At 45.9% G+C, this 70191-nt stretch overlaps 5 protein-coding genes and 1 non-coding gene across 6 annotated transcripts; 3 read left to right on the forward strand and 3 right to left on the reverse strand.

Moving 5' to 3' along the window:
- Positions 1 to 23832: 23832 nt before the first annotated feature.
- Positions 23833 to 27623, forward strand: LOC125545277 (aldo-keto reductase family 4 member C10-like). The gene is made up of 7 exons (XM_048709169.1): positions 23833 to 24138; positions 24253 to 24303; positions 24713 to 24789; positions 24882 to 24969; positions 25562 to 25837; positions 25954 to 26202; positions 27268 to 27623. Exons 1-7 carry the CDS (start codon positions 24028 to 24030, stop codon positions 27349 to 27351), a joined length of 936 nt encoding a protein of 311 aa, XP_048565126.1. The 5' UTR covers positions 23833 to 24027; the 3' UTR covers positions 27352 to 27623.
- A 1573-nt stretch (positions 27624 to 29196) lies between these two features.
- On the forward strand, positions 29197 to 31309 carry LOC125545279 (NADPH-dependent aldo-keto reductase, chloroplastic-like). Its single transcript, XM_048709172.1, has 7 exons — positions 29197 to 29466; positions 29554 to 29604; positions 29712 to 29788; positions 29957 to 30044; positions 30142 to 30414; positions 30499 to 30729; positions 31063 to 31309. Exons 1-7 carry the CDS (start codon positions 29353 to 29355, stop codon positions 31144 to 31146), a joined length of 918 nt encoding a protein of 305 aa, XP_048565129.1. The 5' UTR covers positions 29197 to 29352; the 3' UTR covers positions 31147 to 31309.
- A 102-nt stretch (positions 31310 to 31411) lies between these two features.
- Positions 31412 to 33860, reverse strand: LOC125545278 (PRA1 family protein A1-like). The gene is made up of 7 exons (XM_048709171.1): positions 33381 to 33860; positions 32738 to 32775; positions 32556 to 32634; positions 32083 to 32169; positions 31900 to 31994; positions 31735 to 31806; positions 31412 to 31656 (listed from the first exon to the last, which is right to left on the reverse strand). Exons 1-7 carry the CDS (start codon positions 33854 to 33856, stop codon positions 31571 to 31573), a joined length of 933 nt encoding a protein of 310 aa, XP_048565128.1. The 5' UTR covers positions 33857 to 33860; the 3' UTR covers positions 31412 to 31570.
- Positions 33861 to 37972: 4112 nt separating this feature from the next.
- Positions 37973 to 38046, reverse strand: TRNAV-CAC. Its single transcript has one exon. It is a non-coding gene; the product is annotated as a tRNA-Val (tRNA).
- A 5636-nt stretch (positions 38047 to 43682) lies between these two features.
- On the forward strand, positions 43683 to 50061 carry LOC125545280 (delta-1-pyrroline-5-carboxylate synthase 2). Its single transcript, XM_048709173.1, has 21 exons — positions 43683 to 43954; positions 44499 to 44570; positions 44695 to 44798; positions 44888 to 44990; positions 45074 to 45235; positions 45628 to 45905; positions 46591 to 46741; positions 46912 to 47076; positions 47160 to 47237; positions 47352 to 47441; positions 47522 to 47608; positions 47708 to 47794; positions 47880 to 47976; positions 48117 to 48220; positions 48419 to 48494; positions 48738 to 48888; positions 48972 to 49040; positions 49172 to 49238; positions 49387 to 49457; positions 49646 to 49726; positions 49812 to 50061. Exons 1-20 carry the CDS (start codon positions 43853 to 43855, stop codon positions 49722 to 49724), a joined length of 2193 nt encoding a protein of 730 aa, XP_048565130.1. The 5' UTR covers positions 43683 to 43852; the 3' UTR covers positions 49725 to 49726; positions 49812 to 50061.
- Positions 50062 to 50623: 562 nt separating this feature from the next.
- On the reverse strand, positions 50624 to 53051 carry LOC125545281 (pentatricopeptide repeat-containing protein At3g46790, chloroplastic). Its single transcript, XM_048709174.1, has one exon. The coding sequence runs from the start codon at positions 52870 to 52872 to the stop codon at positions 50911 to 50913; it is 1962 nt and encodes a 653-aa protein (XP_048565131.1). The 5' UTR covers positions 52873 to 53051; the 3' UTR covers positions 50624 to 50910.
- Between the last annotated feature and the right edge of the window lie 17140 nt (positions 53052 to 70191).

Here is a 70191-nt window from a genome sequence, read left to right on the forward strand (position 1 = left end):
GCTGAAGAAACGCCACAGTTGGCGTCCTCAGAGTCTTGAAGAGGAGGACAGCGCAGAAGTTCGCCAGCTCATGAGCAAGATAAAGACGCTCGCTCAGTCTGGACTTACAATAATCGAGGTAATGGCGATCTCCATAGTGCGTGGGGTTTAGCCGCTACAATACAGAGGGCTGCCCATGTGGCATTATAATGGAGAGGATGACACCTCCCGTTATGGCCGGAAGGGTCAGGATACCCCCGCCGCTCTGGCCAAAATATTGGCCGAGCTTTTTAAAGGGGAAGAAGAGGAGTTTCTTTGCATTAAGCACAGAGATGGGTATTCTATGTATAATCCTCCCAGTTGGGTAAGATTCGACCCTTCTATTCTACTCATTCCCCTTCCGGATTACTTTTGATAAATTTCAAGTATGTTTGTTAGGGCAGCACTGGCAGAAGGTCACCAAAGGACTTCATAGTCCTGCCCCACAGCCAGAGACCCACAACCGGGAACTAGATCCTGGGTTTGAAGAGGATCCGAATATATTCGTGGCACTCGCGGGGGGAGTGTTCTACCAGACAAGTTATGACGGCACAGAAGTGGCCATCACCGCAGACTATCCTGGCCTTCTTCCTGCTTCTCATGTAAATAATTAAGAAACACCTTCTCCGAAAGAGTGCTCTTGTTCCGTATCACCCATCGCACTGTATCGTGCTTCATAGGGGAGACGTTCGGCGATTTTGAAGAAATCGGCTCACGCGTCGGACAATCCTTCCAAGAGGAAAGCAAGTGAAGACACGGCCATGCCTTCATCGAAGAGGTATGAATTCGCCAACCTGCCCGTGAGCAGTCACGTCCAACCGTCAACTTCTCGTTTTCCATTTGCCAGGAGGTCCGAGAAGCTGCACTTCCCACAGTCAGGATTCAAATCCTGCTGTGAAGACGGAGGCTAATGCAGGGCGACGCCGGACTGTCCTCCAGCCGAGGACTCAGATGATGTATCCGTCACCAACTCGGAAGTGGAGAGTGCTATGAATCATCGGCACCGCCAGGCCATTTTGCAAGATCCTGGCTTTTCGAAAGAGTCGTTTAACGCCTTCAACACAGTCGATGCAAACATCCGGGCTGCTCGAGATGGGATTAGCAGGGCCGCAAAGCAACATTTGAAAGATGTGCCGGTAAATTCGCTTTGTCTGACTATGATAACCATATTCCAGTAGCCCCCGAGACTTAAAGGAGTTGAAACAACTGATTTAAGGATCAATGTACAACCAGGTGCTTACGGAGAAGAATACCCAGCTAGCTCAGGAACTAGAAAAGTGTCAGCGCCAGCTGCTAATGCCGAACTGGAGAATTACAAGGCTTCTCCAGGCAATATTTTCCTCCATTGAAAATTCATAAGGCTGCACCGATAGTGTGAATCTGGGTTTTAATCTTTGTGTTGGGTCGTTTAGACCAAGTACGAGAGCAGCTGGACGCCGCTCGACGCGAAGAACACGGAGCCAAAAAGCTACTAGCAGCGGGCGAGTGTGTATTGACAAAGGTCATTGAAGAGAAAAAGAAACTCCAGGATTCGAACATCAACCTAGGCGAAGAACTAAAAGATGTGCGAGCGCAGCTAGCCAACTCTGTGAAGGAGAACAAGAAGCTCCGAGGCGGCATATTCAGTATGTGGCCGCTTTTATCTTATAACAGCTTGGAGGTAGCGGTAGCTGATATAGTTGTAATTGCAGGTGTGTTGATGAACCGCCTCGAAGAGGAAGTGTCCGGATCATCAAATGATCTTCTGCAGGAGCTGTCGCAGTTGCACGAGAAAGCTCGGCAGGCTATGCGGAGTGTAGCCAAGGCTTTATGGCCATCCGACTCCCCTCCAGGAAGCATGGAGAAGCCGGTAGAGCTGTTCAAGGGAGCGCGGTGGCGTATCCGGCTGTGGAAGATATCTGCCTGCCGAGAGGGTGCGCGAGAGGCCTGGGCCATGGTGAAGACGCGCTATACCAAGCTGGATCCTAATCACATGGCTCGTGTCGGGCCGGTAGGACCGAATGGGGAAAAAATTCCCGTTAGTATAGTATATGACCAAGTAGAGGTGGCCACCAAATACTCCCAACAGGATTGTAAATTAGACTGCCTGTTGGAAGGTGTAGAGGAAGAGGTGTTCGAGTCCAAATGACTATGTACTTTCCTCATCTAGCTGAATTGTATATCATTTGTCATGGTAGACCTTTTCGCTTCAACCTCCGGACTCTAAGGTGCGGAGTGTTTCCAAATACCGTCGCGGCCGAATAGGCCGGGGTATGCTTGGAAAACTAGGCGTAAGGGTCATAGTTGCTTGAACAGACAAGTTGTATCCGGCTAGCTATGTTATGTTACATTGATATCGTAAGAAACATCTTCCAGAGAGAATAGTTCCGTAAATGGTTCCTTTCCCTAGGTGTGCATGCATTTAATGTACATGTCCGAACTGTGATGCGAGCACCACGGTTTGTATAACTTCTAGGGGTGCATGATGGAGTGAGTTTTAGAAAACATATTTAATTCACCGACTGAATATTCCCTTAAGAACACTAGCTTTCGGCTTCACCCAGTCTGAGGTACACATCCGGATGACCCGGCAGTAACAATCGCAGAGGTGCTCCCTTTATGCCCTAGCTGAACTAACGGGAACATAGGGCATAAGCACAGGAGCCAGGCAACCCAGCTTGGCCAAAACTTAAGTCATACCGATGCATATAGTGGCGAAGAAAAGGTATCTATGGAAAAACTCATATGTGAGGAGCTTAATGCTTAAGAAATGACAAGAACTTCTGTCCGAGAAGCCCCTAGGTACAAGTAACATACATGTTTAAAGATGTATGTGTCGATGTTGTGCGGTCTAGCCGTACCAAAGATTTAGAGCAAGAAAGAAGAAAATAATCAAAAAGAGAGAGAAAATAATGGAAGCTACAAGGGAGGAGGAGACGAACACAGGGTTTGGCGCTAGGAATAGAATCTTCGGAGTCTGGCTGCGTTCCAAGGGTTTAGCTCGACGCGATTGTCTGATGCATCACGAAGACGGTACGCCCCTCCGGTGAGGACTTCGTCAATTATGAAGGGACCCTCCCATTTGAGCTTGAGTTTGTCCTTTTTCTTCTCCGGCGGGCGTAGAACGAGTTTACCAACGTTGTAAGTCTTGGCCCGTACTTCTCTGCTTTGATATCTTCGAGCCTGTTGTTGGTAAAATGTTGAACGGGCTTTTGCGACATCGTGTTCCTCCTCCAGGGCATCTAGGCCATCCTGCCGATCAAGCTCGGCTTCTCTCTCTTCGTACATACGCACTCGATGTGAGTCGTGAATAATATCGCAGGGCAGTATGGCCTCTGCGCCATACACCATGAAGAAAGGTGTGTATCCAGTAGTGCGGTTGGGCATGGTCCGCAGCCCCCAGAGTATGGAGTCGAGCTCCTCAACCCAGTGCTTGTCTAATTTTTTCAAGGACCGCACTAGTCTGGGCTTGATGCCACTCATAATGAGACCATTGGCCCGTTCGACTTGACCGTCGGTTTGTGGGTGGTAGACGGAGGCGTAGTCGAGTTTAATACCCATATTAGTACACCAAGTTTTTACCTCATCGGCTGTGAAATTGGAGCCGTTGTCAGTGATGATGCTGTGTGGGACACCATAACGGTGCACAACACCGGATATGAAGTCTATCACCGGGCCGGATTCGGCCATTTTGACCGGCTTAGCTCTATCCACTTAGTGAATTTGTCCACCATAACCAGTAGATATTTTTTCTTATGGCTTCCCCCTTTAAGGGGTCCAACCATATCGAGTCCCCATACCGCACAAGGCCAAGTGATGGGGATTGTTTGTAAGGCAGTGGGGGCATATGGCTTTGATTGGCAAAGAGTTGGCATCCGATGCAACGTTGGACAAGGTCCTGTGCATCTACTCGGGCCGTCGGCCAATAAAATCCTGTACGGAAGGCCTTGCTAACAAGGGCCCGAGCTGCGGCGTGGTGACCGCCGAGTCCGGCATGGATTTCAGCCAAGAGATGTCGCCCCTCTTCCTCGGATATACATCGTTGTAGGACTCCGGTGCCGCTTTTCTTGTAGAGCTCGCCATCATGAACCTTGTAGGCTTTTGAACGCCGAACAATGCAGCGGGCCTCATTTTGGTCCTCAGGAAGCTCTTTCCCGTTGAGGTAGGAGCAGGAAGGGTTCGGTCCATGGGGCAATGACTGCCATGATGAGGTGCGCCGATGGTGTTATTTCGATGGCTGAGTCCCCGACAACATCGGTGTTTCCGGGATCTTGGATTATGTTTGATTCCGGACATGTATTGCAGCTTTCCCCCTACCACACCATGGATGGCTTAAAGAGCCTTTCCAGGAAAATATTAGGTGGGACGGGTTCGCGCTTAGCACCGATACGAGCAAGAACGGCCGCCGCTTGATTACTTTCTCGAGCCACATGATGGAACTCGAGTCCTTCAAACCGGTCCGACATTTTGATGACTGCGTTGCGATACGCTGCCATCTTCGGATCCTTAGCGTCGAAATCTCAGTTTATTTGAGATATTGCAAGGTTTGAGTCCCTGCGTACTTCTAGGCGTTGTATGCCATGGAGACGGCCATCCGGAGACCATGTAATAAGGCCTCGTATTCGGCTGCATTATTGGAGTCTGTGTATAGTATTTGGAGAATGTACTGGACGATGTCGCCCGTAGGGGACGTTAAAACGACCCCTGCTCCTAATCCTGCCAGCATTTTGGAGCCTTCAAAGTACATGACCCAATTGGAGTATGTGTCGTACTCTTTAGGGAGTTCGGCCTCTGTCCATTCGGTAACGAAGTCGACCAGTACTTGGGACTTGATAGCTCGACGTGGTTTATATGTAATGTCAAATGGGAGGAGTTCAATGGCCCATTTGGCAATCCGCCTGTAGCATCGTGGTTGTTTATGATATCATTGAGTGGTACTTCAGAGGCCACCGTGATCGAACACTCCTGGAAGTAGTGAAGGAGCTTTCGGGATGCCATGAAGACCGCATATGCTATTTTTGATAATGAGGGTACCGGGATTTGCATGGTGTAAGGACAGTAGATACGTAGTATACTGGCTTCTAAAGCGGGAATTTATGTCCGTCCTGTTCTCGTTCGACGACGAGTACGGCGCTCACCACCTGGTGTGTTGCCGATATGTATAATAACATCGGTTCGCCGGCGTTTGGTGCGGCCAGTATTGGATTGCTTGCGAGGAGGGTTTTTATTTCCTCCAATCTGGCTGTTGTCGCGTCCGTCCACTCAAAGTGGTCGGTTCGCCGTAGAAGGCGATAGAGTGGCAGTGCCTTTTCTCCCAATCTGGAGATAAAGCGGCTTAGAGCTGCTACGCAGCCCGCAAGCTTTTGAACTTGTTTAAGATCTGTTGGCTTAGCCAATTGTGACAGAGCTCGGATTTTGGCTGGGTTTGCTTCGATTCCTCTATTGGAGACGATGAAGCCCAGTAGTTTTCCAGCGGGGACGCCGAAGACACACTTTTCCGGGTTGAGCTTAATGTCATATGCCCGGAGGTTGTCGAATGTAAGACGTAAGTCGTCTATTAGTGTTTTGACATGCTTGGTTTTGACGACGACATCATCGACGTAAGCTTCTACTATTTTGCCGATCTATTTCTCCAGGCATGTTTGAATCATGCGTTGGTACATGGCGCCGGCGTTCTTGGGCCCAAAGGGCATGGTGTTGAAGTAGAATGGCCCATATGGGGTGATGAATGTTGTTGCGGCTTGATCGGACTCCTTCATTTTGATTTGATGGTATCCGGAATATGCATCGAGGAAACATAGTGAGTCGTGTCATGCGGTGGCGTCAATGATTTGATCAATGTGGGGGAGGGGGAAGGGATCCTTGGGGCAAGCCTTATTAAGGTCTTTGAAATCGACGCATAGGCGCCAGGATTTGTCATTCTTTGGTACCATCACCAGGTTTGCCAGCCAGTCCGGGTATTTGATTTCTCTAATGAATCCGGCCTCGATAAGTTTGGCCAGCTCTTCCCCCGTTGCTTGTCGCTTAGGTTCAGAAAAGCGCCGCAGTGATTGCTTGACTGGTTTGAACCCCTTTAATATATTGAGGCTATGTTCGGCCAGCTCACGTGGGATCCCTGGCATCTCTGAAGGGTGCTAGGCGAATATGTCCCAGTTTTCGCGCAAGAATTCTCGTAGTGCGGTGTCAACTGTTGGGTTCAGTTGAGCTTCAATAGATGTTGTCTTCTTGGGGTCCGTTGGGTAGACCTGGAATTTGACTATTTCTTCTGTTGGTTTAAAGGATGTGGATTTAGGGCGTTTGTCGAGGATTACGTCGTCCCTGTCCACCGTGGAGTGTAGTGCAGTTAATTCGTCGGCTGCCAGGGCTTCAGATAGCTCCTCCAGGGCCAAGGATGCGGTTTTGTTTTCGGCACGGAGTGCTATGTCCGGATATACCGTTTGGTCCGGGCATCTTGAGCTTCATATACCCGTAATGGGGGATGGCCTGAAAGCGTGTAAAAGCATCCCGCCCCAACAGGGCGTGATATCCGCTCCTGAAAGGGGCCACTTGGAAAGTTATTTCTTCAGACCGATAGTTCTCCGCATGCCGAATACTACATCAAGTGTGATTTTGCCCGCGCACTGTGCCTCCCGACTGGGAATAATTCCTCGGAATGTTGTGTTACTTTGCATGATGCGGCTCCTGTCTATTTCCATTTTATGGAGTGTGTCCTCATAAATGAGGTTTAGTCCGCTGCCGCCGTCCATGAGGACCTTGGTAAGTTGAAACCCGTCCACGATGGGACTAAGGAGTAACGCAGCTGGCGCTCATACTATTCTGTACTTTGGTTCATCTCCGGCGTTGAATGTTATAGCCCTGTCGTTCCAGGGGTTTATCGCAGCAATTTGGTAGACTTCGGTGAGCTCGCGGAGCGTCCTTTTGCACTTGTTATTTGAAGCGAATGTCTCAAAGACCGTCAATACTCTTGAGTTATCGTCCCATGGGGGATGCCGTTCTGATTCGTCCTTGATAAGGATATCCTCGCCGCTCTTGGCTACCTGTCGTAATATCCAACATGCTCTAAGGTTGTGGGTTGCCATGGTATCTGGTGTTGTATGTATTTTGCATGGGCCATCGAGCCACCCGGTCAGAACGGTGTCGTGCCGCATAGCGGTTTTGTGTTTCTTGACTGTTCGACTGGGTGTGCCACAAGGGTGTGCCCTTTTCACCAGTAGGGGAAGTTGAGTTGGGACCAACAGTTCCCAGCGAGCAGCCTGAGTTTTCCAGGTGCTCTCCATCGCGCCGTATTTTTGTATGATGGTTGCTAAGTCAACGAATTTCTATATGCGGCGGCGATTGATGGCATTGAGGATTCCTTCGTCCGCGCAATTGTTGCAGAACGCTGATATTGCGTCATCGTCACGGCAATCTTTTACCTTGTCCTTGACAAGGAGGAATCTGGCCCAGAAGTGGTGGACTGTTTCCTGAGACTACTGTTTTATGCTTACGAGAGTGTCTAAATCCGGGTGGGTGGGTGGAATTAAATCCGAGCCCCGACCCGACCGATTATCCGGAGTCTGATGATCTTCGAGGCTTAACAGTCCGGGTTCCGGAATATCTTCTGATTGTTTAGGACCGTCGTCCGATGCTATGTTCGAAGGGCTGGTCGCATCCTTTCGCGGGTGGGTATCCGGCTTTTCCTGATCGGCGATCCGGACATAGTCTGTCTTCAGTATAGAAGAAGATTCGCCGTCCTGCTCCACGACTACCGCAATCTGGTGGGTGACCATTAGGGTCTCGATTTCTCCTTGATCGGTTTTAAGCCCGATCCGATCGTAATCTGTGGCTATTCCCAAAGCGGTGATGCGATCTAGGAGTTCGTTCAAACACGAAAGCTCTGTCGGATCCATCTGCTTGGAGTGCTCGGAGTTGATGCGAAGGGGGTTTCCGATGGCCCGAGAGGTCATCGTCGGCTCGACGGCCGAACGGGCGATCATAGTAAAGCCGCCCAACCGAAGGGTTTGGCCCGGGGCCAGAGCTCCTCCAGAGATGATGTTGTCTTTAAGGACAAGCGAGCCATCGAGCCTTTTGTCAACGGCACAGTGGAACTCTCAATGAAAGCACCAATGTCGGTGTCAAAACCGGTGGATCTCCGGTAGGGGGTCCCGAACTGTGCGTCTAGGATCGATGGTCACAGGAGACAGGGGACACAATGTTTACCCAGGTTCGGGCCCTCTCTATGGAGGTAATACCCTACGTCCTGTTTCATCGATATTGATGAATATGGGTGTTACAAGAGTTGATCTACCACGAGATCGTAATGGCAAACCCTATGAGTCTAACATGTATGACTACGGTAATGAATGTGTCCTTTCTGGACTATCCCCTCCGGTTTATATAGACACCGAGGGGATTTAGGGTTTACATAGAGTCGGTTACATAAGAAGGAATCTTCATAGTCGGTCGCCAAGCTTTCCTTCCACGCCAAAGAGAGTCCAATCCAGACACAGGTATAGTCGTCGGTCTTCATGTCCTCATAGCCCATCAGTCCGGCCCATGGATAACAGGCCGGACGCCTGAGGACCCCTTAGTCTAGGACTCCCTCAGAAGTAGCTAGGCGGGGCACTAGGAGTGAGGTGAGGTGAGTGGTGAGCTCGGAGGGAGTCGGGGCTGGCTTAAATAGGCGGGGTAAGGCGGTTCGAGCCGAGTGCCGCCGTGCATGTCCGGCCAAGCTCTGGCGACAGCCAGCGAGCATGGGGTGGCACGGGAAGGCGACCAGGGGGAAGAGGACGAGTGGCAGAGCTCACGGAGATGAGCAGCGCTCGAGGACACGAGGAGGAAGACGCCGCGGCGCGAACGAAATCGGTCGGCTACAGCGCTCCCGTGGGCGCTCACTGTTCGACGACGGGGCCGGGTCACCGGAGAAGCAAACAAAGGGGGAAATGGCTCCAGGAGGACAGCGACGATGACAGGAAGCTAGGGGACATGCCCGTGCTCGCTGAGACGCCGAGTAGCGAGCGGGAGAAGAGGACAGAGGCGCCAGAGCATGCATTGGACTGGCATGACCCGTGGTCACCGCCTGAGCTGGCAAGGAGAAGATGCCAAGGGCTGGAAAGAGTTGTCTGGGATGGAGTCCATCCAGGGAAGGTTGCAACTGAGCCTAAAGCTCGGCTAAATAGGATGTGGTTTAGATGGGAATTGAGCTATGAATGTTGCTGCATCAAACTAAACCATGATGCAGTGATCACCATTGGTGGGATTAGAGCAAAATAGAATGTCTGGGGAGTTTAGGTTAGGAAGGACTACAATCATGTGAAGTTTGGAAGGAAATGGACCAATATATAACATAGTTGCTTTGCAACTGACCAAGATGGTCTATAATAGAGATTATGATGATGCACTCAAATGAAGAAGCCACTTGAGCTGAAATTTGGCAAGGCAGTGTTATCTGGCCATATGAAGATGCTGTAAAATTTCATACCAAATGGATAAACCAAAATGGTACTTGCTTCACAAACATCTCCTCTAGACAGAAACTTGCAATAATTTTGGATGGAAAATGGCTAGATGAAATGAGTCCAAATTTGGTGGAGATAAGTTAAATTGATAGAAGAAGGTCCTCGAAAATTCTCATCCATATTGGAGCAATAAAAAATATACTTGCTTCACTAACTGAAAACTTGGACAGAAACAAATAATTGATGCTCAGCTCACATGGATGCATTGCATGAGCTCAAATCTTTAGGAGGGATTTGATTTGATGCTATGAAGGACCATGCAAAATTTCAACTCAATTGGGTTAACCTAGCTAGTACTTCCTTCACAACCAATTCCCTTAGACAGGAACTTTGAAAAATTTCTCAGGAATATTTACTAGGCAAATTAAGTTGAATTTTGGCATGAGGCAATTATTGGGACATGAAAAGATGTCCAAAAAGTTTGGGGTCAATAGGGAAAAGGTAAATGGCACTTCCTTCACAAACTGCCATTCAGGACAGAATAGGAAAGGAATTAATTGAGCATGATGAGAAACATGGACAATGAAATATTTTGCCATATTTGATGAAGATATGACCCAAACAATTTATGAGAATTATTCGAGAATTTTGAGAGTGATGGAAATATAGGTTGCTTCACAACCTAGGGCTAAAAGGATTATTCCTTTAACAGAAAAAGGAATGTTCCCTATAAAAGGAATATTGGGATTGGTCCAAGATGGAAATGGCAAGGTCTTGGTATGGATAGGAGGATGACAAGCCACTTTGGAAAGAGAAAATAGGTGATCTTCTTCAGTTTCCAAACCACATAGCCATGAAAAAAGAAAACTCAAGCAAAATCCACAGAAAACCAAAAGAAAAAGAAAGGGCCAAAAATCAGGCTGTGACACACAACCCACCAAATAAGATATATATGCTACGCGTGGCTCCTATTTGACGTGTAGGTCATTGTATACCGACCTAGCGTGTACTCTCCCGTGCGCCAAGTCCTCTGTATAGGCTAGCCCACTCTGTTTTTTTTCCACTGGTTCTGGGAAAGCTAGAACATCCCTGAACCGTTTTTTCTTTCATTCATTTTTTTCGCCTGCTTTTTTTCTTTTCTTTGTTTTTCATATTTTTTAAATTCTTTACATTTTTTTCCTTTTTCATATTAATTTCATGAACATTATATGAAATCTGTGAACATTTTTTAAATTAGCGCCTTTTTGCAATTCCTGAACAATTTTCGAATTCACAAACATAAACCCGTGACCATTTTTTTGAAAAAGATTTCTAAAAGTCATGGAAATATTCTAAAACTTGTGAATTCACAAAACCTTTTTGAAATCCATCAACACTTTCCAAATTCGTGAGCAATTTTTGTATTTGTGAACATTTTATTGAATATGTCATCGTTTTTTCAAATTCAAGAGCAAATTTTTAGAGGTGTGATTTTTTTAAATGAACATTTTTCGATATTCATGAACATTTCTCTGAATCACAATTTGTTTTTTGTAATTTTAGTGCACATTATTGCAATTCATGAACATTTTTTAATACTAGGACCTTTTTTGAAAATTCCAAATTTGTTTTGAATTACGAATTTTTTAAAAACCCGACTTGTTTTAAAGGAGAAAAAACAAAAGAAAAAATAGGGGTGTCCCTCCCAACACATGGGTCGGTCCAAAAACATGTGGCGGAGCAGGGGTGTGTGTTCCTCCATGTTTAGCCCATATATCGTTGAATAGGCGCACCCATGCAACACACACTATATATATTGCACGAGATACAGGTAAACAAATTGTCGGGACCCTCTATTTTGCGCATAGGGTGGCTGGGCGATGATAACCCACAAGTATAGGGGATCACAACAGTTTTTGATAAGTAAAAGTGTCGAATCCAATGAGGAGCTAAAAGCAGAACAAATATTCCCTCAAGTTCTATCGACCACCGATACAACTCCACGTACGCTTCATGTTCGCTTTACCTAGAACAAGTATATGAAAAGTACTTTGTAGGTGTTGTTGGATAGGTTTGCAAGATAATAAAGAGTACCTAAATAAAAAGTAGGGGCTGTTTAGATAAAGAAATAATAAAGTAAATATAGCGAGTGTGGAAAAGTGGTGGTAGGAGTTGCGAAATTGCCCCTAAGTAATTGACTACTTTACTAGACCGATAGCAAGTATTATGTGGGAGAGGCCCCTGCTAGCATGTCATCCCTGACTTGGAATTCTATGCACTTATAATTGAATTATTAGCAAGCATCCGCAACTACTAATGTTCATTAAGGTAAATCCCAACCATAGCATTAAGATATATTGGTCCCCCTTCAATCTCGTATGCATCAATTTCTATGCTAGGTTGAAACTTCTGTCACTCTTGCCCTCCAATACATAGTCCTATCAACATACAACTAACCCTAGGGTGTGATCCACGCGCGCAATCATATGATGGGCACCAAAGGACAGAAAGTAACCACAAGCAAATTAAATCAATCATAGAAATTCATCAACCACCGATAGGACAACGAAAATCTACTCAGACATCATAGGATGGCAACACATCATTGGATAATGATATGAAGCATAAAGCACCATGTTCAAGTAGAGGGTACAACGGGTTGCAGGAGAGTGGACCGCTGTAGATAGAGGGGGGAAAGTGATGGAGATGTTGGTGAAGATGGCGGAGGTGTTGGTGTAGATCGCGGTGATGATGATGGCCCCCGGTGGCACTCCGGTGCCACCGGAAGCGAGGGGGGAGAGCCCCCCTTCTTCTTCTTCCTTGACCTCCTCCCTAGATGGGAGAAGGGTTTCCCCTCTGGTCCATGGCCTCCATGGCACGGGAGGGGCGAGAGCCCTTCCGAGATTGGATTTGTCTCTATGTCTCTCTCTATTTCTGCGTTCTCAGATTCTGCCCTTTCACCGTTTCTTATATTTCCGGAGATCCGTAATTCTGATTGGGCTGAAATATTGACAAGATTTCTATCCGGAAATTAGCTTTCTTGCGGCGAAAGAAGGGCATCAACCGCCTTACGGGTGGCCCACGAGGGTCAGGGACGCGCCCAGGGGGGCAGGCGTGCCCCCCTCCCTCGTGGCCACCTCGGGCACCGTCTCGCGTGAATTTTTCTTCCCCAAAATCATATATATTCCAAAAAAAATCTCCGTCAGATTTTATTCCGTTTGAACTCCATTTGATATGGATATTCTGCGAAACAAAAAACATGCAACGAACAGGAACTGACACTAGGCATTGGATCAATATGTTAGTCCCAAAAATAGTATAAAAAGTTTTCAAAAGTATATGAAAGTTGTAGAATATTGACATGGAACAATCAAAAATTATAGATACGACGAAGACGTATCAGGCGACTATTTCTCGCTTTAAGCGAGACTCCTTTCTGTTTCGCTGAAGAGCTTTCCTCTGCGATAAAGTTACCGGGTCGGGCCCGTTTTGGTTTTTTAGTTCGATCGCTCGCTGCGCTTTGTTTGCTCGTTCACTGGGCTGATTTTCAATCGGGTTCTTTCGTTAGCTGAGCTTCATTCGCTGGTTTTGCCAGATCTTCCGGTCTTTCTTGTTTTCTCACTAGTTTCTTCGCCTTTTCTTTTAAAATTATTTCTCTTCCTTTCTTCTCGGTTTTCACATGGTTTTTTCTTTCTTTTCTTTTTCTTTGTTTTTTGCCAGTTTTCGCTTCTTCTCTGTCTTCTTTTCTTTTCATTCTCGTTTCTTTTGTTTTTCTTAGGTTTTCTTGGTTTTCAATGTTTTTATTTTTTCCTTCTTTATCAGTTTTCATTGTTTTTCATACTTTCTACATTGGTTTTTTTCTGGTTTTATTTTTTAATTTTTTTTTGTTTTCATTGTCTTTTTGCATTTCTTTGTTTCTTTTTGTTTTCAAACTACACTTTTCATATACGTCAAGAACATTTTTCTTACACATGTAAAAAAATTCAAATATAAGATTATACTTTTTTAATAAATGTTCAGCATTTTTTCTATAGATATTTAACTTTTTTTATAAATTCTTAATTAAAAAATTCAAATACATGTTTAACAATTATTAATACATGGTCAACAATTTTTCTATACATATCTAACATTTCCAAATGTTTCATCAACATTTTTTAAATACTAGGTCAACATTTGTTTTAAATGCTTGATTTATATATTTATATACATGATTAAAAAATACATCATTTTCTTAATACATGGTCTACATTATTTCTATACACATTTGACATTTTTATATACATGGTAAACAAATTTCATCAATTTTTTAATACATGGTCAACATTATTTCTATAGACATTTAACATTTCAAAATGCTTGGTTGACATTTATCAAATACTTGTTCAACATTGTTTTTGAAATGCTTGATTAACCATTTTTATATAGATGATCAAAACAATTCATCATTTTTTAATACATGGTCACCACTTTTATATACACATTTAACATTTCTCAAATGGTAGATTAACATTTTTATATACATGATCAATATTTTTCTAATACTTGTTCAACATTTTCAAAATATTTGTTCAATCTTTTTCAAATGTTTTTTAAGAGTTCTTTTGAAATATAAATATATATATATATATATATATATAATATTTCAAGTATGAATAAGAGCACAAAAATAAAACAAAAAATGTAAAGAATAAACAGGAATAGAGGATGTGGCCTCCCATGCTCGTAAACCGCCCCTTCAGCGAGTCGGAAGGCAGACTCGCACCAGGCGAGATATAGGGGAGCCCGGCGCAAGGGCAGTAAACACGTTCCCCCGCTCGCTTTGTACCAGTCCATTGCGGGACAGGGCGGCACAGTTTTGTTTCTTCCGTTTTTTCCTACTTCGTTTTTGTTTTCTTCTTTAAAAACTTCGGGATTTCAACAAAAGTTTTGCATTTTAAAATCATAATTCTTTTAAAGAAGTTTGCAATTTTTATGAATGTTTTGAATTTCCAAAAAATCACAAATTTCGTACAAACACTAAATTTAAAAACTGTTTCGAATTTCAAAACATGTTCACCAATTTGGAAAACTGGTTGTGAATTTAAAAAGGTTCACAAACATAAAAAATTGAACCGATTCAAAAACATGTCCGCAGTTTTTGAAAATTGTTCCCAAATTTAAAAATATTTTTTTGACTCAATAAATATACACAATATGTGTGGCACTGTATTTAGTCACATTTGAGAAACCCGTATGGAGAAATTTCATAGTGATGGATTTTAGAGTCATTTGCTTACAAATCATCTGACATTTGCTACTTTCATCCAAATAGTGAAGTGAACTAAAATATCGTTCACATGCAATAAAGAACGAGCAATAAAATAATTAGAAATATGCATATTGATGTATGTAGTCCAGTAAGTGTTGTTGCAAGTAGTGGATTTATCTATCTTCACGGATGACTCAAGTAAATATTTGTATTTACTGATTGAAATATAAATTTTGATTTTTTGAATGTTTCAGAAGATTTTTAGAAGGAAATAGAAAATATTGTAACAAAAAAATTATATCTCTACAATTGGATTGCACAAAAGAATATTTGAGTTACAAATTTAGCAAATGTGTGATGAGCTATGAAAAATATTTTATAACTTGCACCTTGATGACGATCACCACTTGATATCATCTTTCATGGGTTATATGAGATCTTTCCCTTAATGCAAGCCCATAAAAACATTTCCAAGCCCACATAGAATTCTCACGTAGACCATGGGTTAGTACACAAAGCGTAATGGACAATGCTTACCGTACCATGGAATCACTTTGAAGAAAATATGCCTACAGACAATAATAAAGTTGTTATTTATATTTACTTATATCATGATAAATGTTTATTATTCATGCTAGAATTATATTAACCGGAAACTTAGTACATATGTGAATACATAGACAAATAGAGTGTCCCTAGTATGTCTCTACTTGACTAGCTCGTTAATCAAAGATGGTTATGTTTCCTAACCATAGACATATGTTGTCATTTGATTAAACGGGATCACATCATTAGAGAATGATGTGATGGACAAGACCCATCAGTTAGCTTAGCATAATGATCGTTAAGTTTATTGCTATTGCTTTCTTCATGACTTACACATATTCCTCTGACTATGAGATTATGCAACTCCCGAATACCGGAGGAACACCTTGTGTGCTATCAAACATCACAATGTAACTAGGTGATTATAAAGATGCTTTACATGTGTCTCCGAAGGTGTTTGTTGGGTTGGCATAGATCAAGATTAGGATTTGTCACTCCGAGTATCAGAAATGTATCTCTGGGCCCTCTCGGTAATGCACATCACTATAAGCCTTGCAAGCAATGTGACGAATGAGTTAGTCACGGGATGATGCAGTATGGAACGAGTAAAGAGACTTGCCGGTAACGAGATTGAACTAGGTATGATGATACCGACGATCGAATCTCGGGCAAGTTACATACCGATGACAAAGGGAATAACATATGTTGTTATTGTGGTTTGACCGATAAAGATCTTCATAGAATATTGAAAGAACATGCGGTGCCCCCATGTTTGGTTTTGGAAATTGATGACAATCTCTATGGACTAATGGTTGCCTTGAGTTATATTTGAAGGTTTTGTCCATAGGCTTTTCTTGGAGTACATGTGTTGGTTTCAAGAAAAGTTTGTGTCGACCAAGGTACTATTCAAGGAATTATCCAAAGATTGGTCATTTGAGAGTTGAGCTTATTGCAAGCATGTCTTAAAGAAGAAGATTGTGTGATCATTCATGTTTACCTTCAAGACATCATCCAAACGAAGAGAGTTGGAAAGATTCAAGGTTGATCAAGACTAAGTCAAGAGTGAATCAAGTTGATCAACTCACAAAGCATAGAAGATGTACCGAGAGGGATCAAGTGATCCCATGGTTTGGTAAGCATTGTCCATTGTGCTTTGTGTACTAACCCATGGTCTACGTGAGAGTTCTACGTGGGGTTAGGTACATGTTCATGGGCTTGTGTCAAGAGGAAGATATCTCTCAACCCATGGAGAGGATGACATCAAGTGGTGATCGTCATCAAGATTGCCGTGTGCAAGTTCAAGTGGATCATCGCGAAGAGATCAAGTTCTTGAAGCTTGCCGGCCATTGTGGTGACAATGGACTTGTGAAGATGTGCCGAAGAGTGGCTCACCCATAGTGGTCTATGGGGGAGCAATCATCTAGTCTTCATCGTGCCAACACAATCAAGAAAGGTGGTCCAACTTGAGGAAGTCAAGATCGTCATCATCTAGCTCAAGTGGACCATGTGCAAGGCAAAGGTTTGCCCTTGATAGGTTTTCTATTTTACCGGTCTCATGATGGTAGTTGGGAGACCGGGTTATAGGATCGATTGCCGTACTATCAAGGGGGGCTCTCGATGAGTAGCTTGATCGTATCGTTCGTAGAGAGCTCAAACCATTGCATCCTTGCATCATCTTTCTTGGTTCTTGTTTGGTTCTCTTTGTGAGTCTTAGAGCTTATGGTCATCTTGATAACAAGCTTGAGTTCATCGAAAACGGAGTTCGCATGCTTCTTCTATGATGTTTTCGATGTTGGAGGTTTTGCCGGTTCTTCTCGGTTTGAGGTTTCACTCCTCTATTTGTTGGCATTCCTCCCCTGCCTCTTCTTACTATAACCAGTCACTGTTTTGATGCTACTCGTCGTCTTGTTTTCAACAAGCTTGAGTTTGCTCAATTCGGAGCTCATATGCAGAAGTTATGGCAGTTCTGATTTTCTTGAGTGTGGTTTTTGTCAGGGTCCCAGCGGTAGTACCGTGGTACCCAGCGGTAGTACCGCTGAGGAGTCACAAGCGGCAGTACTGCTCCGCAGCGGTAGTACCGCGGGCCACAGCGGTAGTACCGCTTAAGCTCACTAAGCGGTAGTACCGCTTGATGGTCTCAGCAGTAGTACCGTTGCGGCTCCGTGCTCCTACCGCCTCGACTCGAGTGCGCTTTTTCTCGTGTCGGGTTTTGCGGCACTTGCTGCGGTAGTAGTGGCGGTAGTACCGCTTATTAGCGGTAGTACCGCCCTGCCTCCACGGTAGTATCGCTCTGGGTCCCAGCCCTAGCCCTTTTCTTCTGGCGCGGCAGTACCGCTGAAGGGGAGCGGTAGTACCGCTTATGAGCGGTAGTACCGCCCTGCCTCCGCGGTAGTACCGCTCTCTGCGGGGCTGAGTGGGGGATAACGGTTGGATTTTCCCCCTCCTATAAAAGGGGGTCTTCTTCCCCTTTGAACCTTATCTTTTGAGCTCGTGTTCTTCCCCATTGTTGACCTTCTTCAAGCTTGCTAACTCTCAATACCTCCATGGATTCTTGCTAGTTTTTGAGGGAAAAGAGAGAGGAGATCTAGATCCACATTTCCACCAATCACTTTCTCCTCTATGTGAGGGGAACCCCTTGGATCTAGATCTTGGAGTTCTTGGTGTTCTCTTTCTTGTTCTTCCTCTCATTTTCCTCCCTAGCATTAGTTGCTTCAGTGGGATTTGAGAGAGAAGGACTTGGGCACTCCGTGTGCCCTTGCCATTGCATTTGGTGCATCGGTTTGAGTTCTCCACGTGATACGTGGAAGTTACAAGTTGAGAAGCTTATTACTCTTGGGTGCTTGGTACCCTTGAGCTTGTTCCTCTTGGGTGCTTGGGCGCCCTAGACGGTTGTTGGTGTCCGGAGCTCAATCATTGTGGTGCAAAGCTCCGGGTAAGCATCGGGGTCTCCAATTAGGTTGTGGAGATCGCCCCGAGCAATTTGACGGGTACCGGTGACCGCCCCCAAGGGTTGCCAAAGTGTACGGGTTCGGTGACCGCCCCCAAGGGTTGCCATTTGTACGGGTTCGGTGACCGCCCTCAAGGGTCCCTTAGTGGAATCACGGCATCTTGCATTGTGCGAGAGCGTGAGGAGATTACGGTGGCCCTAGTGGCTTCTTGGGGAGCATTGTGCCTCCACACCGCTCCAAACGGAGATTAGCATCCGCAAGGGTGTGAACTTCGGGATACATCGTCGTCTCCGCGTGCCTCGGTTATCTCTTACCCGAGCCCCTTTACTTATGCACTTTACTTTGTGATAGCCAAATTGTTTCTTGTCATATATCTTGCTATCACATAGTTGCTTATCTTGCTTAGCATAAGTTGTTGGTGCACATAGGTGAGCCTAGTTGTTTTACGTTTTGTGCTTGACAAATTAACTGCTAGGTTTATTCCGCATTTGTTCAAGCCTAAACCGTAATTATTTTAAATGCCTATTCACCCCCCCCCCCTCTAGGCGACATCCACGATCTTTCAAATATGTAGGAACCAATATGAGTATCCAGGTTCCGCTATTGGTTATTGACCGGAGATGTGTCTCGGTCATGTCTACATAGTTCTCGAACCCGTAGGATCCGCACGCTTAACATTCAATGACGATTTGTATTATGAGTTATGTGTTTTGGTGACCGAAGTTTGTTCGGAGTCCCGGATAAGATCACGGGCATGATGAGGAGTCTCGAAATGGTCGAGAGGTAAAGATTAATATATTGGACGATGATATTCGGACACCGGAATGGTTTGGGTATATTTCGGAGTACCGAGGGGTTACCGGAACCCCCCGGGGAAGTATTGGGCCTACATGGGCCTTAGGGGAGAGAGAGAGGGGAGCCCGCAAGGGGTGGCGTGCGCCTCCCTCCAAGGGATTCCGAATAGGATAAGGAGGAGGGGGCGCGGCCCACTTTCCCTCTCCCTCTCCCTCTCCTTCCTTTTCCCCCTCCGATGAGAAAGGGAAAGGGGGGAGGGCGAATCCTACTAGGAGTGGAGTCCTAGTAGGGCTCCCCCCATGGCGATCCCCCTTTGTGGCCGGCCTCCTCCTCCCCTCCTTTATATACAGGGGCAAGGGGGCACCCCAAAGCACAACAGTTGATCTCTTAGCCGTGTGCGGTGCCCCCCTCCACAGTTTACTCCTCCGGTCATAGCATAGTAGTGCTTAGGCGAAGCCCTGCGCGGATCACATCACCATCACCGTAACCACGTCGTCGAGCCGACGAAACTCTCCCTTGACCCTATGCTAGATCAAGAGTTCGAGGGACGTCATCGAGCTGAACGTGTGCTGAACTCGGAGGTGTCGTATGTTCGGTACTAGATCAGTTGGATCGTGAAGATGTTCGACTACATCAACCGCGTTAACCTAACGCTTTCGCTTTCGGTCTACGAGGGTACGTGGACACACTCTTCCCCTCTCGTTTCTATGCATCTCCTAGATAGATCTTACGTTATTGTAGGAATTTTTTTGAAATTGCATGCTACGTTCCCCAACACACTTGATCCCTCTTGGTACATCTTGTATGCTTTGTGTGTTGATCAATCTGATTAACTCTTTAACTTAGTCGTGATCAACCTTGTGTCATGTATTCTCTATGACCAACCTTTGGATAATTCCTTGAATAACATCTTGATCATCACATAATCTCTTTGAAGCCAACAAATGGACTTCAAGAAATGCCTATGGGCAAACCTTTCAAATATAGCTCAAGACAACCATTAATCCTTAAAGATTGTCATCAATTACCAAAACCACGCATGGGGCACTATCCTCTTTCAACCGGAGTAGCAGTGAGGTAGGAAGAGATAGGGCAAACCGACCAACAAACGTCTCCAAGAAGAAAGCCAGCGCCCTCGGGCGTCATTGTCGTCATGGCTGATCATGGTCGTCCCTAGAGTTATCCCGATCTGGCCCCCACCACCCGATCCGCCCACAACCCTGTGACCGGTTAAGATCCGGCCGGGGTGGAACGCACCATGTCAGGACGATATGTAGCTGCTAAATTCGGCGGCAGCGACCACCGGGGTAACAAAGCTCCGACCCCAACCCGTAGGTTAGCCGCCGGGCGTCCGATCCGGCAACCTGCAACCCGCCAACCCCTCCTCGCCATAAAAGAGGGGTGGCTTCGCCAGAGGGCCGCCACCCCCATCCGAGCTCTCCGCCCCAAATTATGTGTAGCAGCGCAAGCCCTGCCGCCACAGTCCCTGGCTGCCATATGGAGGTGCTGGTATGTGGGAAATGAAATCACTCATCATAAGATGGCACAGCCTGTTGAGGTGTCCAAACCTTTCTTGCAAAGCTACATCCCGTCCTAGCTTGTTATCCAACAGCCCCCCCCCCCCCCAAAGTTGACCTTGTGAAGGGTAAGATGATGGTGAAGGATGAGGTGCAACCCAACCATTAACGCATGTGAAGGCCGCCAAGCCCCCACAATCAAAATGGCACCCCCACCTGAGAATTGGGCAAAGCTAAATGTGGATGGATCCATGTCCACGGATGGAATTGCAGGAACCGTGATAATTTTATGTGGCCATGATGGTGCTATCATGTTTTCGGCATGTTGTATGTGGTCTTGCCCTAACGCCTTGCATGCTGAACTGGCGGGCTGTACATGGAGGGGTTGGCGTTGGCGCACCAATGGACCGAGCTCCCGATCATCCTGTAGTGCGATAGCAAGGTGGCAGTGGAGAGGATCACCTCGCTGGTCCTTATACGCCATGATGACTCATGAGGTGAAAAGACTTTCGGGTGAAAGAGAGTGTGTGGTGCTCATATCCGTAGAGAGCAAAATAATGTAATTCATGTGTTAGCAAACTTTGGTCGAATGGAAGACCGTATGGTTGTATATATGGATCCGCTATGGGCCGGTTAACATTCCTAGTCTTTGTAGGGATGAACTATTATGCTCTTGAGTAATACCCTTCTGTTTAGCCATGCAAAAAAAAACATCAAACATTCCGTCATGTGTTTGTACTATACTTGGCCATCCCTCGGTCCAGGTCGGGCTTGGGACCGAGCCTAACCAAGCCTAACGCAAAAAACCTAGGCCCGGACCCGGCCCGGCCCAGGCGTCGGGCCTAGAAATTAGGCTCAAGCCCTACCCATCAGTGTAAAAGCCCACCGGGCCTCTTTGTTAAATCGCAAATATGGTGGCCTGGCCCGGCCTTCGGGCTCAAAATCTAGGCCTAGGCCCGGCTCATGAGCACCGTCGGATCGGGTCGTCCGGGCCTGGCTGCCCATGGCCAGGTATAATTCATACTAACTGTTATTTATGTGATCATAAACCTTTTACCACTATGGGCCACCCCCAACAAACTACGATAGAGGAATTATGTTGCCGCTATTGGATTTGAAGCCTTACTTCTCATGGCCCAAGCCCAAGAGGCATAAAATTACATTATCAAATTGTTGCACGATCCAGATTGATCGAAATGAGTGGCGTGTACAGTACGATCGTGTGAGACCTCGAGCGGTTGAGCCCTCAAAATATTCGAGATCCTATCCATCGCTGCTGCCGCCATCGCCGCTGGCTTGTTGCCATCAGACGACGCTGGAAAGCGGCCGCCGGTAGGGTTGTGTCTCCTTCTCTGCGTTCGAACGGGCAAATGGCGACGTCCCGACGGCCGCGGCTGATTGCCCATTGTTGGCTTGCAGCAAGCCCGTGCATCTTCCAGGGAACTCGCCACTAATGATTTCTCAAGATCTGCTGTGGTTTGGTAATGTCTAATGCATTAGTTAGTACTCAGTAGCTACATACTAATGTGTTTACTAGACTAGCAAGAGGCCCATGCATTGCATGGAACATCAAGATGCATTTATACGAGCTGTTTATCTCATGGGAGACGAAGATGAACGAGGAAAGTCCTTATCTGCAAATGTGGAGAGGGGTGCGGGTATTTTTTTGCAAAATTGTCATAGTTTGCTTTCTATCCGTCAGATATAGATCGGACGGTCCATATTGCAGGATGGCAGGAACACCATCATCACCAACTCGGTTTTTTATAAGAGTAGAGATGATTCTAATTTATTTATTTTTGGTTTCAGTTTTCCTACACTTCTCTAGATAAAAATCCAAGAGAAAGAATAAAGCATATTGTTTTTTCCAAGTCATTTGCTTTAACCTTGAACCTTTTTCACTGAAAAATCCGGATTCAACTTGTTAATTGTATGATCGTGTTGGTAACCGTAGAACTAAATTTAAGCAGATGGCTGTAAAACATGTGTTGTTTTCCCCTGTTTTCCCATACACAAATTATAACACGTGCGACTATTACCATAGATATGTAGCCATACAATTAATGTGAGACTTAATATGCATGGTTTGTGTAGTTGCCGCCTTCGCCCCCTTATGGTTACATCCTGGCTTTGCCCACCTATGGGTCCATGCAAGTAGCCGGTTTCCAACGCTGGACGGTGCTCTCGCTCCAAGCCATCGGGTTGAGATCCTCTGCAGTACGGTACAGTTTTGTAGTGTGGATGACATGCAGGTCCAGGTCCACACGACAGTTACTGTACTGCGCCGTACAGGACTGCAAAGAATCCTAACCCGAAGCCACCGGTTTCGTGTGTATAGTGACAAAGGGGGGTTTGCGCTCATCGCCCTGCTCCTCCCCGATCACTTTCAGTCAGCTCCGGCGAGGCGACCAAGCAAGTGGCAGTGGCACGCACGGAGATGGCCCCCGGCGGAGACATGGCGACGTACGTACGAACGTCAGCACGTGGGAATGGCATTTGCGAGCGCCCTTTAATTACCCCTTGAATCAACACGTCACTGCTTACGATTCAGAATTTCAGATGCCTACAAATGCACAACGCAAGCCTGCCTGGTAGTGGTAGGGGCAGCTAGCGAAGTGCAGTGATGATACACTGCAGCGTGCGTTGCATGTCAGGTCGACGTGGCCTTGTGCCAGCCTCGCGTCGGTCGGCGAGTCTGAACCCGTGGCGTATATGCCATGGATCGCGTCGCTGTTCATGTCATCTTCAGCCACTATTGGATTTGATCGGCCACTCCCACTAGTCAGCGCTCATCGTTGGTCGATTCTGCGCCATGCGTTCGGTAGCTTGCGCTCCATGACCAAAAGGAGCACGGAGGCGGGGATTCAGGGAAAGTGCACTTTGCTGGACGATGTGGACAGAATGGTTTCTCCACTTCCCTTCGTCGGCCGGCCTGGAGAAAGAAAGATACTACTACTGCCAACCGATCGAATCCGGCAAAACAAAGCGGCACATGTGACGACGGAGACACAGCAGGTAAACCATGCGTTTCATCGGGGCCGGCGTAATGCTAATGCATATACACAAAGCACGACTGCACCCAGGTCAATAAAAGAAGAAGCACGCGACTGCACCACGTAATTTTATACAGTACTACTATGATGAACAGACAAACAAACAGTGTGCGTGGGACGGCGGAGAACAAACAAAAGCATTGTGAACGTGCGACTGCGTGGAGGTCTGTGAAGCACATACGCCGTGCCGCTGCGGCTGTGAAAGAGCGATGGCAATGGCACCGACCGACGCAGCAGCTGGCTCGTCCCGCCACTTGGCGCACGCTGCACTAGCCTAGTCTCAGTAGTAACCGCCACCACCACGGAGCCCCGTGACGAACCACACAGCTGTGGCCGTGCCGAGACAGCCCGCACCCGCTCCGCTGCCTACAAAGTGAGTGAGTATAAACTCGCCGCGCACCACCCATTGCTCGCCGTCCCCGTCCCCGTCCCCTTCCTTCCAGCGTCCTCTGCGAGAGACTGCAGCGACTGCCTCCGTGTGCGTGCGAGTGAGTGGGAGCGGAGATGGCGACGCACTTCGTGCTCAACACCGGCGCCAAGATCCCCTCGGTGGGGCTCGGCACCTGGCAGTCCGACCCCGGCGTCGTCGGCGAGGCCGTCTACGCCGCCGTCAAGGTCCCATCTCCTTCTCTTTCTCTCCCTACAAATCCACAATGCCCCCTTTCCTGTTTCCTCTTATGCGCTTTCCCTCTGCCTGATTTGATTTTGTGACTGAAATCGTGCGTGCAGGCGGGGTACCGGCACATCGACTGCGCCAGGGCCTACAACAACGAGAAGGAGGTACTAATCCGGTTTCTCCATACCTTTTGGATCCATTCTCTCCTGCATTATCGTCTGATATCCGTGCTCGAACTTCCTACTTGTTTCCTGCAACGCACCATCACTGATAAAAGAAGAAAGAACATAATATTCCGAGTATTCAGTTGTCCAATCTCCATTCATACTCATGGCCATACGACAGCTTGCTTTCTGTCCGTCTATTTTACTTGCCGTCTTTCACTAGAATAGTAGTGAACTGCTTTAGAAAGAGTCCATGATCTACCTACTTTTCCAGACAAAACTAATTTGGATAACTTTAGAGTATGTGTACCAATTCGAGATGCCAGTAGATTCTTTATGTACCAAGTTTTCTCCATTGAAGTTGTGTTACAAATAACAAATGCATAGTATCCCTCTTTCGATTGTCCAGGTGGGTTTGGCTCTGAAGAAGCTATTTGAAGAGGGTGTAGTCAAGCGTGAAGATCTGTTTATCACCTCTAAGCTATGGTAAGACAAATTTCTGGTGATACCCCTGTGGTTATATCTCTTCAGTGCTTCATGTCCAACTAATTGCTGCTTTAATGGGTATGCTTTTTCAGGTGTGGTCATCATGCCCCAGAAGATGTGCCTGAGGCACTTGGGGATTCCCTCAATGACTTGCAGCTTGACTACTTGGATCTTTACCTTGTAAGTTGTATGGATCTTCCTTGTTAATGAGTCATAGTTCAGTACGTTATTTGCTCAGTTATGGTTTCTCTGTCTTCAGTGCCTCATGACCACCATTGGCATCAATTTATAACAAGTAGCTATTTCATATATTCCATTCATTTTTTTTAGTAAAAGATAATGTTCCTCAATCGACGGTCAACTTACATTATTGTGAAATCATGCATCAGCGTCCAAAGTTTGTCTATGTTACATCTGCTACAGTGCTAGTCTGCTGGATAATTATATTCCAATATTGTGATCTGAAGAGTGACTGGATCATTGAAAATGTGATTTCCTCCTATCACCACCCATTGGATATGCTGGCAGTTATTTCTGTCCTGTTCAACAACTCCGATCAGTAGTGTTCAGTTAACCTTATCAAATCCATCCATTCTGGTATTGACAGACATTGTATTGTGGACTTCTGCTTACTAAGTCTATGGATAATTTGGGGTTTATTTGTAATACTTCTGTCTAACTTTTGATATAGATGATTGTTTGTTGAAAGGGTTTCGTATGTTGTTGTAGAATAATGTCAAATGAAAAACTAATGGCATGTATATTTTTGTAGATCCATTGGCCATTTAGAGTCAAGAAGGGAACAAGCATTGGCAACCCTGAAAACTTCTTACCACCTGACATCCCAGCTACATGGGGAGCAATGGAGAAGTTACATGATGCCGGCAAAGCTCGTGCAATTGGTGTGAGTAACTTCGCATCGAAGAAATTGGGTGACTTGCTTGCTGTAGCTCGCATACCTCCGGCTGTTGACCAGGTGGAGTGCCATCCTGGTTGGCAGCAATCTAAACTCCATAGCTTTTGTCAGTCGGCCGGTGTTCACCTCTCTGTAAGTCTACCATCTAACTCTATATTTCCGTCAGTCAAGTGACTGCTAGTGGTGTTTGTAGCATTATCTTTCAGAAGTTGTGCTTGTGCTTATGATTCAGCATCTGCATGTTGCAGGCGTACTCACCGCTAGGTTCGCCTGGTTCAACATGGATGAATGGCAATGTCCTCAAAGAACCCGTCGTCCTCTCAATTGCAGAGAAGCTTGGCAAAACTCCTGCACAAGTGGCGTTGCGCTGGAACATTCAGATGGGCCACAGTGTACTGCCAAAGAGTGTGAGTGAAGAACGGATAAAGCAGAACCTTGCTGTTTATGACTGGTCTATTCCAGAAGACTTGCTTGCAAAGTTCTCTGAGATTAAGCAGGTGAGTTATGCAACTTCGTATAGACATTTTTCATCTACTTTTAGCTGTTTTGTGCCTCAGCCGTCGCCTATTATCATATACGAGCTGCTTGATATGATTTGGAGAAGATTACACTGCTATTTGATACCGAATTTGAAACATATACAGTATACACTGGCTTTCTAATGCCCCATTGGAAATTTCTTATAGAACTTATAATTAAGTAGCATTTCTGAATTTGTATTGGGTAGCTTCAGTGCCAAGATACTCATACAGAAATGTTATTTTATCCTTGGATCATGCCTGTTAAAAGAAAATTAGAAGCACACGCGCAATAACAAGCAGCAATAATATACTAGTTCAGAAGCATAGCGTGACGGATTCTAGTGAGATGATGCACAGGTTTAGGTCTACTCGCCACAAGATATAACCAATGGTTATGTTCCACTCTTTTTTATTTTTTGAAAATTCTATTGCTTGTTGTTTCTAATTATTAATGGTCCAATGTCACTTACATGACATAAGAAACTGCTTATTCGTTTTGGACTGAATGGGCTACTATTCCATTCGCTGTTAATGGAGCCCTATTTTCCTTTGTTTCTTTCCTTATGAAAGGAGTACTGATCTTTTAAGGGACCTACACTTAATACCTTTTACTCTAGGAAAACACAGATAGAACAAAACCACCACTGAATTAACTGTCTAGTGGCTACGGCATTGCTTAATCAGGCCAACGTTGTTTGTCACTTCAGCTGTCATTCACATATTATAGAACAAAACTACCACTGAATTCACCGTGTAGTGGCTATTAGGTGCTGCATGACTTGATCAGACCAACGTTGTTTGTCACTTCAGCTGTTGTTCGAAACAAACAGCGTCAGGTTCCTAATCCTATAGATCCATAAAGACGGGTACACGTCAATGATGGCCTTCTGAATCCTGATCCTGACTAGTGATGGCATTGTTAACCATCCGCGAACTACAATATGCATTTTCAGCCAAGGCGTTTCATTCATAGCACGCCAGCGTGAGTGCAGCAGTGCCCTAGTCATTTCTGACTTGCCATCCTTTTCTTGTGCTCTTCAGGCTAGGCTGCTTATGGGCAACTTCATCGTCAACAAAGACAGCGTTTACAAGACCCACGATGAGCTCTGGGATGGCGAAATCTAGGACAGCCCCCGTCGTGGTTGGGAGCTGGGCGTCTCATTACTGTCAGTCACTTGTTTTTCCTTTGTTGATAGCAGTGTCAGTCACTTGTTATGTATCACCATATGCGCTTAAGAAATGTACGGGTTCAGTCACCCTGGAAACTATTGAATAGACGCACGGTTTACTCCCGTAGGTGATAGGACCATAGGAAGTGAGATGACATGTATCTTAAGTTTCTGAAACTATCTCGTGTTGCCGGTGGAGGCATGAATTTATCATAGCTTTTCATGTCACTGGGATTGTTTGTTCTGTATGGATCGTTCCTCCAGCGAAGTTGATTCACATGGTAATAAAACTGGGGCCGTTTGTTTACAAGTTGATTGCTCGATTTTTCTCTTCTGCTAGCAAGTAGCGATAAGTTTCCACTCAAAGCTCGCTAGATTTTCCATGGATAGACAGCGTCGGGGAGAGGCCGAGAGGAGCCGTCGACTTGGCACCCACAGGTGACACACGGGTCCCATGGCCGCATCTCCTTGGGCTCGGCACCGGATGGGTGGGACGATCTAGACGTGTTAGCGATTTACTGAATGAGGAGGGTGATGCATGGGATAAAGCTAAATTGGTGACCATGTTTTCCCCGGATGATATCCAGGATATTTTGCAAATTTGTGTGGGTGGACAGGGCTATGTAGATTTCCCTGCTTGGAACTTTATAAAAAATAGTGAATTTACTGTAAAGTCTGCATATCATCTATGTATGGAGAAGAAAAGGGCAAGAGCTGGACAGCCAGGCTCTTCGTCATCCACCACGACCCACCAAGATTGGCTCTCTGTGGGGATCCAAAGCTCCTGGGAAAGCGCCGATCCACGTTTGGAGATTGATCAAGAATGGCCTGGCGGTGGGCTCGGAACTTCTACTGCGACATATCAAGGCGGGCGTTTTTTGCCCTGCATGTGGGAGAGAAGAAGCTATATCATCGGTTTTGGGCCTGTTATCATTCGGCAATGTTTTGGAAGGAGCTGGGCTCGGCATTGGGTGTAAGGGTGGCGATCCCACTTGTATCTATGAGCACCCAGAGTTCGCTCGCGAAGTGGATGTTACAGTGGCTGTCAGAGGCGTCGGACGAGGAAAAGTCCATGATGATCCAGGGCATCTACGCACTATGGTTAGCACGGAATGAAACACGCGAAGGAAAGAAGATTGAGGAGCCGGAGCAGATTGCAAAAGCGGTGGTCATGCGACTAGAGGAGTGGCAAAGAGTAATGGGTGGCCATGGTTCAGTTGCAAGTAGCCAGCTGAAGGATACTTGGAAACCCCCGGAGCATGGTTGGCTGAAGGCCAATGTAGATGGAGCTATGGTGCGGTCAGGGGTGGGAGGTGGAGGGGGTGTGATCTTTAGAGATGAACATGGAGTTTTCAGAGGTGCAGCGTCGGTGTTTTTCCCGGATACATGCAGCGCGGAGGTGGCTGAACTGCTTGCATGCAGACGAGCAGTTCAGGAAGCTGTTCAGAAGGGAGTGCAGAAGTTGCACCTTGAAACGGACTGCCAGACTGTTGCTGGGATGCTAAATGAAAAGAAGCGGAATTTATCAGCTATGGATCAAATTGTAGAGGAAGTGAAATCAATGTGCAGTTCGCTTGCTGAGTGCAAGATCACCTGGGTGAGGAGAACAACGAATAGAGCTGCCCATGGGCTGGCTAAACTAGGAATAAGTAATATGGTTTCGATGTTTTGGGACCTTGTTCTCCCTGATTGTATTCTAAGTATTATTTCAGACGAGATCCTTTCATTAGTTTAATAAAGTGAGAAGTGAATTTAAAAAAAAAAATCCCGGCTCGTTTGGGCGATATTGCTTCCATCACGTTCGCTTCCTCTTCAACCTCGCGTTCTTTTTGTTGCTTGGCGAAACGAAACGGCTTTGGAGGACTCCAGGTGTGCCCCTCAGCTCGTGATCGCATCCCCATCCCCATCCCCGCCTCGCTCGCGCGGGGCGGAGACCGCGGGGTGGCCGGAGAAGAGGATGGCCGCCGCTCATTTCACGCTCAACACCGGCGCCCGCGTCCCCTCCGTGGGCCTCGGCACCTACAAGGCCGCCCCGGGGGTCATCACCGACGTGCTCAGCGCCGCCGTCAAGGTACCAGCCCTCTCTCCCCATCCCCTTTTTAACCCCAGTTCAGACCTGTGCGTGCTGTTCTAAGTCTGCTTGCTGCGGCGATGGCAGGCAGGGTACCGGCACATCGACTGCGCGCCGCTGTACCATAATGAGAAGGAGGTTAGTCCGTCAGTTAACCCTGTAGATGAACAGTAAATCACATGCTTGCACACGGCTTTGATCTACAAGCAGATTACGAGGAGTGACTCGTCGTGTTCCTGTACTAGATTGGCGTTGCTCTGAAGAGGCTCTTCGACGATGGCGTGGTCAGGCGAGAGGACCTCTTCATCACTTCCAAGATATGGTACCTACCATTTTCTTCCACAAGGCTAGCATTTGTTTCGAACTAGTCATTTCACTTCCTATCGTAGCAACCAGAGAATCAAAACCCTGCACTTCTTCTGCATTTAAAGAAGCCAAGAACTCTGCACTTCTTCTGCATTTTGAAGAAAACTGTGTGCTACTTCTGTAGGTGCAGCGATCTCGCACCCGAAGACGTTCCGCTCGCAATCGACAGCACACTGAAAGATCTGCAGCTGGATTATGTGGATCTATACCTAGTAAGTTGGATCACCTTTACATGGATTCGGAAGTCCATAACTGAAAGATTGCCATCTTTCTGCTGTTAACGGCTGACTGTTCTGGACATCTATGTAGATACATTGGCCATTCCAGGTCAAGAAAGGCACCGAAATAAGCCCCGAGAACTTTGTCCACCCTGACATACCCAAGACCTGGCAAGCGATGGAGCAGCTGTACGATTCAGGCAAGGCTCGTGCCATCGGCGTGAGCAATTTTTCCTCCAAGAAGCTAGGTGATCTGCTTGCCATTGCCCGTGTCCCTCCGGCCGTTGATCAGGTCGAGTGCCACCTTGGCTGGCAACAGGCGAAGCTGAGGGCGTTTTGCCACTCCAATGGGGTTCATCTATCAGTAAGTCTGCATCTGCATGTGTGTTTCTGAGCACACTTGGCAAGTAACAATTGAGTGTTGTGCTCATATGCTTCTGGTCTGCAGGCGTATGCGCCCTTGGGCAGGATGAAAGATGTCGCGAGTAACCCGGTGGTGACATCAGTAGCCGAGAGCCTGGGGAAAACTCCGGCGCAGATCGCTCTGAGCTGGGGTCTTCAGCAGGGTCAGAGTGTGCTTCCCAAGAGTGCTAATGAGTCGAGGTTGAAGGAGAACATTGCTCTGTTTGACTGGTCTATTCCTGAAGAACTGTGCGCCAAGCTTTCTGAAATAAAACAGGCAAGTTTCGAACATCGCATTTATTTGTCTGGGCCTCCGAGGTGCAGAAAATGTTAAGATTGCTTGCTACAATGTTGGCATTGGCAAATGCGCATATACGAAATGTCATAACATGAAACTAGTTCTGGTTAACTCATACTCCCTCCGTTCCAAAATAGATGACCCAACTTTGTATTAACTTTAGTACAAAGTTGAGTCATCTATTTTGGAACGGAGGGAGTAGTAGTCTAAGCAAAGGTTGTTGTAGTATACGCCTGGTTGTGTTTTGTTATATACAATTGTAGAATTGTTACTGATACAAGTGTGTCTTGTTCAATGCTCATGTTGGAACAGGTTAAGCAAATCAGAGGGGATTCGTTTGTGCACCCTCAGAGCATTTACAAAACCTACGAAGAGCTCTTCGACGGAGAGATTTGAAAGGAGACATCAGAATTTGGATGCACCACTAGAGTGTTGGGAACTGATAATAGCAACCAGCCGAGGAACAAATTTGACAATTATGTTTTTGCTCTACTGTAAGATAATCACAAGTAAGAAATGATGAGGATACATCGAAGGCTAATAATAATAATTTCCTCCAGTGGCTTGGCACGGTACTAGAATGCAAATATGTGTTTATAGTTGCATCCCCCTTCACCTCCAAAAGAGATGGAAAAACATAACAGGGGGTGGTGCCCTGGTGCACCTTACTAGTACTTTCCAAGCATAACTCTGCAATGGTACTAACTGTACATCTATAACATGCCACAGATTCAACTTTCAACTATACAGGAGCCAAGAAACCCACAAGGTAGCTCCCATGGTACGAACCGGAAGAGACGTTTAAGGCTTCGCTGAAATTTCACCATGCTTCTCGAAATTCCTTCCTGAATCTGTTGAGACGGCCTTTCAGATTACGTTCTCTGAAGCTGGCATGAATCAAGGTTACTGCAGGGTAGAAACTCAACTTGTTAGGGCAATAGTGTTTTACGCAAACGTTCTGAAACTCTAATTAGATGGCCTTACCGAGTAGACCAACGTATAGTGCCCACGGAACTATCAGGAAATTGCAGGAGCTCGCCCAGAAAATGCAGCTAACTGCAAACATATTAACAGTTCATTTCTGGTTCTGTTGTAACTGAAATTTTGCAAAAACTAAGGTAAAAATGGCATCATATGTGTTCTACCAACCTTCAAAAAGGAACAGGGCAAAGACCCACATAGACAGAGGTCGGCCACAAATATGAGTTGATCCTTTCATACTTGGTCGGCCATGACGGACAGAGCTGAAATGCCATTGGCAACAATCTAAACAAAGCTCTCCAAGAAACCGAGTAAAGGAATAATAATAAAACCAGGCAATAAGGTAATCACTTTATGTATGGTCTCATCTGGGCCGCTAAATCCGGTGAAAATTTTCTGACAATGCTTATAACCTTGTTGGTGGAAGTAACAGCAAAACTGCAATATCGAACATCAAAAGTACCTAATCAGTAACAATCATCAAAAGTACCTAATCAGTAACAATCATCCTGGTAGAAGTCTGAGGTATCACTGTTTCCCCACTGTAAAGAGGAATAACTGAATAATGTTGAATAGAGCAATAGAAGTGACAACAATTGGGAGCCGCGGGGCTAGATAGAAGAGATAAAGCTTGCTATGGTGATACGCATCTATTGAGCGTATTACAAATAAATTGCTCAGGTACTCGTGTCAATCCTTCATCTGGAATATAAGAGATACTTGGAGATTGAAAAGATGGACAGAACCCCGTGCTCATTTTAGTTGGGAGGGACATGTTTTCTCATTGTAGGCATAACATTAGCAGTGAGAAAGTTTAAACACACCTGTCACTGAAAAATGCAATGCTGAGGCCAGTTGCAAAAGCTGTAAGTATAGCAACTGGTTTCTGAAGGAAGCTCATCCCTGCATATTGCATACACAAGAGAACAGAAATATGAAACCCAAAAACTTCGTGTAACTTATAGAAGCCAAAAACACCGGTACACGCAGAAGTCCCATTGCGTACCTATCAATAGGATCAAGATGAAGTAGTTGGTCCCATAGCTGCAAAACATCAAAACAGATGGAAAGGAGCATTAATAAGGGGGGTATATGGGACGGCACAATGGCACAAATATACATATTTGCAAACTGGCAGTACACAGTTAAAAGTAAATGGCAGTAAGGCATCCCATTCTAGCGTATCAAATATTCAAAATCAACGCTCAGATATTCTGTACTCGAGTCGTTAATAAGTCATGACTCGAGTATCTGTTCAGTAGCTACACTTTGGCTCAATTGTTTTTAAATACTTTTTTTGGTGAAACAAACATCGATTCTTTGACATAATCCCTAGCTAATATTTCCAGCAGTGACACCATAATGTGCACAATTGATGCAACATTATTCTCAGTTTCCAACAGCACACAAAAATCACGCCCGGATTCGGCCTGTTCGTCCAACTTAAAAGTCCACAGTGTTCATGGTTTTTACTTCTTATTTTTCCAGCCGATTTCGAAGAAAACTATGAACCACCTGCGAAGACGTATCAACCCTCTGTCTCCCCGCGAGCCCAAATCGAAACAGGTACCCAACCAATCTACCGCGCTGATCATTCGGTCGATGATATAGGCGAAGGAACGGGCAGAGAATCGAGCGATGGATCGTACTAGTAGAGGTTGCACTCGAGGCGGCTGATCCACTTGGAGCAAGACCGCGGGGCGCTGAAGCGGGAGAAGAACTCGGAGGCGGGGCGCGGCGGCGGAAACCAGACGAACTCCCGCATCGCCTCCACCACGTCATCCGCCGTCGCGGGTCTGCCGTCCATCGCCGCCGCTCGCCGCCGACTACGAAGCCCAGACGCTATCGATCGAGGAGAAGACGGGCGCTTGGTTCGAATTTGGCGAGCCTCGGTCCGGTTGGAACAAGACTCGTACGTACTATCTGACCGCACGCAGTTTTGGCCGTCCGATTCATGGACCAACGGCTCAGATCGGGCTCTCAGGCCAAGTGTGGCACTACCCCGCATGCCGCGTGCAGTTGTACACTGGAGAATTGGAAGGTCACACTTGTAGTTCATCCTGAACTCGTGACCCAGCTTTTTTTTTGAGCGGTGTGACCCAGCTAATCTATTGCGTGTTTGCATTGGTGATCTACGGTTCAAATAAGGTAATGGGCTCTCGATGATATTTGTTTCTATTTCTGGCACAGCCGTGACATCTCACACATCTAGATCAGGATGACACATCTACGTTTACATCGGTGAAGCTCCTAGTGACACGTTGGATAGGAAGATGTGGGTGAGAATTATTCAGGATATTGTCTGATGATATATCTGGTTTCAAAATTTCGATGATGCCGATAATCGATTTATATTTAAAATTGCATGGCGCCACATCTGATTGGATATCAATTCTATATCCGCCAAGTGTTTGAATTATTATGCTGGATCAACCAGGAACCATTCAATCCATTTTGCGCCATGCTTTGGTTGACACGTGACAAGTTTAAGTTGCCATGTTTTAGTTTTCTCTCGCAAAATTCTAGCATGCGTACACGCAATAAGAATATTCCCCCAGGCACGAAATGCACGTTATATCAGGGCTTTACATGTATTCTTATTGGTGATCTACAGTTCAAATAGGGTAACGGGCTCTCAATGATCTTTTTCTATTTCTGGCGGATCCACTGAGCCATGACACCTCACATATCTAGCGGTGGTCGTCTCCACACTTACATAGTGATGTTGAGTTGCACATTGGTGAAGCTCCCCGTGACACGCTGGATTGGAAGATGTGGGTGTGAATTAATCAGGATATTGTCGAAGGCGATGTAGGGTTTAAATCTTCAGTGGCGCTAATATTCGATTCAAATTTAAAATTGCCAGATGCCACATCTTCCGATATCAATTATGGATCCGATAAGTGTTGATCATTATGGTCGACCGACCAAGAACTATCCAATCCATTTGCACCACGCCACACTTTGTGGTCACATGTTTAAGTTACCATGTTTTAGTTTTCTTTGGCCAATTTCTAACATCCGTACACGTAATAAGAACATACTGCGCACTCAAATTCTACTACCCCCTAGGTAGAAATAGGGCTTAAAGGTGATTGTGATCTTTCATCTTTCTTGCATGCTGGTGATAGTGATAATGTTATTATGATATGTCTCAGTCCTCTACCAGACTTCCGGGATGCAATTCGCTCCGGCGCGGCTACTCGAAAGCCACGTCAATGTTGGGCACATCCTTTGCCACTTTTGTATGCACGTGTGAAGTTGATGAATAATCGCATTGGTCCACGGACCTCTTAGAAAACACAAACTAAAATAAAACACCATTATGGTGCGTGCACGAGTGAGCGTGGTGGTGGGGAGGTTGCATCGTAAAGATCCACCAAGTTGTGACGTCTCACATATCTAGATCGGGTTGACACCGCCACGGGTGATGTTGAGTTGCACGTTGCCGAAGCTCCCCGTGACACGTTGGACTGGAATATGTGGGTGGCAATGATTGTGGATATTGTCCAAGGCCATATATGGTTTAATTTTCAATGATGCCGATAATTGACATAAAATGTAAAATTGTTTGAGGCCACATTCAATTCATATCAATTCAGGATCCGCCAAGTGTTCAAACTACTATGGTCGATCAACCAAACGCTACCCAATCCATTTGCACCAGACCACGCTTTGATTGACACATGGTCACAAGTTTTAAGCTGCCATGTTTTAGCTTTCTCTAGAAAATGCCTAGCATGCGTACACGTAATAAGAATATAATGCGCACCCAAATTCTACTCCCACCCCGGGCACAAAATTCACGTTTAATCAGGGCTTTACCTTCGCCGGCGACAACGATCTTGCATCTTGTTGCATGCTGGTGATAGTGACGAATGTTCTTGTGATCTGTCTCGGTCGGTTAGTCCTTCACCACAACCCCGGGACGCGTTTCGCTTCGCCGCGGCTACTCGAAAGCCACGTCGAAGTTGGGCGCGTCCCCTGCCACTTTTGTATGCACATGCGTGAAGTTGATGGATCATCACACCCTTTCATGGACCTTGCGGCCGCACACTTCTTAGAAAAAGCACAGCCGAAATTAAGCACCATTCATGGATTCTGTGGTGGGTTGGGGTGAGCATCGAAAGGAAAAACTCTGCTGTTCTTCTGGAGAATCATTGCGCGGTTGTTGCATCGTCTTCTTCAGAGAAACAGGAGGAACAATTGGCCAGTTCTGGATGGACGTCACGTGCTGGCATGTCTCGTTTAGACACGTCGCGCCTCCGTGATCTCGATCGTTGCCTGCCTGATTGGGCCTCGGCTCCTCACGCATCTCGCCCCGACACGTCCGGCTTTGTTCGCACGGCCTGACCTGATCATCGCCCTGACACGTCCCACTGTCCTGCTCGTCTTGATCATTGGTCGCTGTTTTGGACTCGACCTCTTGACGTCATTGCGCTCTCATAATTCTCGGCTTCGACATGTGACGCTCTCTGTGGACCGGCGGGACGCGTGGCGGCGGCGACGGCGACGGGGAGGGTGGCGCGCCTGTGCACTCCGGGCTATGGAAGCCACGCTGCCAATGTGCTCTACGTGTTGCAGGATAGAAATGGAGTCCAGAGAATATGCTGCTGGTGGTGTACGTACGTGCACCTCCAGTGCTCGGCACCGCACGACTGGCTTGAGTACTGCGAAGAAACGAACTTCCACACGGCGACGAGTAAACAAACAAGTGCGATTACATGAAAAGGATAGTTCGATGAACTGCAATAGTGCCATTTAGCAGTCGTTTTCCTAGGTTTTCTAGAGAGGAGGCGACCAGGAGACGGCTAGCTTTTACCCTCGACCTGTTGGCGCCACCGCGGCTTCGCTGGCCTCGGCCGACCGCTACGGCAGTGGGACTGCGGAAGGGTGGGAATGGGTCACCCGGTTGTCTTTCCTCGTAGGGTCTTTGAATTCTTCGTTCGCTAGTGAAGTTGGAGCAGCCGACACGATGGCAACAATGGCGCTTCGGTTTTTCTTTTTCATGTTGATGTCCTTCCTCAGAGAGTGGTGTTGGCGAGTCGAAGGACGGTGTCGGTCATCGGGTGCATGATCTGCATGGCGGCAACGTCCCGTGGAGGTATGAAGCTTCAACGTGTTTTCGTTCTCTAGTTTCATTTTAGTGCGATGAAGCTCGGTCGGATATGACTTTGTTGGGGAACTTGTGAGACTTGTGCCTGCCTTCTCTGTCTCTTCGAAGTTAGGATTATCTTTTGGCCTTCCTCGGGGAATTTGTGAGATTTGTGCCTGCCTTCTCTGTCACTTTCCGGTCGCATGCGTGTTCTGTTGTATATCAACGACTTCCTGGTTGTTGATTCTATAAACTCTTGAATTTCAACAAGGGTGCTCCGGTAAGTTGAAGATCAAAAGCCGACAATGAGCTTTGCTCACATTGGGTCATCGGTGGACGCAGAAGGAAACACATTTGTGATTTCTTCAATGACATGTCCGTAATTTATTATTATTTTAAGAAAACTGTTGCAAGGGCTAATTTTCTCCTGTCTACGGCATTTGGCCTTCTACAAAAATTGTACCATTTAGAGCAACTCCAATAGTCACTGCATCCGTAAAAAAACACGGTTAGTTGAGGCAAAAACAACCCTCTAACAACTCTGTAGACCTGATTTTTTTACGGGTTCTCGTGTAATTCCCCAACTCACCTCATGTTAACTGAAAGATAGCCCTTCCCGTATAATTTGACTAGCAGGGAATCGCCTGAAAGTTCACGGGTGAAACCCCTCGTGCATCCCGTGTTCCCGCACCGCCGCCACGCCAGGGCTCACCACCACACCTTCCCACATGGCCACGCCGCCACGTCTCCTCGCTCCGCAGCTCGCCGTTGCACCGCCATGCGTTGTCGCCACCACCGGTCACCCAGCTCACGTGGTAATTGGTGACGGGCAACGCCGCCCGTTGCACTGACTTGCTGGCCCTAGGCTTGTTTAATGGAAAGTGAAAAAATTAGGGAAAGATGTTTAAGAAAACCGAGAAAAGACCTCATAGACAACTTTTATTTAAACTTACTTTTACGAAGAACTATATTTTTTTTGAGCTGTACGAAGAACTATTTGAATTGCCGACGCTGTGCACCCTGCGATTTTTTTGGTGCGATCCGACCATCTGCAATTTGCAAAAGGAAAAGAATCCGCTTCAAAAAAGAGGGGGAAAAGAACCGGATATTCACATCTAAAACAAGCAGAGAAAAAAAAAAGGTAACTGTCTGAGCCCAGGTTCGTACTGGGGACCACTGGTGTGTGAGACTAGCGTGATAACCAACTACACCACCCAGACATGTTATGATGTGACGAGCGAATATTTTACTTGACCATTTCTGTTTTATTAGGGAAATATTTTACATCGCCTTTGATGTGCGCAGGAGACATCGTCGTATTATGATCTTTGAGGAAAAATATCTAAAGATTCTAGATGGCGAGGCGGTTGGTGGTTAGCAGCAGCGTACTAAAAAACATCACGGGCGCGTCGAGCGCCGTGCGAGTTTGTTTGTCGCGCGCGCCCAGATTGAATCGGAGCCATGTGCAAGGGCCAAGGGCCAAGCATCTTCTCAATCAGGTCGGTAGAGCTAGAGTAGGGGCACTTCCGCGCCAAAAAAATAAGAGGCGGTCAGTAGGGGCGCTGCATGCTTTGAGATCTGTGATTCCGTGGCATTGCGCTAGCTTAAGAGCTTTTTTTTTTCAGATAAGCTTAGAGCATCTTTAACAGATCCGCAATTGCGGGACCCGTTATATTTTTTTCAGCGCCGAAATAGCGTTTTAGCGTGCTGGGCTTGTGTATTTGCTTTACCAGAAGCGCATAACACACTGCGTTCAATCCCACGGTTCCATCAGCAGCAGCCCAGATTTTGCAGCAGACGCACCAAATAATCAGTGTGCGATGCCGTTTTCCTTAGCACGCTGAACCTATTTTGTTGCGCGTAGGATTTTAGCGTGTCCGCTGGAGCCCAATTTCAATCACGCGCAATATTATCGTTTTTTTCAGCGTGCGGCTAATAGCGCCTCTGTTCGAGATATACCTGGCCATACCTCGGGCCGGGCCTAGCCAAGCCCGACACAAAAAACCTAGGCTCGAGCCCGGCCTGGCCCGGCCCGGCCGTCGGGCCTGTTTTCTAGACCCGAGCCCGGCCCGAACACGTAAAAGCCCGTCGGGCTTCAGGCCAGCCCGGCCCGTCCTTTAGAAAAATACGAAAACGATGGGCCCGACCTGGCCTTCGGGCTCAAAATCTAGGCCTGAGCCCGGCCCGGGAGCGGCGTCGGGCCAGGTCGGGTCGGGCTTTTTTGGGCCGGGCTACCCATGACCAGGACTAGTTGGAGATGCTCTTACGAAGAAGTATAGTATATACGGGTAGTAAAACATTGTGGGCCATGTGGCGCGTAGCACAGTTTGGCCGGACGCGCCGCGCGGTACAGTGCACGCAATGATCAACGGACCTACTCCTACTCCTAGGTAGGAGTAGTAGCAAAAGCAAAGCGAAGTTCGTGCGCGAAATGATGCTGCATGCATAGCGTAGCTTATACTGTGCGTTGGTGGTTGGTGCATGCCTCCTGGCCGCGTACCGCCACGGCGCACCGTGCGCATAGAACCAAACTCGGTGTCGACGGTGTGGGGGCTCCGAGGAAGTCACCTGGCTGAGTACAGAGTACAGCGCGGGGGTGGAAGGCTGTGTTTATTGTGCTGTAGTAAATACTAAGTAGGTGAGGGAATTCCAACTCGGCGTTTATTGTGGTGAATCAGTGGCTTCGGTGCCGTCCCGGGGAATAAGAGTATTGTGATGGAAATACGTGCTCACAGCAAAAGAGACGTGGAAATGCGTAGTATTCCCTCCGTTTCGAAAATATTTGTCATCAAAATAAATAAAATAAAATGTATCTAGATGTATTTTAATTTTAAACATAGTACTTATTTTTGTTTATTTTAATGACAAGTATTTTCGGATGAAGAAAGTATTTGAGGAAAACGCACTATGTCCACAATGAGAAAACGCAACATCCCTACAAACAATTCTTCCCCAAACTACTAGAGCGTAGAGAAACGCAACATTTCCGCACCAAAAACCATAATTTTACTACTACTAATGTGTTGAACTCTTATTATAGGGAGATCATGATAATTGGTGCACTGTATCAAAAACTACACTGATCTCCTCGTAAAGAAAACTACAGTACATTGATCGATTAGGTGGAAATGTACTCCTATCATTGGATTTGTCACAGTTTTAGGAATATTGAATTCCTTCTTATATAAATATATTTATGCAAAGTAAAGGTCAAAATTACCATGGTAGTGTTTAGAGCATAAGAAATGTGTTGAATTTCTTATTATAGAAAAATCGTGATAATTGGTGTAGTATCAAAAATTACATTGGTATCCCCGCAAAAAAACTACATTAACCGATTAGGTGGAAATGTACTCGTAACATTGGTGCCACTAGATACAAATCACGTCAACACTTCGTATAGATCTATACAATCCTGGAATTCTCACGACACACGAGGTCGATATGTTTGAATATTTGTGAATATTGGATGACTGAAATTCAAACCCTTCACTAGGTTAATGAAGGAGCTACATGATGAGAACTGGATCAGATCGGTCGCTCGCCTGGCGATGCCGGCCTAGCTGCTGGAGTTCATTACTGTTGCATTGGTAACATCTGAGGTAGCGTTGACCCCGCGTAGGGAAGAATCCATATCATGGCATTGGACCCCCAACGGCATCTGCTCCGCTGCTTCAGCTTACGCCAGTTTGTAGGGTCCTTTCCCAGGTTCTCGCCGACTAAGATCTGGGAGGCGCACGTGGAACCAAAATGCAAGTTATTATTCTGGCTCATGCGCCATGTGGAAAGATTCTTACGACGGACATGGTGGCCGTTTGGGGCTGGCCTCATGACCCTTGCTACCCGCTTTGTCTTGGGGCGCTAGAAACGACAACTCACCTGTGCAAGGACTGCTTGTTTTCTGTCGCAGTATGGTCGCACGTCCCAGTGTGGACGGGAGAGGCACATGCGGTCACGCATGCGCTTTCACCTCCAATGAAGATCTCTAACTGGTGGGATACGTTCGTCGCTTCGCCGTCCATCGAGGACAAACGCCATCGTAGCGGCCGCTTTCTCTACGCCATTTGGAATATCTAGAAGGAGCGTAATGGTCGCATCTTCAATGGATCTCGCATGACCCACTTGGAGATGGCGGCAATCGCATTTGAGGACATCAAATAGGGGCCTTGGCCTCCGGAAGGGCCCATGAGGCGACCAATATTGGTTGAGTTGTAATACCTTGTAGGTTTCTTTTGCGATTTTCTGCCAGGTTTTTCCGGAAAAACCTGACACCTTTGTACATAAACCCTCCTTTTTGTATGAATAAAAGGCAGTGCTCCTGCCGGTTCCTCGATTGAAGAAAAATAAATAAACCGAACCAAGGTAATATACAAACTATGTTGCTCGAGCTATTTTTTTAGCAAATGATCAGCCCCACCCACCCCCGCCCCCTAAATTGCATTTCCATGAAACTAGGAACACAATCATATGTCCTAGTTTGATCTCATCCCCACGTGCCATGCATGCACCTCAAGCCCTCCTGACACCATTCTATTCATTTCCATTACCGACATCCTAAACTACAAGAATGTAGTTTCATTATGTACATCATCTTCTGCCGACCATGCTCCAATAGTTTGATACATAACAAAAATGTATACATGAATAAGACAACTGTTAAATTTGACCGCTGGTAGTGTGCTTGATTGGGACCAAGTGGAATCTAACAAGGTGGTTGTAGAATCTTCGAATGAGATGAAAAGGAAATAACGAATTGGGGAACATAACCATTTCATTTTTCGTTTGGTCCAGAGGATGGAAATGGAAAGAGACTAATTAGGGAATCAATTATTTTGTTGTTTTGAAGTTAACGGCTGGTTCAACTTGTCCGAATGTTACCCTCAATGGAGCTAGTTTGTTTTATTCCACTATGCTGCATTCCGTGAGCCAAAGGACCACACCGTTCAATACAAATTACATTACATTATATTCAGTTCTCTTAACTAAACAATACCTAAAGGTGGTGGTGTCGAAGTGGACTTGCGCGCAGCCAAACCCGACCGGCATGCCAAAGGAGGCAGACACCGACAGGCACAACGCAGCCAGCAGCCTCCAAGGCCGGCCCCCGAGGAGGCAGGCCTGAAACTCGCCCGGGGGGGTCGGAGGGGGAGGAGCCGCAGCTAGCAGGGCCCCGCTGAGGCTGGCCGGCCGAAGCGCTGCCGCTAGCCTGAGAAGGCGTCCAGATCACCTCAGGGTGGACAGGGCATCACCGCGGGGAACTGCGGCCGGGGCAGTCCACCCACGCCGCCAACGAGCAGGGGAGGCCCGGGGAGGCCGCCGCCACCGTCACCGCCGGAGGAGGAGGCTGCCGCAGTCGACCCTGATCTGGCGTGAGGGGAGGGGCGAGGGCGAGAGGAGAAAGGACAGCTCGCCGCCGCCATCTCAGGGCCCGGCACGGCTTCGCCGGCCGGCCCTCCGGCGCCGGCGACGCGGGGCGAGCGAAGGGCGGGTGACAGGACGCCGACGGCTAGGGTTCCCTTCGAGTCGCCCGGCTCGGGCGAAGCGGGGGTTGGGGAGAAGGGTCGACAAATTTACTACTACACCGAGCAAATCGAAGTGGGGGACTACATAATTCTTATTAGTAGAGCTATTTTTTTTTCAGAGTAAGGAGTCTTCCCCTTTTTCGTTTTTTTTTCACCAAACTGATAACACATTGATATGAGCTAGTGTGATCTCATCCTCACATGCTTGTTTGCGCATCCACCCCTTTGTACCAACAATATTCATCTTCATCACCTACATCCTAGACTATATGATTCAACCACGGTCTTGCCGACCGCACTCTAGCAGTTTGATTATCTATCATACATGACAAAAACAAACATATACATGTAAGAACCAAGTGTTTGATCGGGGGAATCAACCGGAATCAAGTGGAATTTTTCTAGAACATTGGGATAAGATGAAAATGTGTTTTGGTTGGTGAACATATTTTGTTTATATTGAGATTTATATTCATCTTGATCAAGAAAACGGAAAATGAATATCAACCAAGCATGGAATCAGTTCTTTTGCCGGCTTCGAAGTTATCAGCTGGTTCCACTATTAGCCAAATGTTCCATTCAATCGGACGAGTTCCTTCCGTTCTACGTTACCACATTCCGTGACCCGAGCATTCGGTGAACCGAAGTTCCATAGCTTCTAAAACCGATCCATTCCACTCTACCACTCGGTTCCCTCGAGGCCTCGACGAAACACCACCTAAGTGTCCATGTTCCAAGGCATATACGCGAATCCATCGACATGCTACTCCACTAGCAGATACCACATTCTCATCTCCTTGGGACTCAAAGTATGCACATACATGTGCCTTCATGCAACCTCTTTTAAGGAAACATGTGAGTACAAATTGGCAGGTGCGTCAAAATGACCATAACAATCCACCCCATACCGATGCTAGAGCCAGCAGTACGAGTGAAGAGTGTACTACCATACCATACCATGCATGACCGAAGGAGGACAGCCCCCAAAAAGAGCCTACCCCGCAAACGTCCACCGCACCCTTCCACTGCTGTGTCCAGGTGCGGGGCAACAGCTGGCGGCCGATCGATCCCGCCCTATATTTCCTCGGCTCCAGGATATTTTGCGCAACGGCCTTCCCTCCCTCCCCCTCCCTCCGGGCGCGCGCACACGTGGGCGCCCCGCACGGGCGGCCGAGGCGGTGGCCACGGGCTCCCCTCGCCGCAGACGATCTAGGGCCTGTGGCCGCCATCGCGCCGCACACGTACCCCGCGTGGCCCCGGCCCCACCTTCCCCGGGCCGGGACGCGACGGTGCGCTGCGGCTCGCTCGCCTCCCCTCCTCCCCTTTAAATCGGGGGCGCCCGGTAGCTCCACTTGTTATCCCACGGTTCTGTTCCGCCACTTCCACCCACCCACCTTGACCTCGCCTCGCCTCGCCCACCCGTTTTTTTCCTTCGCCCTGCCCGTCTCGATCCGGAGCGAGCGAGCGAGCGCCCGCGGGTCGCCACGCCCCGGCGGAGCGGAGAATGGGCCGGGGAGGCATCGGAGGCGCCGTCGCGGCGGCCGACCTCGAGAACAGCGACTCCACCCGCGGCTTCGTCAGGGACGTCAAGCGCATCGTCGTCAAGGTGGGTGGTGACCGCGATACGACACGAATATGCTCCCATGCATGCATGGCGAGCTTTTTCCTCCTCCTCCTCCCCTCCCGATACGAATCTAATGCCGCCGCCGTCGCCGCCGTTTTATTGGGCCTGTTCGCTGCCGTTCCTTTTGTTTCCCCTCCTCTTCTTCTCCGGCGTGATCCTGGACCGAGTGCGGCGGGCACGGGTGATCGGAGAAAGCGCCGAGGCTGGCACGGGCGAAAAGGCTCCGATCTGGTGACGTCAGCGGGCTGATTCCGTAAAGTATCTGTTCAAGGGAGGCGGCGAAAATTTGTTTCGATTCGCTGCGCCTCCTGTTATTATGGCGTAATAATAAAAATCACGTGCTGGGTTCTAGATTGTCCCAGATTCGTGAAACTAAATTGCAAAGTATATTTTCTAATTTAGTTGGAAAGTATTTGGTGTTTTGTGATTAGAGAAAGTACTTTGTGGGAGTAATTTTTTTACTTTGTCGCTAAGTAAATCGGCGTTCGTTCGTCGGGTCCATCTAATGAGTTTCTCGTGCATCCAGGTCGGCACCGCTGTTGTCACCGGGCAGAATGGCCGGCTGGCCATGGGCAGGCTCGGAGCTCTCTGCGAGCAGGTAACTGAATTTTCCGACATGTCATGTGCTCTGGCCAAGGAGCTTGTGCTAATATACAGTAGTACTAGCCGGTAAATTGTTTTATTGACCGATACTAACCGGTAAATATGTGGAAATGTTTCAGGTGAAGGAGCTTAATTTCCAGGGGTATGAGGTGATTCTGGTCACCTCTGGCGCCGTTGGCGTCGGCAGGCAGAGGCTCAAGTACCGGAAGCTTATCAACAGCAGGTTGCAGAGAGTTTTTCTCACAGCAGTTTGCTGACGGTCATTGCCTCTGGTTATTGTCACTGCTTGCTGATAATTCTCCTTGCTTGCAGTTTCGCCGATCTGCAGAACCCACAGTTGGACCTGGATGGGAAGGCCTGCGCTGCCGTCGGCCAGAGTGGCCTAATGGCTATCTACGATACGCTGTTTAGCCAAGTGGGTTCTGCTAACTGCTGTTCTTTCTTTTGTTGTTGATGAGGTTAACATATGTTTCTGACATCAAACTTACCTTACTGCAGCTTGATGTGACATCGTCTCAGCTTCTTGTTACGGATCGTGATTTCCGGGATCCAAGTTTTGGGCACCAGCTTCGTGAGACTGTTGTCTCCCTGTTAGATCTTAAGGTGATACCGGTGTTCAACGAGAACGATGCTATCAGTACGAGGAGAGCGCCATATGAGGTGTGATTTCTCTCAAGAACAATTGCCATGCACACCCAAGCTTCAGAGTTTCGTGTTTCTCTAATGTGATCTCTGCAGTAGGAGCTTAATTGACAATTGTCCGTAGTTTAGTCCTTCATTTAGCTTTTCCTCTGCAGGCACCTCTGTTATTATTTTGTAGAACAAGCAACCTATGCTATTTTGCTCTCTGTCTGTCTTGCTGGTTTATCTTTCATTATGCTGTAACAGAATATGCAGTGCCCTTTTAAGTTTCAGTGATCGATGTTTATCACTCCAGGCTTTAAACAAAATGATGGCTATGCATCAACTTTATGGATTCCCACTAGCAATGACAACTGGGCCGTCTTTAGCGTTTCCTGTTCACTGGTTATAACATTTGACTTCATGTGCAGGATTCATCTGGTATATTCTGGGATAACGACAGTTTGGCGACGCTGTTGGCAAAAGAACTGGATGCTGATCTACTTATCATGCTTAGTGATGTGGAGGGACTCTATAGTGGTCCACCGAGTGATCCTCAATCAAAGATTATCCACACCTACATCAATGAAAAACACGGGAAGCTAATTAATTTTGGGGAGAAGTCTCGTGTGGGAAGAGGTGGAATGCAAGCTAAGGTGGCAGCTGCTGTTACTGCTGCATCAAAGGGCGTACCTGCTGTAATTGCAAGGTGAGGCAACTTTTCTCCCTTGTTATTATAGCATGATTTAACCATATGATAGCTACTAAATGTTCCCATTAGGTTAACATACTGCAAGCCACTATGGTTGGACAAACTGCCAGCTAGTATATTTGAGCAATCCATGGTTGCATATTAAACTATCGCTATTATAATTTGGCATTTCGTAAATCAGTGTGCAAGTATTTACAGATACTAGAGATCTAATGCATGCAATTTTTCCTTATATAATCCACTGGAGTCTGTTACCCGCTTGTGTTGATATTTAGTTTAATTTCCTTGAGTATCCCAGAGAACTGGGCGCCAACCAGTTGGCTAGCTAGAGCAGGCTCAAATGCTCACAGCCCGCCGACCCGCGTTCGAGGCTTGGTGCTCGCCTAGTCGCCTTTCTTCCTAAAACATGCCACCAAAGGCTACTTCTGGTTGGCCAAGTATTTTAAAGTAGTATATCAAATTTCACATCTTCAAAACGCTACCAGACACATTTAGTGTTTGATTACTTCACTGAGGATTTAGGGAGGCCTATGCTTTCACTTCGGCATGTAGTCAAGCTTGTGCTGCGTTTTAGCTGCAACTGCCAGCTGTAGCCTTGTACTATTGTACAAAACTGAGTTTATGTCATCCTGTAATATAATGATTTCCGCCTTCTAACCTTTTTGTTCCTATATCCATTCAGTGGATTTGTAACAGATAGCATTATTAAGATTATGCGAGGAGAGAAAATTGGTACACTTTTCCATAATGAAGCAAATGTCTGGGATTGTTCGAAGGAGGTGACAACCCGTGAGATGGCAGTTGCTGCAAAAGATTGCTCACGGCATCTCCAGGTACCTTTTTCTCTTTCTCTAGAAAGAAGCCTCCGTTGGAGGTATCCTAAGATATCCCTTCATTTCTTATGGAGCAATAGCTATTAATGGAAAGTTTGAGCTGTCTCTGTATTTTGGTTTTCGAGCTGCCATTGCTAATTTTTTTCTGTTGCATATTGCCTCCCAAACAGAATTTGTCATCGGAGGAGCGTAAGAAGATTTTGCTAGATATTGCCGGTGCTCTGGATGCAAACGTGGATTTAATTATATCCGAGAATGAAGCTGATCTAGCTGCGGCACAAGATTCAGGTTACGAGAAATCCTTGGTTGCTAGGATGACCCTGAAGGCAGGAAAGGTGGGTTTAAATTTCACAGCAGTATCCGTTCATCTATTTGATTATGTTTGGTCATAGCATATGTTCTCATTATATATTTGTAGATAACAAGCCTTGCTGAATCGATTCGTGCAATTGCGGACATGGAGGACCCTATCTCACATACACTGAAAAAAACAGAGGTGAAAACCACCGAACCACATTTCTAAATTTGGAGGATATTTTATGATTATGGCATACTAAGATTTAAATTATAATTTCCTCATGTATTTAACCCATCAAGGACTTATTTGTAGGTTGCTAAGGATTTAGTTTTCGAGAAGATGTACTGCCCATTAGGTGTTCTCCTAATTATTTTTGAGTCTCGTCCTGATGCCCTGGTCCAGGTAAAGATTTTGGGAAGTACAAATTATAAAACTTACCTGGAACATCAACTGTTATTTATTATCAGCATATTATTGTACAGATTGCAGCTCTAGCAATCCGAAGTGGAAACGGCCTTCTTCTGAAAGGAGGAAAAGAAGCTATGAGATCAAACACAATATTACATAAGGTATGATCCATTTAGTTAGCTGATTGTGTTTGGAGTAATGCATCATCTTTATTTAGCTTAATTACAGTCCTGACATATCAATTTATCGTTTTTTATTAGGTCATAACCAGCGTGATTCCAGATGTTGTTGGCAAAAAGCTTATTGGCCTTGTGAAAAGCAAAGATGAAATTGCTGATCTTCTAAAGGTGAGCATTGTCATTTGATTCTTCGATTGATGAGAAGTTGATTACATAAACATGTCTAAACTGATTGCATACTATGCCTATGCAGCTTGACGATGTGATTGATCTTGTTATTCCAAGAGGCAGTAACAGGCTTGTTTCTCAAATCAAAGCACAAACCAAGATTCCCGTTCTTGGTCATGCTGGTAAGCCATTTTTCCTCACTGAATTCTTGTAATTCAGCTTATTTTTTAAAATAGGATATTATGTCACAGAAATTAAGTAGGTTACATTTTCTGTGAAATTTGAATGTATGACGAACTAAATTGTTTTCATTCTTCTACAGATGGTATCTGCCATGTTTATATTGATAAATCAGCTGACATGGACATGGCAAAACGTATCGTATTGGATGCAAAGGTTGATTATCCTGCAGCGTGTAATGCTATGGTACGTCTCTGAGTTTGATATTTGTATATGGTTTTTAATATTTTCCACCATACCAGATTTCTTAGAGGTTGTGTATATCATTGTAACACAACACTGATTCTACTTTCAACTAAATATTTTTTTTGTAATATATGATGCACTATTTCCGGCATGAATAACTACATAAATAGACTAAGTATTATGTATATCATTGTGCAGGAAACACTACTTGTTCATAAAGATCTGAACAAGACAGAGGGTCTTGATGATTTATTGATGGAACTTGCGAAAGAAGGTACCAGCTCACACCCTTGAAGTCAAATATGTGAACAATAATAAGTAATTCTGTAGTTACGTTTAAACAATAAGTCTAGCAAACTTAGTCACAAGTACTAATCTGTATGAGGTTCTAGACACCGTGAATTGAAATATGAACTTGATGCTAATAACATTTGATGGGCATGATTAGTTTATCATAATATTATAATTGTTTTACAATGATCATTGTTTTAATTTATAAGGTGATGTAATATTGCAGGAGTTGTTATTTATGGTGGGCCTGTCGCACATGACACACTGAAAGTACCAAAGGTAGATTCATTTCATCATGAGTATAGCTCAATGGCATGCACCCTCGAATTTGTTGATGATGTGCAGTCAGCGATTGACCATATCAATCGTTATGGAAGGTATGCAGGTTTCCATTTAAACATACTCTCGATGTTTTTCTTCTGTTACACTAAATTTGATTGTCTTAAATATTTTGTTTCAGTGCACACACAGATTGTATTATCACAACTGATAAGAAGTCAGCAGATACTTTTCTACAACAAGTTGACAGGTATTTAGTTAACTTCATTTCTACGGTTATTGTGGTTGCTAATTATGGTATTGTTAGCTTTGTTTGATGATTTATTTGATATAAGATCATGCTGCAAGTATCGAAATAACATTTCGTCTAAACTGTGACAGTGCTGCTGTGTTCCATAATGCAAGCACAAGGTTCTGTGATGGGACTCGCTTCGGTCTAGGTGCAGAGGTATTGCCGTTTGACTCGCTTGGGCCTAATATGTGTTGTCAAATGTTATTCAAGATTCGATTGGCTCTGATGCAATCACCTTTCAATTCTATCTTTCTGAACATTTTTTTTAACTGTATTTCTGAACATTTTCAAATGTCTTGAATAGGTTGGCATAAGTACAGGGCGCATACATGCTCGTGGACCTGTTGGCGTCGACGGTCTTTTAACCACTCGGTGGTAGGTCTTTATGCCAGTTGTTTTTCTGCAATTCTTCAGCAAATAATAGAACTGTACTTTCATATGAGGAAGTGTTCTGCGTGCACCATCTTCCCCTATAGTTTCTTCAGTTTACGCAAGATACTTCCTGGTTCTAAAGCATTAGTACCTTCACTTAATATGTATGCATTGCTCTCCTCATTATATAGCATTCTGCGAGGGAGTGGACAAGTAGTGAACGGCGACAAGGGAGTTGTGTACACCCACAAGGATCTTCCTTTGCAATGAGGGTAAGACACGGTTTATGTTGCTTCGCTTCGATAGAATGCTTACTCACTGGAGTATTTTACTGACCTTCAGCTCCTATGTTTGCAGGTAGAGGATTCCTGCTGTAGAGCAATTTTTGTAGAATAATCCTCTTCAAAGCCCCCCTTCTCTCTGTGCGAGGAATGAAGAAAGACAAGAGAGCATTGTTGTTACTATGTCGCTATCTAGTTCCGTGATTGTTCGTGTACAATGATTTATCCATACAATGTCGTAGTTATGGCACTAGTTGTTGTAACTGTAGAATTGCATCGGTACATCTATGCTACATATATGAAGTAGCTGTACTGTTTCTGATGAAGTCTCAAATCCGTTGTCATGTTGTCTTTCTATGGCAAAGAGCACCTGAAATGAATGTAATCGGCATACAGTCTGTTCTCGCAAGCCTCGCAGCTTGCAAGCTGAGACATCTGTTCGAATCCTCTTGTTACAAACAAACGTGTGGATGCAGGGGTGAACAGAACTAGCACCAGCTATGTCTTTGGCACCAGGCGGGTGAACTGTCACGAACTGTGCCTGAGGCTATGTGAATTAGGCTGAACTGAAACAGGTCCTTGAAACGGACAGCTTTGCAGCCGTAGACGGCCAACACAAATAGTTTCACATAGCCTGGCCTCTGTGAGCATAGAACCATTTGCAAATCAACTCCTAGTAAGTAAAATGCAGTCTCAAGAATTCTCAGAATGCAACAAGTAAAATGCAGTCTCAAGAATTCTCAGAATGCAACAAGCCAACAACCATTTATCAGAAATCTCAGCAGATCTCAACAGATTGTCATGACTTCAGGAATGCAACGAAAACTCATTTATGCGTCAAATCAAAGAACCATAAACCACTGATCATAAACCATTTGCTTGCATATCTTAAACGAATCTCAGGTCTTGATTATGAAGATTAGGTGGGATTTTACAAGGAACTTGCTAATTCATACAATGTCATTAAAGGGGACCCATTACAAACGTGCCAAAATTGCCTTGCAGAAGTTCCATTGGTCTCCAAGTAAAGACCGGCAATCAATTTCCTGTTCCTCCTGAAAGACTGGGTCATCGTGGCTAATCTAATCATGTTAGGCTGTACAATAGTGCCTACTTCATCGTCAATTTGGTATGATCAGTAAAGATCAAAAAGCACCAGCGACTTGGCAGCATCTTCACCAATAATCGCCACACGAACAAATTCCATCCCTGAAGTGGTGAAACCGATTCACATCCTTCACAACGATTTCGCGCTCTGTGAATCTGGAGATGAACTTGGTGACTGAATGACAGTCCTCACATAGCCTCAGGTTCTTGGTGATCCTGATTACTTCACCGCTGCGAGTGTTGATAAGCCCAAATGCAACTGCCAGCTTCTCACTGTGACCAAGCAAGATCCTTTCCTTTTCTTCTTCTTCAATGTCATACATGACTATCTCTGTGTCAGGGACATAGCCCTCATTTTTCATCTGTGCCACAAACTCACCTATCAGAGCTTGAAGCTGCTCAACCGGGGGGTTCTTGTTGTCCACAGATGTGAAAGAGTATATCTTCTTGTTCACCTCCATCCAGCTGCACCCCGGCACCTTCTCTAGCCCATGCTCCTCAAGCAGCTCCTTTAGCACGGCAACTTGGTCTTGCAGTTTAGCTCGAGAATAAATATCAGCAAGTAGTACATAGTTGCCGGCATTTCTGGGTTCAAGATCGAAGAGACGAGAGCAAGCCATCTCTGCGTACTCCACATGGCCATGAATACGGCAAGCTCCAAGCAGTGCACCCCACACTTGAGGACTCGGCTCAATGTGCATGCTCTGTATGAGCTCCACTGCTTCATCCAACTGCCCAGCACGACCAAGGAGGTCTACCATGCAACCATAGTGCTCTGCACGGGGTTTGACACTATAATCCGTCATCGACTCAAACAACTTCTTCCCCTCATCCACAAGTCCGGCATGGCTACAAGCCCCAAGAACACTGATAAATGTTATGATACTCGGTGATAACCCAACTTGAACCATTTTCTCAAACACCTGAATCGCCTCACGGCCAAAGCCATGCATCCCATATCCAGATATAAGTGAATTCCACGACACAACATCCCTCCGGCGTCCTATCCAATTGAAAATATGCCGGCCAACTTCAAGGCATCCACATCTCATGTACATTGCCATCAGTGCATTCAGTACAGAAACAAGTGAGTCGAAACCCCTCCGAAGAATATAGGCATGCAATAGTTTGCCGTGACCGAGTGCGTTTACTCCTGCGCACGCATTCAAGACACTTACTATTGTGATTGAGTTAGGCACCAGGTCTGCATCAGAAGCCAGCATATCCTTGAACAGCTCAATGGCATCAGCAGGTCTCTCATTCTTGGCATAGCACGCAATCATGGCACTCCAGGAAACAACGTTCCTCTCTGGCATTGCAGCAAACACATTCTCAGCATAGCCGACGATCCCAAGCTTTGCATAGCAGTCAATAAGAGTAGTGGCGACATGCATGTGCAATGCGTAGCCACGGCGGATGGCATGTGCGTGTACCTCGCGTACACGGGCGGAGGCCGGTGCGTGCGACGCCGACGCGGCGATGCAGGCCTTGAGCCCGAGCGTGTAGCTGTAGCTGTCAACGGGAACGCCGAGTCGCCCCATGTCGGCCAAGCGCGCGAGCGCCTCGTCGCCATGGTCGGCGAGCGCGAGGGCCTTGAGCAGCGCGTTCCACACGAAGATGTTCTTGTCGGGCGCCTCGTCGAACACCTGGCGCGCGGCCGGGAGCGCGCCGAGCGCAGCGTAGGCGTCGATGAGGCGGGTGGAGAGGAACGGGTCGGAGCGGAAGACCGGGTCGGCCTCGAGCCGGCGGTGGACGGCCGCGGCGAGCGCGGCGTCCCCGGCCCTGGCGGCGGCCTGGAGGAGCGACTCGTAGGTGCGCTGCGTGGGGGCGGGGAGGCCCTGGAGGAGCGCGGCGGCGCGGGAGAGGCGGCCGCTGGCGCAGAGCGTCTGGATGAGGTGGTTGGCGTTGGCCGGCGGGGGCGCCGCGCCCGACGACGACAGGGAGGACCTGCAGCGCGCGAGCCTTGGGCGCCTGGCGCCGAACGCCGGGTGGGAGAGGTGGAGCGAACCCGCGGGGGCGGAGGCGAACATGAGGTGGAGGGGGCGGAGGCGGAGGCGGAGGCGGAGGGGGCGGCTCGGTAGGGGCTTCACCGTGGGGGAGGAGGGGCGCGCCGCTGCGCCGGCGTGATGGATATTTTTTGGGTGGGGTTTGTGGCCGGTTCGGTCGGAGTTCGGGGTTGGGTGGAGGCGGAGGAAAATGGCCGTGCCGCGCGGAGCCGGAGAAGCGTCGGGATTTTGCGCGATTTTTTGTGGTTTCGGTAGGCCGATGCCCGATGGGCTCCGGGTCCATCTTACACGTCTGCAGCATCCGGCGAAAGTATGGGCTGCATTTCGATCCTTCGTTTGGGCTGCAAATGGCTGAACGGGTCGGCGTGTGATCGGCCTAAAGATTCTGGAGCACTGTCGCGGGAATTCCCCTAACACAGGGAGATCAAGCGATCGTTCGTCTTGGGCCCGGCCCGTTTAATGTTTCAGCGATCCAGGTTTTCGGAACTCTCTAGAGGTTTCTGGACGGGTTTTTTGGTTTTGCGAACCTTCTAGAAGGTTCCTGAACCGGTTTTTCTTTTCTTCTTGTTACCTCTCTTTTTTGTTTTCTTTTTTATTTTTTCCTGTTTCTATTATATACCTTTTCCTTTTTTCTGTTTATTTTTTGTTAGCGTCTCAAGCACCGATGAAAAGAAAACTGCCATGGCAGCCCAACCCAACAACTTTGCCATGGCAGCAGAAAAGAGCAACAGGAGAACAAGTGGCCATTGAGCGCTACTGCCGGCTGACTCAGCATCGTCAACCAATCGAGAGCATTTATTTTGATCTTGTCTAAGACTTGTCTCAGGCGACTTATTTCTGGTTACTTATTTTTCTTCTCCCTTTCTGATGACCCATAGACTCGCTTTATATAACAGCTGAGTCCATGGGGTTACAAGAGACTCCGGGTTATACCCGCAATTGGAGTCCTACTCTAAGTACTTAAAATTCTTCGTGTCTTCCAAGCTGAAAGTCTTCATCTTGTATTTGGACTCCAGAACACAGAACAAGCTCCTAACATCGTGGTATCAGAGAGCACCCTCCACCCTCTCGTTGTCGCTCCGCCACCACCACCACGCCGCCCTGCAGACACACCGTCGACACCAAGCTCAGGCGGCACTCCTCGCGGGCATGGATCCTGAGCTGCATGTTGGGGAACGTTGCATGGAAAACAAAAAAAAATTCTACGCACACGCAAGATCTATCCATGGAGATGCATAGCAACGAGAGGGGGGAGTATGTCTACGTACCCTCGTAGACTGTAAAGCGGAAGCGTTTAACAACGCGGTTGATGTAGTCAAACACCTTCGCGATCCAATTGATCAAGTACCAAACGTACGGCACCTTCGCGTTCAGCACACGCTCAGCTCGATGACGTCCTTGCCTTCTTGATCCAACGAGACGGGCGAAGTAGTAGATGAGTTCTGGCAGCACGACGGGGTGATGAACTTGTTCCCGCAGGGCTTCGTCGTGCACTACGGAAAACTAGATGGAGGACTAAATTGTGGAAAGGGGCGCCGCACACGGCTAAGAGATTGTTGTGGGTTTGTGTAGCGCCCCTCCCTCTCATATATATAGGTGGGGGAGGGGAGGCAGCCTTGGGTGCTCCCCAAGGTGGCCGGCCGGCCCCCTTGGGTGCTTTCCCTTTGGCGCCCCCCTTCCTTGTTTGCCTGCGGGGGAAGGCAGGAGGAGGTGCCCCCCTTTCCTTCCTCTTAGCTGGAGGGAAGGATAGAGGGGCTAGCCCTCCCCCTTTCAATCCATAGGGCCGGCGGCCAAGGGAAGGGGCGCGCTGATACGTCTCAAACATATCTATAATTTTTCATTATTCCATGCTATTTGCTACCTTTTGAGCTCGCGTTGGTTTTTTCCTTGAAGAGCAAAGGGCGACGCCGCAAAGTAGCGTAAGTATTTCCCTCAGTTTTGAGAATCAAGGTATCAATCTAGTAGGAGACAACGCGCAAGCCACTGAATACCTGCACAAACAAACACCAACCTTGCACCCAATGCGATAAAGGGGTTGTCAATCCCTTCATGATTATTTGCAACGTGAGATCTGATAGAGATGAATAAATGGTAAAGTAATATTTTTGGTATTTTTGGTTTATGGAACGGAAAGTAAAAGATTGCAAAGAAAGTAAATAGGAAACTAGAATTGTATATTGGAAACTTATATGATGGAAAATAGACCCGGAGGCCATAGGTTTCACTAGAGGCTTCTCTCAAGGTAGAAGATATTACGGTGGGTGAACAAATTACTGCCGAGCAATTGATAGAAAAAAGCAAAGTTATGACGATATCTAAGGCAATGATCATGAATATAGGCATCACGCCCGTGTCAAGTAGACCGAAATGATTCTGCATCTACTACTATTACTCCACACATCGACCGCTATCCAACATGCATCTAGAGTATTAAGTTCATAAAGAATGGAGTAACACCTTAAGCAAGATGACATGATGTAGAGGAATTAACTCAAGCAATATGATGAAAACCCCACCTTTTTATCCTCGATGGAAACAATACAATACATGTCGGTTCCCCTTCTGTCACTAGGATCAAGCACCGCAAGATTGAACCCAAAGCTAAGCACTTGTCCCATTGCAAGAAAAACCAATCTAGTTGGCCAAACCAAATCGATAGTTCGAAGAGACTTGCAAAGATATCAAATCATGCACAAAAGAATTCAGAGGAGATTCAAATAATATTCATAGACAAGTTGATCATAAATCCACAATTCATCAGATCTCAGCAAACACACCGCAAAAGAGTATTACATCGAATAGATATCCAAGAATATCAAGGAGAACTTTGTATTGAGAATCAAAGAGAGAGAAGCAGCCATCTAGCTACTAGCTATGGACCGGTAGGTCCGAGGTAATCTACTCATGCTTCATCGGAGAGGCAATGGTGTTGATGTAGAAGCCCTTCGTGATCGAATCCCCCTCCGACAGGATGTTGGAAAAGGCCCCAAGATGGTATCCCATGGGTACAGAAGGTTGCGGCGGTGGAAAAGTGGTTTCGTGGCTCCCTTGTAAGTTTTTGGGGGTATATGTGTATATATAGGAGGAAGATCTAGGCCAGGGGGTCCCCGAGGGGCCCACAAGGTTGGGGGCGCCCTACCCCCCTGGGCGTGCCCTCCACCCTTGTGGTCGCCTCGTGGCTCTTTTGACTTGCACTCCAAGTCTCCTGGGTGTCTTCTAGCCCAAGAAAAATCATCGCGGAAGTTTTATTCCGTTTGGACTCCGTTTGGTATTCCTTTTCTGCGAAACTCTAAAACAAGGAAAAACAGAAACTGGCACTGGGCTCTAGGTTAATAGGTTAGTCCCAAAAATCATATAAAATAGCATCTTAATGCATATAAAACATCCAAAACAGATAATACAATAGCATGGAACAATAAAAAATTATAGATACGTTGGAGACGTATCAAGCATCCCCAAGCTTAATTCCTGCTCATCCTCGAGTAGGTAAATGATAAAAACAGAATTTTTGATGTGGAATGCTACCTAACATATTTATCCATGTAATTCTCTTTATTGTGGCATGAATGTTCAGATCCATAAGATTCAAAGCAAAAGTTTAATATTGACATAAAAACAATAATACTTCATGCATACTAACAAAATAATTATGTCTTCTCAAAATAACATGGCCAAAGAAAGCTTAACCCTACAAAATCATATAGTATGGCTATGCTCCATCTTCATCACACAAAATATTCAAATCAGGCACAACCCCGATGACAAGCCAAGCAATTGTTTCATACTTTTGACTTTCTCAAACCTTTTCAACTTTCACGCAATACATGAGCGTGAGCCATGGACATAGCACTATAGGTGGAATAGACGATGGTTGTGGAGAAGACAAAAAAGAAGGAGATAGTCTCACATCAACTAGGCGTATCAACGGGCTATGGAGATGCACATTAATAGATATCAATGTGAGTGAGCAGGGACTGCCATGCAACGGATGCACTAGAGCTATAAGTTTATGAAAGCTCAAAAAAGAAAACTAAGTGGGTGTGCATCCAACTTGATTGCTCATGAAGACCTAGGGCATTTTTAGGAAGCCCATCATTGGAATATACAAGCCAAGTTCTATAATAAAAAATTCCCACTAATATATGAAAGTGATATCATAGGAGGCTCTCTATCATGAAGATCATGGTGCTACTTTGAAGCACAAGTGTGGCAAAAAGGATAGTAACATTGTCCCTTCTATCTTTTTCTCCTTTTCTCTTTTCCCTTTTTTTCTTTACTTTTTTTGGGCCTTCTCTTTTTTGGCCTTTCTCTTTTTTCCTCACATGGGACAATGCTCTAATAATGAAAATCATCACACTTCTATTTACTTACAACTCAAGAATTACAACTCGATACTAGAACAAAAATATGACTCTATGTGAATGCCTCCGGCGGTGTACCGAGATGTGCAATGAATCAAGAGCGACGTGTATAAAAAATGATGAACGTGGCTTTGCCACAAATACGATGTCAACTACATGATCATGCAAAGCAATATGACAATGATGATGTATGTCATAATAAACGGTACGGTGGAAAGTTGCATGGCAATATATCTCGGAATGGCTATGAAAATGCCATAATAGGTAGGTATCGTGGCTGTTTTGAGGAAGGATATGTGGTGGGTTTATGATACCCGCGAAAGTTGCGCGATACTAGAGAGGCTAGCAATGGCGGAAAGGTGAGAGTGCGTATAATCCATGGACTCAACATTAGTCATAAAGAACTCACATACATATTGCAAAAATCTACTAGTCATAGAAACAAAGTACTACGCGCATGCTCCTAGGGGGATAGATTGGTAGGAAAATACCACTGCTCATCCCCGACCGCTACTCATAAGGAAGACAATAAAAATCATCTCATGCTCCAACTTCGTTACATAACGGTTCACCATACGTGCATGCTACGAGACTCACAAACCTCAACACAAGTATTTCTCAAATTCACAACTACTTACTAGCATGACTCTAATACCACCATCTTCATATATCAAAACAATCATAAGGAATCAAACTTCTCATAGTATTCAATGCACTTTATATGAAAGTTTTTATTATATCCCTCTTGGATGCCTATCATATTAGGACTAATTTTATAACCAAAGCAAATTACCATGCTGTTCTAAAGACTCTCAAAATAATATAAGTGAAGTACCAGAGTTCATCAATTTCTATAAAAATAAAACTTCCTTCGTGCTCTAAAAAGATATAAGTGAAGCACTAGAGCAAAATTGCCTAGCTCAAAAGATATAAGTGAAGCACATAGAGTATTCTAATAAATCACGATTCATGCGTGTCTCTCCCAAAAGGTGTGTACAGCAAGGATGATTGTGGCAAAATAAAAGCAAAGACTCAAATCATACAAGACGCTCCAAGCAAAACACATATCATGTGGTGAATAAAAATATAGCCTCAAGTAAAGTCACCGATAGACGAAGACGAAAGTGGGGATGACTTCCCGAGGCATCCCCAAGCTTAGGCTTTTTGACATCCTTGAATATTACCTTGGGGTTCCTTGGGCATCCCAAGCTTCGACTCTTGCCACTCCTTATTCCATAGTCCATCAAATCCTTACCCCAAACTTGAAAACTTCACAACACAAAACTCCAACAGAAAATCTCGTAAGCTTTGTTAGTATAAGAAAATAAATCACCACTTTTGGTACTGTTGTGAACTCATTATTTATCTATACTGGTGTAATATCTATTGTATTCCAACTTTTCCATGGTTCATAGCCCCCGATACTAGCCATAGATGCATCAAAATAAGCAAACAACACGCGAAAAACAGAATATGACAAAAATAGAACAGTCTGTAGCAATCTGGATATTTTGAATACTTCTGTAACTCCAAAAATCCTGAGAAATTAGGAAGTCCTAGGCAATTTTTTTTATTAATCATATGCAAGAATAATCAGTATTTTATCACGCTTCTGTAAAAAAATGAAAACTAATCTCCTGGGCGCAAAAGTTTCTGTTTTTCAGCAAGATCAAATCAACTATCACCGTAAGCTATCCCAAAGGTCTTACTTGGCACAAACACTAATTAAAACACAAAACCACATCTAACCAGAGGCTAGATAAAAAATTTATTGCAAAACAGGACCTAAAAAGCAAGAACAAAAATAAAATTGCGTTGCCTTCCAACAAGCGCTATTGTTTAACGCCCCTAGCTAGGCATAAAAACACGAATAGATCAAGTGTTATCATTTTTGGCATGCAATCCATAAGTGGCTCTAATAATAGATTCATACGACAATTTAATTTTTCTTTCTAGGGAAGTGTTCCATGCCTTTCCTTAACAGAAATTGAAATCTAATGTTTCCTTCTTTCATATCAATAATTGCACCAATCGTTCTAAGGAAAGGTCTATCAAGAATAATAGGACATGTAGGATTGCAATCTATATCAAGAACAATGAAATCTACGGGCACATAATTCCTATTTGCAACAATAAGAACATCATTAATATTTCCCATAGGTTTCTTAATAGTGGAATCCGCAAGATGAAAATTTAAGGAACAACCATCAAATTCACGGAAACCTAATACATCACATAAAGTTTTCAGAATCGTGGAAACACTAGCACCCAAATCACACAAAGCATAGCATTCATAATATTTAATCTTAATCTTAATAGTAGGTTCCCACTCATCATAAAGTTTTCTAGGGATAGAAACTTCCAATTCAAGCTTTTCTTCAAAAGATTGCATCATAGCATCAACGATATGTTTAGTAAAAGCTTTGTTTTGATTGTAAGCATGAGGAGAATTCAACATGGATTGCAACAAGGAAATACAATCAATTAAAGAGCATTTATCATAATTAAATTCCTTGAAATCCAAAAGAGTGGGTTCATTGCTACTTAAAATTTTGACCTCTCCAATCCCACTTTTATCAATTTTAGCATCAAGATCTAAAAACTCCGAATCATTGGGACGCCTTCTAACTAAAGTTGACTCATCTCCGGTCCCATTTTTATCAAGATTAACATTGGAAAACAAAGATTCAATAGGAGTCATGATGTCTACTACACAACCTTCTTCTTGTAGACGTTGTTGGGCCTCCAAGTGCAGAGGTTTGTAGGACAGTAGCAAATTTCCCTCAAGTGGATGACCTAAGGTTTATCAATCCGTGGGAGGCGTAGGATGAAGATGGTCTCTCTCAAACAACCCTGCAACCAAATAACAAAGAGTCTCTTGTGTCACCAACACACCCAATACAATGGTAAATTATATAGGTGCACTAGTTCAGCGAAGAGATGGTGATACAAGTGCAATATGGATGGTAGATATGGGTATTTGTAATACGTAAATATAAAAACAGCAAGGTAGCAAGCGATAAAAGTGAGCATAAACAGTATTGCAATGTGTTGAAACAAGGCCTAGGGTTCATACTACCACTAGTGCAAGTTCTCTCAACAATAATAACATAATTGGATCAAATAACTATCCCTCAACATGCAACAAAGAGTCACTCCAAAGTCACTAATAGCGGAGAACAAACGAAGAGATTATTGTAGGGTACGAAACCACCTCAAAGTTATCCTTTCGGATCGATCTATCATAGAGTTTGTACTAGAATAACACCTTAAGACACAAATCAACCAAAACCCTAATGTCACCTAGATACTCCAATGTCACCTCAACTATCCGTGGGTTTGATTATACGATATGCATCAAACAATATCAGATTCATCTATTCAACCAACACATAGAACTTCAAAGAGTGCCCCAAAGTTTCTACCGGAGAGTCAAGACAAAAACGTGTGCCAACCCCTATGCATAAGTTCACGAGGTCACAGAACCCGCAAGTTGATCACCAAAACATACATCAAGTGAATCACGTGATATCCCATTGTCACCACAGAGAAGCACATGCAAGACATACATCAAGTGTTCTAAAATCCTTAAAGACTCAATCCGATAAGATAACTTCAAAGGGAAAACTCAATTCATCACAAGAGAGTAGAGGGGGAGAAACATCATAAGATCCAACTATAATAGCAAAGCTCGCGATACATAAAGATCGTACCACCTCAAGAACACGAGAGAGAGAGAACAAACACATAGCTACTTGTACATACCCTCAGCCCCGAGGGTAAACTACTCCCTCCTTGTCATGGAGAGCGTCGGGATGATGAAGATGGCTGATACGTCTCCAACGTATCTATAATTTTTGATTGCTCCATGCTATATTATCTACTGTTTTGGACATTATTGGGCTTTATTATCCACTTTTATATTATTTTTGGGACTAACCTATTAACCGGAGGCCCAACCTAGAATTGCTGTTTTTTGCCTATTTCAGAGTTTCGCAGAAAAGGAATATCAAACGAGTCCAAACAGAATGAAACCTTCGGGAACGTGATTTTAGGAACGAACATGATACAGGAGAATTGGACCCTACGTCAAGAAATAAAGGAGGAAGCCACGAGGTAGGGGGGCGTGCCTACCCCCCAGGCGCGCCCTCCACCCTCGTGGGCCCCCTGTTGCTCCACCGACGTATTCCTTCCTCCTATATATACCTATGTACCCCCAAACAATCAGAAACGGAGCCAAAAACCTAATTCCATCGCCGCAACCTTCTGTATCCACGAGATCCCATCTTGGGGCTTGTTTCGGAGCTCCGCCGGAGGGGGCATCCATCACGGAGGGCTTCTACATCAACACCATAGCCTCTCCGATGAAGTGTGAGTAGTTTACCTCAGACCTCCTGGTCCATAGTTATTAGCTAGATGGCTTCTACTCTCTTTTGGATCTCAATACAATGTTCTCCCCCTCTCCTGTGGAGATCTATTCGATGTAATCTTCTTTTTTCGGTGTGTTTGTTGAGACAGATGAATTGTGGGTTTGTGATCAAGATTATCTATGAACAATATTTGAATCTTCTCTGAATTCTTTTATGTATGATTGGTTATCTTTGCAAGTCTCTTCGAATTATCAGTTTGGTTCGGCCTACTAGATTGATCTTTCTTGCAATGGGAGAAGTGCTTAGCTTTGGGTTCAATCTTGCGGTGTCCTTTCCTAGTGACAGTAGGGGCAGCAAGGCACGTATTGTATTGTTGCTATCGAGGATAACAAGATGTTTTTTTTATCATATTGCATGAATTTACCCCTCTACATCATGTCATCTTGCTTAAGGCGTTACTCTGTTTTCATGAACTTAATACTCTAGATGCATGCTGGATAGCGGTCGATGAGTGGAGTAATAGTAGTAGATGCAGGCAGGATTCGGTCTACTTGTCTCGGACGTGATGCCTATATACATGATCATACCTAGATATTCTCATAACTATGCTCAATTTTGTCAATTGCTCAACAGTAATTTGTTCACCCACCGTAAAATACTTATGCTCTTGAGAGAAGCCACTAGTGAAACCTATGGCCCCCGGGTCTATCTTCATCATATTAATCTTCCAATACTTAGTTATTTCCTTTGCTTTTATTTTACTTTGCATCTTTATCACAAAAATACCAAAAATATTATCCTATCATATCTATCAGATCTCACTCTCGTAAGTGACCGTGAAGGGATAGACAACCCCTTATCACGTTGGTTGCGAGGAGTTATTTGTTTTGTGTAGGTACGAGGGACTTGCGCGTAGCCTCCTACTAGATTGATACCTTGGTTCTCAAAAACTGTGGGAAATACTTACGCTACTTTGCTGCATCATCCTTTCCTCTTCAAGGAAATCCAACGCAGTGCTCAAGAGGCAGCAAGAAGAATTTCTGGCGCCGTTGCCGGGGACTCTACGCAAAAGTCAACATACCAAGTACCCATCACAACCCTTATCTCCCGCATTACATTATTTGCCATTTGCCTCTCGTTTTCCTCTCCCCCACTTCACCCTTGCCATTTTATTCGCCCTCTCTCTCTCTATCCTCCCTCTCTTTCTCTATTTGCCTCTTTTTGCCCATTTCTTGTTTGCTCGTGTGTTGGATTGCTTGCTTGTCGTTATGGCTAGTCCTCTATCCTCTCCGTTGTCTCCCGATAATGAAGTCCTAAATTTTAAACAAAGGGAGGGAGAAAGTCTGAAAGATGCTTGGTATAGAATTTGCAATGCTCAAAATAGATCTACCACGAAGCAATCTACTTCCGTTCTTCTCCGCAATTTTTATGTAGGTGCTAATCCTTGGTATAGATATATCATTGATACCATTATCGGAGGGAATTTCTTAGGTAGCCATACTTTTGATTCTTATAATGCTATGATAGATTTGTTTGGCTCACCCCCTCTTTTGGTTAATGGAACTGTATTAACTTTGGAGCATGTAATGCAAAGGCTCAAAATTATTGAAAATAAGGTTGCTACCGTAGAGTTAATTGAAAATTTGGATAAAAATATCCACAACCAAATCTCTCAATATGGATCTAAAGTAGGAGTCACTTTGAAAAATATTAAAGAGAAGGAACCCATAGTTAATGAGAAAATAAATCATGATTCCACTAGGATCGATAAACTTGAAGATATCATTACCAACTTGGGAACCGCTTTTTCTTCCGTAAAGAATACTCCAAGTCCTCCTACTAAAATCGCCAAACTTATGTATGTTCCTAAAAATAAGGGTGAATCCTCTAGTAAGGAAACTGCGGATCTCAAATCTATAAGTATTCATCCCAATCTTGTTGCTATCATTAAGGAACCATTTGTTACAAATGAATTTTTCGATCTTGTGCCTAAAAGTTTGATAATAACTAAAAATAAAGAAATTTCTAAGGATAATAGATGTCTCATTGAAGAATTGCCTACCAAAGATGGCAATACCTAGATCTATCCTTGTTTTTATGCCTAGCTAGGGGCATTAAACGATAGCGCTTGTTGGGAGGCAACCCAATTTTATTTTTATTCCTAGATTTTGCTCCTGTTTAGTAATAAATAATTTACCTAGCCTCTGTTTTTATTGTGTTTTTTGTGTTTAATTAGTGTTTGTGCCAAGTAGAACCATTGGGAAGACTTGGGGAAAGTCTTGTTATCTTGCTGTAAAAAAACAGAAACTTTAGCGCTCACGAGAACTGCTGCCATTTTTATTTGGAAAGTGCTGTTTAGTTAATTCTTTTTGAAGATGATTAATAGATAAATTCCTCACGTACAGAAATTTATTTTAGAATTTTTGGGGTTCCAGATCTTTCTCTAGCTACAGATTACTACAGACTGTTCTGTTTTTGACAGATTCTGTTTTTTGGGTGTTGTTTGCTTATTTTGATGAATCTATGGCTAGTAAAATAGTTTATAAACCATAGAGAAGTTGTAATACAGTAGGTTTAACACCAATATAAATAAATAATGAGTTCATTACAGTACCTTGAAGTGGTCTTTTGTTTTCTTTCGCTAACGGAGCTCACGGGATTTTCTACTTTAAGTTTTGTGTTGTGAAGTTTTCAAGTTTTGGGTAAAGATTTGATGGATTATGGAACAAGGAGTGGCAAGAGCCTAAGATTAGGGATTCCCATGGCAGCCACCAAGATAATCTAAGGACACCTAAAAGCCAAAGCTTGGGGATGCCCCGGAAGGCATCCCCTCTTTCGTCTACTTCTATCGGTAACTTTACTTGGAGCTATATTTTTATTCACCACATGATATGTGTTTTGCTTGGAGCGTCTTGTATGATTTGAGTCTTTGCTTTTTAGTTTACCACGATCATCCTTGCTGTACACACCTTTTGAGAGATCCATACATGATTTGGAATTTGTTAGAATACTCTATGTGCTTCACTTATATCTTTTGAGTTGTATAGTTTTGCTCTAGTACTTCACTTATATCTTTTAGAGCACGGTGGTGGATTTGTTTTATAGAAACTATTGATCTCTAATGCTTCACTTAGATTATTTTGAGAGTCTTAAATAGCATGGTAATTTGCTTAAATAATCCTAATATGCTAGGTATTCAAGATTAGTAATTTTTTCTTATGAGTGTTTTGAATACTAAGAGAAGTTTGATGCTTGATGATTGTTTTGAGATATGGAGGTAATAATATCAAAGTTGTGCTAGTTGAGTAGTTGTGAATTTGAGAAATGCTTGTGTTGAAGTTTGCAAGTCCCGTAGCATGCACGTATGGTAAACATTATGTAACAAATTTGAAACATGAGGTGTTCTTTGATTGTCCTCCTTATGAGTGGCGGTCGGGGACGAGCGATGGTCTTTTCCTACCAATCTATCCCCCTAGGAGCATGCGCGTAGTGCTTGGTTTTTGATGACTTGTAGATTTTTGCAATAAGTATGTGAGTTCTTTATGACTAATGTTGAGTCCATGGATTATACGCAATCTAACCCTTCCATCATTGCTAGCCTCTTCGGTACCGTGCATTGCCATTTCTCACATTGAGAGTTGGTGCAAACTTAGTCGGTGCATCCAAACCCCGTGATATGATACACTCTTTCACACATAAACCTCCTTATATCTTCCTCAAAACAGCCACCATACCTACCTATTATGGCATTTCCATAGCCATTCCGAGATATATTGCCATGCAACTTTCCACCATTCCGTTTATCATGACACATTCATCATTGTCATATTGCTTAGCATGATCATGTAGTTGTCATAGTATTTGTGGCAAAGCCATCGTTCATAATTCTTTCATACATGTCACTCTTGGTTCATTGCATATCCCGGTACACCACCGGAGGCATTCATATAGAGTCATCTTTTGTTCTAGCATCGAGTTGTAATCATTGAGTTGTAAATAAATAGAAGTGTGATGATCATCATTTTCTAGAGCATTGTCCCAAGTGAGAAATTAAAAAAAAGGGAGAGAAAGGCCATAAAAAAATATGAAGAGAAGGCCCAAAAAAAGAGAGGAAAAGAGAGAAGGGAAAATGCTACTATCCTTTGCCACACTTGTGCTTCAAAGTAGCACCATAATCTTCATGATAGAGAGTCTTTTGTTTTGTCACTTTCATATACTAGTGGAAATTTTTCATTATAGAACTTGGCTTGTATATTCCAACAACGGGCCTCCTCAAGTTCCTTAGGTCTTCGTGAGCAAGCAAGTTGGATGCACACCCACTTAGTTTCTTTTGTCGAGCTTTCATACATTTATAGCTCTAGTGCATCTGTTGCATGGCAATCCCTACTCCTTGCATTAACATCAATCGATGGGCATCTCCATGGCCCATTGATTAGCCGCGTTGATGTGTGTCGGTGTCAAAACCGGCGGATCTCGGGTAGGGGGTCCCGAACTGTGCATCTAAGGCGGATGGTAATAGGAGGCATGGGACACGATGTTTACCCAGGTTCGGGCCCTCTTGATGGAGGTAATACCCTACGTCCTGCTTGATTGTTCTTGATAATATGAGTAGTACAAGAGTTGATCTACCACAAGACCAGAGAGGCTAAACCCTAGAAGCTAGCCTATGGTATGATTGTATGTTGTCCTACGAACTAAAACCCTCCGGTTTATATAAACACCGGAGGGGGCTAGGGCTACACAAGGTCGGTTACAAAGGAGGAGATATACATATCCGTATTGCCTAGCTTGCCTTCCACGCCAAGTAGAGTCCCATCCGGACACGGGACGAAGTCTTCAATCTTGTATCTTCATAGTCCAACAGTCCGGCCAAAGGATATAGTCCAGTTGTCCGGAGACCCCCTAATCCAGGACTCCCTCAGTAGCCCCTGAACCAGGCTTCAATGACGATGAGTCTGGCGCGCAGTGTTGTGTTCGGCATTGCAAGATGGGTTCCTCCTCTGCATACATCATGGAAGAGTTTTGAATACAAGGATAGTGTCCGGCCCTGCAAAATAAGTTCCACATACCACCGTAGAGAGAATAATATTTCCACAAATCTAATCTGCTGACATGTTTCGACAGCATGACATTACGCCATGGCCCGGTTATTATTCGAACCGCTTTTCTCAACCAGCTCCGCACATATCGTGAGGCGGTTTTCTTGACACGTCTTGTCAAAGCAGAGATCGTGTTCCCTTTATCACGGGATTCTCATCAATACAGACGTGGGTAACCCAACCGCGCCACCAATTACGGCGCCTAGGGAATAAGCGGTTTTACCAGGCAAGTGGGGAGACATATCGCCTCTTCCGCCCTTATAAAGGGATAAGGATTTACTTTTTTCACCCACGCTTTCTTCTTCCTCACTTACCCATTCCCTCACACTCGAGCTCTAGCGCCCAAGCTTGCGTTCTTCTTCTCAAACCACTCCAAGCATGCCGGGAGCAGGAGGCAAGTGGATGGTTGACGGAGGAGAACGTCAAAAAATTACGGGAAGCCGGATATCTGGCCGCAGATATCGCGCACCGGCTGCCCAATGCGGGGAAGATAGTCCCAACGCCCGAACCCCATGAGAGGGTAGTTTTTCTTACCCATTTCGTCTGCGGACTGGGATTTTCCCTCCACCGGTTTGTCCGCGGGCTCATGTTCTACTATGGGTTGGATTTTCATGATCTGGCCCCCCAACTTCATCCTCAACATCTCGGCGTTTATCGTCATGTGCGAGGCCTTCCTCCGCATCAGGCCCCACTTCAGCCTATGGCTGAAAACCTTCAATGTCAAACCGAAGGTGGTGAGCGGCCAGCAAGCAGAGTGCGGAGGCGCCATGGTGGGCGAGATGCCTAATGTCACCTAGCTCGAGGGCACCTATGTGGATACCATAAAGGGGTGGCAATCGGGGTGGTTCTACATCACCGAGCCGCGCGACTCCAACTGGGTGGTGGCCTCCAAATTTCAATCCGGAATCCCCACGCGGCTCACCTCCTGGAAAAAGAAGGGCCTGTCCTGGGGCTCTCCGGCAGAGTTGACCGGACTCTAGACCTGCATCCAGAACATGACGAGCAAGAAAATCAAGCTCGTCAACGTGGTCCAGGTTATGCTCTTCCGCCGGATCCTTCCGTGTCAACGGCGTGCATTTGTTTTGTGGGAGTTCGACTCGGCCAAGCACCAGACGCTGCGAGAGCTCTATGACACGACACACGAGGATGTCTGGAGGGTGCTGTTCAAGAGCGCCGAGATCCCTCCCCCCCTCAACGAGGACCGCGGACTCAGCGCAAAGTGCTGCGCCAATCCGGTAAGCTTTTTATATTTCTCAGGGTATTTATTAGCCCCGATTTAGTTGTGTGCAGGATTTGAACTTCCATGTCATTAACAGGACTGGATAGAGACGGCGAAGCAGCTCGATAGCCCAGCCCCGCTGCCCGAAGATCCTGCAGACGCTCTTCTGACGAAGATGCTGACTCCGGCACCCCTACGAGGTGCCGAAAAGACCAAGAAGAAGGCGCGGGACCCGAAAGGGTCTCCGGCGCAAGGTTGTATCGGAGTCATCGGACGATGACTCCGACGCGCACTCCTCCCACGGAAAGGAGGAGGAGGAGAAAAGTTCTCCCCCCCAGCCGGGGGAGACAAGAAAAGGAAGGCCGACCCATCCGGGGAGGCCGAAGGGTCCAAGAAGGGAAGGACCCTCCTTCCGGACTATGCCACGACGGCCGCCGACAGCGGCGACGAGTGGCTACCTAGGGACAAGCCCCTGGCGAAGTCGTAAGTGTCCTGACACCGTAGTACTTCATGATATGTTTTATTGTACTGCCTTTCCTCATGCCGGACATGATTGTGCAGTCCGTCCCGAGCTCATCTCGACGTACCCTCGTCGAGCGGCTCTTTGGACTCGTCGGATATGAACAGTGGTTCTCTTCCGACCGCCTCCACCCCTCGCCCTCGGTGTTGTCTAAACAGGCACCGAGCCAAGGGGAGGTGGTCCTGGGGGCGCCTCGTGGCGACTTCCCGGACCTTGGGTACCAAGGGAGAGAGGCTCCTACGGGCTTTGAGTTCGGGCCCAAGCCAGACACTGCGCCGGAACCCTCGATGGTTCCGGACTCCGGCAGGCGGTCCCCCATCAAGGGAGGCCAACCATCCGTGCCGGTGTCCTCTGTCCAACCAGAGGCACCAGACAACCTGCTGGAAGCGCTTCGCAGCGCTTCCATCGAAGAAGAGCACCGCACTATCATGAGTGCGGTGGTCGAGAAGGTTCAGTCCGCCAAAAACGGACTGACCGAAGCCTGCGCCAGCCTTCTAATAGGATTTGAGGTGAGCAATCAAAGTATAAGAAAATATACCGCATATATAGTAGCCCCTGATGCCCTGTTCGGCGTTCGCGAAGAAAAGCCGAATAGAGGATCAAATGATAACTCAGGAGTCTAATTAGAGTATGTCTATGTGTATGTGCAGGCTTCACTGCTGTCCGCTGCCGCACGTACTGCGGAGGTCGCTGCACTGAAGCAGGACCTGAAGCGGTCCGAGGACGAGCTCGGCCTTACCAAGAGGCAGCTCGAAGAGAGCAAAGGTAAGAAATACCCCTGTCTATGTAGTTAAAAACAAGTTTGGGTGTAAAGTAATAGGATCATCATGGATTTGTCAGGGGCCACGACCGAGGTGGCGACCCTGAGGAAGGCGTTGTCCGAGGCCGAAGACAAAGCGGCCAAAGAACGCATTGAACGGGAGAAGCAAGAAGCCCGAGTAGGCGAGGTGCAGCAAGAGCTCGAGGCTCTCGTCGAAAAGCACGAGTCCTTGGAGCTGGACTCTAAGACGCGAGAGTCCGAGCTCGCGCAGGCGCTTGAAAGCGTCCGGAGCACCAAGGCTGAATCCCACAAGGCCCTCTAGGAGATTGACGCGGTGAAGAAGATAGCAGCGGGTAAGGCATTCATTATGCAAAGCAAGCACGTGAAGGAGACTTTCCTTTTTCTTACCCGAGTTCGGAGATCTCCAGGAGCATTTGCAGATCTTCCCCGCAGTGTACTGGATGCCGCGGAGTTTTACCGGGCTGAGGAGGGGAGCTCAACGGAGAAGTTGTTCTGGTCTCAGTATACCGGGACCGAACACCCCATGCCCTTGAGCGACCAGCTGAAGCAGTTGGTCGAGCTTCACAAGGTGGCCGAACAGGCCATGAGGGGCCTTATAGTCCGGATGTGGCCTAGCGAGCCCCTGTACGGCAGCTACTTCAGCCTGGTAAGGCGGCTTGTGGAAGCCTTCCCATGGCTTCAAGTCATCAAGCGGTCCGTCTGCATCGAGGGTGCACGCAGGGCTTTTGCCCGGGCGAAGGTGCACTGGGAAAAGCTGGACGCCGTGAAGCTGGTGAAGGAGGGGCCGCCGGAGGGCAAGGAGCATCGCCGCCCCGAGAATTATTATGAGGGTGTCCTGGAGGGTTCCCGCCTAGTGGCAGATGAGTGTGCTAAGGATGTAATTTTTGAATGAACATGCTCATGTGATCCTGTAATATGAAACGAGTTCATTTGCGCCATGCGACGCTTTCTTAATTAAAATATTACCTTCTGTGCGGCCGTTTATAAAATCTA

The sequence above is a fragment of the Triticum urartu genome, chromosome 3 (genome assembly GCF_003073215.2).
Source record: "Triticum urartu cultivar G1812 chromosome 3, Tu2.1, whole genome shotgun sequence".
In the NCBI taxonomy this organism is placed as follows: domain Eukaryota; kingdom Viridiplantae; phylum Streptophyta; class Magnoliopsida; order Poales; family Poaceae; genus Triticum; species Triticum urartu.

Bases quoted from the DNA above. Each gene is read 5' to 3' on its own strand.
- LOC125545280 (XM_048709173.1), top strand. From the start codon at position 43,853: ATGGGCCGGGGAGGCATCGGAGGCGCCGTCGCGGCGGCCGACCTCGAG. The intron at 47,238-47,351 runs GTGAAAACCACC...ACTTATTTGTAG, and splicing joins ATACACTGAAAAAAACAGAG to GTTGCTAAGGATTTAGTTTT. The intron at 47,442-47,521 runs GTAAAGATTTTG...ATTATTGTACAG, and splicing joins GTCCTGATGCCCTGGTCCAG to ATTGCAGCTCTAGCAATCCG.
- LOC125545281 (XM_048709174.1), bottom strand. From the start codon at position 52,872: ATGTTCGCCTCCGCCCCCGCGGGTTCGCTCCACCTCTCCCACCCGGCG.
- LOC125545279 (XM_048709172.1), top strand. From the start codon at position 29,353: ATGGCCGCCGCTCATTTCACGCTCAACACCGGCGCCCGCGTCCCCTCC. The intron at 29,605-29,711 runs GTTAGTCCGTCA...TTCCTGTACTAG, and splicing joins TGTACCATAATGAGAAGGAG to ATTGGCGTTGCTCTGAAGAG. The intron at 30,730-31,062 runs GCAAGTTTCGAA...ATGTTGGAACAG, and splicing joins AGCTTTCTGAAATAAAACAG to GTTAAGCAAATCAGAGGGGA.
- LOC125545277 (XM_048709169.1), top strand. From the start codon at position 24,028: ATGGCGACGCACTTCGTGCTCAACACCGGCGCCAAGATCCCCTCGGTG. The intron at 24,304-24,712 runs GTACTAATCCGG...TCGATTGTCCAG, and splicing joins CCTACAACAACGAGAAGGAG to GTGGGTTTGGCTCTGAAGAA. The intron at 26,203-27,267 runs GTGAGTTATGCA...TGTGCTCTTCAG, and splicing joins AGTTCTCTGAGATTAAGCAG to GCTAGGCTGCTTATGGGCAA.
- LOC125545278 (XM_048709171.1), bottom strand. From the start codon at position 33,856: ATGCAAACACGCAATAGATTAGCTGGGTCACACCGCTCAAAAAAAAAG. The intron at 32,776-33,380 runs GTACGATCCATC...GATGTTTTGCAG, and splicing joins CTCGAGTGCAACCTCTACTA to CTATGGGACCAACTACTTCA. The intron at 31,657-31,734 runs GTAAGGCCATCT...TCTACCCTGCAG, and splicing joins ACTATACGTTGGTCTACTCG to TAACCTTGATTCATGCCAGC.